Source organism: Tachypleus tridentatus, chromosome 7 (genome assembly GCF_004210375.1).
Source record: "Tachypleus tridentatus isolate NWPU-2018 chromosome 7, ASM421037v1, whole genome shotgun sequence".
Classification (NCBI taxonomy): domain Eukaryota; kingdom Metazoa; phylum Arthropoda; class Merostomata; order Xiphosura; family Limulidae; genus Tachypleus; species Tachypleus tridentatus.
In genome coordinates, this window is record NC_134831.1 from 7947910 (window position 1) to 8019998 (window position 72089).

Genomic DNA, 72089 nt, shown 5'->3' on the forward strand with positions numbered 1-72089 from the left:
AAACACAACATAACCATAGAAAACACTCAAATACTAAATAAAGAAACAAACATAAACAAACGCAAAATTAAAGAAGCCTTACTTATACAACAACTTAAACCAAAAATAAACCTATATAAAGGAACGCCTTTATATATATATTAATATAATAAAATAATAATAAAATTATATATTCAAACATCTAACACCGCCCTCTACATTCCGACACTCAGTTACACAACCCCTTTCAAACATGTGGTCAGCTTCCGGTCAGTTACCTCTTTCTTTGTGAACTTGACGATGACCGAAGAAGGTCGAAACGTTGTTCGCTCTTCTACGTAAAATATTTTCTCAACCCAAACGAGCCGTTTTTGCATATAAATTTCTCAACAAATGGGTTTCTCGACATCACTGATTATTGTTATGGCATGTCTATGCAGTTTCGGACGTTAACATTGTTATAACATCTCTATACAATATTGGATGTTAATACTGCTTTGGTATTCCTATAATATTATGCATTAACACTTACTGATTCATACTAACACTAGAATAACACAAATTATGTTTAAGACATCATCTAGTACTTATTATATCATGTCATCTTGTTATGAGCAATTAAAATAAGCATAATACCTTTAAATCTAAGATATTGTAATGTTTATACCATACATAATGTTTATTCCAGTTAAAAAGTCCGTGTGAATTGAAAGGTTTCTTTTTATTGTATGCTGAAAAGAGAGGAAAAGAATTCACTTAAACAATTATTGTATATGTCTGTATGTTTAGAACTTAAACAATTATTGTATATTTCTGTGTGTTTACAACTTAAACAATTAGTGTATACGTATGTTTTCAACTTAACAATTTGTAAACAATTATTGTATACGTCTGTATGTTTACAACTTAAACAATTATTGTATATATCTGTATGTTTACAACTTAAACAATTATTGTATATGTCTGTGTGTTTACAACTTAAACAATTATTGTATATGTCTGTATGTTTACAACTTAAACAATTATTGTATACGTCTGTGTGTTTACAACTTAAACAATTATTGTATATGTCTGTATGTTTACAACTTAAACAATTATTGTATACGTCTGTATGTTTACAACTTAAACAATTATTGTATATATCTGTATGTTTACAACTTAAACAATTATTGTATATATCTGTATGTTTACAACTTAAACAATTACTGTATATGTCTGTATGTTTACAAGGCTAATGTAGATTAAGGGTATAAAACTCTAACCCTGATAACTCAGGTTAATGTATTAACACTAACCATTTGCTTTCTTTCCAACGGATAGAGTACTTCTCTGTTGAGGGAGAAATTATTTGAATCAGTAAGTCTGAGAATGTATCTGAGATTTACGCGAACGAGTGATTTTGATGCAGGTGATGATGTCAGCATGAGGTAGATATCTGTTTCTATGGCAACGAGCACGCGAGAATGATTGACGGTTCGGCTTTCAGAGACTTACTAATTCTCTAGATAGAGTCAATTCTCTACCTGCACTGACTTCACTGCGGTAGCAACTCTCCTTAACTGCATAATACACTTTGATAACAAGTGTACACTGACAGCCTGGTTCCTTTAGAAAACCTTGGAGATTTTTAGCAGTTGTTGCCATTGGTGACTACGAAGTTGTGTTTGCGGAAAATGAAGTTAAAGCAACGTATGATAGGGGTAGTGATCCTGGCCTGCTTCGTTGGGACGTTGGTACTCTTTATAGACCCTTACTCGAGAGACCCTAACTTCACCTCAACTGTCGACTTGCTTCGTGTTTCTCCGCTAGAACTTTATGATAGAACACAAAACATCCCTCGCAGGCGATTTCTGAACAGGGATGGAGATCCGAAGATTTCGTGGGAGGCAGTCGCCACTTCCTGGAGCTCCATAGAGAACGGGGAAGCAACTAGAAACGACAATGTGCGATCAGAGGATCAGGAACTCGAGTTACGTCGTTTTCAGGATCTAACGAGATTAGTGTTCGGAACTCCCCCGGCATTAGGTTGGACCAGAAGACGGAGTCGCCAGCAGACATTCAACCCTACCTTGTCGGAGCTGCTAAGTGTCACACCCAAGTAAGGCTAGTCATTTTTCCTTTCAGTTTACCTTCCATCATATGTAACTTGCATAATTGTTAATTCTTCGAAACATTCGAATATAATTTTAAACTTTTCTGCCGCGACATAACGGCTCTGATTATTTTGTTGTTGTTATTTTGTTTTTCTCAAGAACAAACTTTTAGCTCACACCTCCGTCATCTCTGAAAGCACGTGTATGACACGTGTTATGGATGCTCGTAGAAACACTTCAACATTCCTATGTATTAACGTCTCAGAGAGTGTGCGTGAGAGATTCCATATGGAGACAGTTGCTTCGTGACGCATCATACACGAAGAATAAATTAAAACTTAGAGAAATCAGAACGAAAGACTGTCTTTCACTCAACAGTTGTCAAAGTCGATTTCTGACGTCCCATCACAAAGCCACCCTGTATTTAATTTACACGAACCAATAAATATCTCCCACACAGAACAACTCAAGTCATGCTGATAAAAGCCCAGAACACCCTTTTTACTGCATTATTCTGACAGGTTAAACCATGTGCACCAATTCTCAAACCAGTTTTCTAACACAGGTTAAATCAAGTACACCCTTCTCACCACACTATTTTAACACAGGGTTAACACAGAACGCTTTTCTCACACTTCCCTAACGCAGGTCAAATCTATGAAGACCTTCTCAGAGCAGAATTCTGACAACATTAAAACTAGAACATCCTTCTCACATCGTTATTTAACACAGGTTAAACCAACAACGCCTTTTTCACAACAGCATTTTAACACATTCTTAACCAGACGCCCTTTTCACAGCAGTATTCTAAATTTAAAGAAGTGTGATTAAAGCGGTGCCCTTATAAGAAACGCTAAAACGGCATCTTTTCTGAAAATCATAAAACTCAATACTTTTGCCCACCAAAACCCAATGTTTTAATAAAATATTAATGTGTTAAAACGTAACTCGTTCTAACTTATGGTTGCATGGTTAAAACACGTTTATTAAACATATAACCGGGCACAGTAACAACCGTAAAAGAAAAGTTGGCATTGTGCCAAAATTCTCTCGCACTGAAAATGTCTTGGCTTGGACATGGAGTAAGTCAAATTAAAATGTAAAATATTTATACTGATGATTTTATCGCCACCTAGTGTGCTGTTAAAAGGAACACTTCGGCTCGTTGACAGTTATGATACGTTAGGAAAACATTACATGAATCCAAGAATTATTGATTAAGTGTCCGTCTGTTTTTTAAACACACGTTTTCTAAACCACTTACGCGCGAAGTTTCTCGTGGCTTGATATATTACTGGACCCCTAGTAATAAATCAGTCAAGCACAAAAAAAAAAAAGAATTTGTTTGTTTTGAATTTAGCACAAAGATACATGAGGACTATCTGCGCTAGCCGTCCCTAATTTAGCAGTGTAAGACTAGAAGGAAAGCAGCTAGTCTTCACCATCCACCGCCAACCGTTGGGCTACTCTTTTACTAACGAACAGTAGGATTGACCGTCACATTATAACGCTTCCACGGTTGAAAGGGCGAATATGTTTGGTGTGACGGGGGTTCTAAGCCGCAACCCGGGCCCAAAAATACTGTATCATCAGTACTGCTGTACTTAAAGATGCGTATTTCAAATGGGAAACGGGTTCGCATCCCTGTCGCACCAAACATGCTCGCCCTTTTAGCCGTGGGGGCGTTAAAATGTACCGTCAATACCACTATTCGTTGGTAAAAGGGTAGCCCAAGAGTTGGCGATGGATGGTGAATACTAGCTGCCTTCCCTCTAGTCTTACAATGCTAAATTAGGGACGGCTAGGGCAGATAGCCCTCGTGTAGCTTTGCGCGAAATTCAAAAACAAACAAACAATCAAATGGGAAATGCGTGATTTCATTTATATGTATTGTTATTTAGACATTTTAAATTTATAATCACGTAAAATTTTGATTTATAGTTACTGTTTTATGTTAAAGTACCGGCTAACCTGCAGTTGATACAACAAATACGTAGTTTCGTGTTTCGGTCACTCCGTTAGTGTCAGCTTGTCAAACACGTTTATAGCTGGGGCCAATGCGCAATATGTTACGTCACGGTTCGGTTTTGTTTGTTTTGGAATTTCACACAAAGCTACTCGAGGGCTATCTGTGCTAGCCATCCCTAATTTAGCAGTGTAAGACTAGAGGGAAGGCAGCTAGTCATCACCACCCACCGCCACCTCTTGGGCTACTCTTTTACCAACGAATAGTGGGATTGACCGTCACATTATAACGCCCCCACGGCTGGTAGGGCGAGCATGTTTGGCGCGACGCGGATGCGAACCCGCGACCCTCAGATTACGAGTCGTACGCTTTAACGCGCTTGGCCATTCTTGGGCTATCTGCTGAGCCCACCGAGAGGAATCGAACTCCTGATTTTAGCGTGGTAAATCCGGAGACATACCGCTGTACTAGCGGGGGGCCACGGTTCGGTTTCTGAAAATATTCGCTAAACATCAAAAGTTCGATATCTTCCGTACGATATTCACGTGACACGTTTATAGTGACGAAATACTTACGTGTTTCTCTAAAATCGCGAACGGTTGGTATTCAGTTCGTGGGCACATGTGAAACAGTTATTTATAGCATCGATTACGTTTTGCAATATTTATCTAAATTCAGTTATATGAGTTACAAACAGCAGGAGACAAACAATATAATATATCAGACAGTTTTTAGTAATATGACTTTATATTATTATATTTTACGTGAATAAACATTTGTAACAAAAGAACAGATATCCAGATATTCAAAAAATAATTCCTGTTTTAATGCTTTATGTTAAATTTAAACAACTAACCGCTGTTTTCAAAAAACAGCTTAACAGCTTAATTTTTCTTAACAGCTGGAAGAATGCTACCAGCTGGGAAATGTTTCATCTCAGCATCAGCCAGAATGAATTGTATAAAGAAGAAGACAATGTAGTGGACGAGTTATTGCACGAGATGGCCACTCTACCGATAGTTCATGTTAGTAAGTATCACCTGTACAATATGTACGTGACATGACCCCCGTGTCTCTATTTCATGTCAGTATCATCTGTACAATATGTACGTGACATGACCCCCGTGTCTCTATTTCATGTCAGTATCATCTGTACAATATGTACGTGACATGACCCCCGTGTCTCTATTTCATGTCAGTATCATCTGTACAATATGTACGTGACATGACCCCCGTGTCTCTATTTCATGTCAGTATCACCTGTACAATATGTACGTGACATGACCCCCGTGTCTCTATTTCATGTCAGTATCACCTGTACAATATGTACGTGACATGACCCCCGTGTCTCTATTTCATGTCAGTATCACCTGTACAATATGTACGTGACATGACCCCCGTGTCTCTATTTCATGTCAGTATCATCTGTACAATATGTACGTGACATGACCCCCGTGTCTCTATTTCATGTCAGTATCATCTGTACAATATGTACGTGACATGACCCCCGTGTCTCTATTTCATGTCAGTATCATCTGTACAATATGTAAGTGACACGACTGCGTGACTTTATATGAATACAAATCTCAATAAGTATGTGTTGTAAATTTTAAAAGTGGCGAAGCACGACTAGTATACCAAAAAACGTGTTATAAATGACACGCAGGTGTAACAGGAGTACTATGTCAGTATGTGTCACAGATGACGCGCGAGTCGTGAGAGGAATGGTATTTCTGTACGTGTCACAGATGACACGTGTGGCGTGACAGAATTAGTAAGTCAATATGTTTATTCATTATCGGAGTGGCGCGTCATGACTATCATATCAGTAAGTATGAATTATAAATCACGCACCTGGCGTAACACAACTATCATGCTAATATTTACCAATGTCTGTACATTTAGTGTTACATTTTGATAACTGGTTTGTGAGTATCATTGTTATCGCTAGTTTTAATAATATGTGTGAGCTAACTACGTAACTCATTATAACAGTAGTTGTAATTAGAGATGTAATTATTGATAGCAGTTTAACACCAATTCAATACATTTTTTTCTTAATTTTTGTGTTTACCTGTTCGAAATGTGATGACCCCTCCAGTGGCTCAGCGGCACGTCTATGGATCTACAACGGTAGAAATCTGGTTTCGATAGCCGTAGTTAGCAAAGCACAAATAACAGAATGGTTAGCTTTCTGCTTACCTACAAACAAACATAACCGGATTCCTTGACATGGCCAGGTGGTTAGGGCAATCTTAGAATCGCTGGTTCGAGTTCCTATCACACAAATCGTGCTCGCCTTTTCAGCCGTAAAGGCGTTATAATATTATGGTCAATCCCACTACTCGTTGGTAAAAGAGTAGGCCAAGAATTGGCGGTGATGACTAGCTGCCTTCCCTCTAGTCTTACACTGCTATATTAAGGACGGTTAGCGCAGATAGCCCTCTTGTCGCTTTGCGCGAAATTCAAAAACAAACAAACAAACAAGTCTTCGTGTTGAAAATACCTGTCGGCCTGGTTCATAATTGTCGTCTTAAGTTTTTTTACGAAAAAGAAAGTTTAAATCTAACCAGTCATGTTCTAGAGTAGTGAAAATCAATCATTTCTTTACTTGAGCACTTCATCGGATATATCGGCTCTGCTTGTTGTAATAAGACTGTGAAGAAAAATATTTAATTTTTCTGAAAGCATACATACACTTACAGATCTTCGTGAAAACTGGTTTTTCTGTAGTATCAATCGGAGATAGGAACGAACTGAGTTATCTAGAGATGACAAAGATTTTCGAAATATGGTTAGTACGGTTTGTATTTCAGCCATGAATCACAGACTATAGTCTTACATCCTACAAAAACCGTTTCACCATCCCACCATGTGTGTGTTAATCTAACAAGAACCCATTACCTCATCCCACCGTGTGAATGTTACATCCTACAAGAACCCGCTACCTCACCCCACCGTGTGAATGTTACATCCTACAAGAACCCCCTACCTCATACCACCATGTGAATGTTACATCCTACAAGAACCCACTACCTCATACCACCATGAGAATGTTACTTCCTACAAGAACCCCCTACCTCATACCACCATGTGAATGTTACATCCTACAAGAACCCCTACCTCATACCACCGTGTGAATGTTGCATCCTACAAGAACCCCTACCTCATACCACCATGTGAATGTTACATCCTACAAGAACCCACTACCTCATACCACCATGAGAATGTTACTTCCTACAAGAACCTCCTACCTCATACCACCATGTGAATGTTACATCCTACAAGAACCCCCTACCTCATACCACCGTGTGAATGTTACATCCTACAAGAACCCCCTACCTCATACCACCATGTGAATGTTACATCCTACAAGAACCCACTACCTCATACCACCATGAGAATGTTACTTCCTACAAGAACCTCCTACCTCATACCACCATGTGAATGTTACATCCTACAAGAACCCCTACCTCATACCACCGTGTGAATGTTACATCCTACAAGAACCCCCTACCTCATACCACCATGTGAATGTTACATCCTACAAGAACCCACTACCTCATCCCACCGTGTGAATGTTACATCCTACAAGAACCCACTACCTCATCCCACCATGTGAATGTTACATCCTACAAGAACCCACTACCTCATCCTACCACGTGAATGTTACATCCTACAAGAACCCACTACCTCATCCCACCATGTGAATGTTACATCCTACAAGAACCCACTACCTCATCCTACCACGTGAATGTTACATCCTACAAGAACCCACTACCTCATCCCACCATGTGAATGTTACATCCTACCACGTGAACGTTATTAAACCTAAAGACACTTTCATATAAAACCACAAGTGGACTGTGAAACATTCTTTGTTATTGCGTCTCAATAGTCAGTCAGCATTTGTCATGGTTCTAAGTAATACATAAACTCTCTGTGTAATAAAACAAAAACAATGGTTTGGTCATTTACGAGGAATATTTTCGAGGTCAGAGTTCATCTATCGTACAGGAACCATGACCAGTCTGTAGTTTTAGACTATTCTATAGGGATCTTTTAATTCGAACATCATGTTTAAAACATGGATATTGAATAAATAGTATAAGCTATCCTCCACCCCAGACTCTCTATACAATAAACTTCTTTTCAATTTATTTGTTTATTCCAGGACAGAAAGAAGGCGGGACCCAGTTGAAACTGGTGATAGAATACGACAACGGAGAAGAAGCGATATTTAAGCCAATGAGGTTAGTTATTAATATTTGAAACGTTATTTAAGCTAATGAAGTTAGTTGTTAGAACTTGAAAACGTTATTCAAGCCAATGAGGCTAGCTGTTATTATTTAAAAATCCTATTATATAGGTGTGATTTCCAACCTACCAATATCGTAATCTCCTGATACTTCTTCCTACACCTGCAGTTTACTTACATGTGTTATGCTAATCTATTTGGCTCAAACGATATATGATATATATATGTGGATAATACACGTACAAGCAGCTATGAGCACTTTATGAAGTTCTAGTACGCGGCTACAAGTTCTTAAACAATACCTGTCTCAGACCTAACTATTAATTACGTCTTCTCAATTAAGAGACTGTAATTCGCCAACATTTCAGAGATCTTCCAAACGGTGGTGGCACCAGGATATTTTCGTTGGGGGTGCTGAGGTAAACTGTGGAGAGACTTCCCAAAATGCCATCAATATGAAGTATACATGGTAAATTATAATAATGTAAATACCAAGGTACATTTCAGGAAGGTGTGCTATTTTGAACTGCGTTTTCAATGCAATTTTCATTGGAAACTCATATTCTGATTAATAATTCATTATTACAATTTAGAAATAATCTGTTTATGAAAATATGTGTATATGTAAAAGAGGAAGCTCACATAAATTCAACCCAAGGTAATACATAATAATAAAGAAAATCAAGATTAGCTTAGATTGAACATTTAATATACCATTAAGAGTAAAGCTACAAATCAAAAGAAATATAACATAAAGACATAGTTTACATAGCAGAAACTAATTATCCCATGTGAAGTTAATATACTCTGAGGAAAAGTAAGGTCACTACCAGGCTAACTATCTTTCGTCATGTTGTGTTTATAGTCAATATTACTTCAAAACAATGCGCGTGGTTCTGGTGATTGGCAGCAAATGTGTCTATAACAGTATCAATATTGAGTTGTTTTGCCCTCCTGGAGTTTACTGATATGACAGCAAGGTTTCTGGTGTGGTTGTTACTACTGCTGTTGCGCAAGTATGTCTTGAGAAGCTTCAGACATGAGAAACTTCTCTTACAGGCAGCTGAAGTGACAGGCTAGGTCACAGCGATGCATACAAGTTTGTGGAGATCCATGAAGGCATCCTTGTATGGCTCCAGCATGGTTGCAAGCTCCAATGATGTGGATACTTCCTGCCCCTTGTCTTTCTTCCTGGCAATTAGCCGGTTCAACTAGTGGACCTCCACTGCGATATCATCCTATGCCACATCATAGTTTGCTGCCATTCCTAAGAGTGCTTGCTTGTCCAGAAATGTAGAGTGTTTGGGGTTCAATGCAGTTGCACCCATCAGAACACTGCAGGCATCAGAGGAGAATCCCCTATTCAGCTCGTTGAGCATCCTGTCTATGATAACATAGAAGGTGTGTCTCCTGGCATCTGGTGTTGGTTCATCTCTTTCGCCAGTACCAGATGTGATTATGAATTCGTCCAGGTGTCTAGGGGCAGATTGCTGTCCACCTTGACGCACCGTCTCAGTGCGTATTCCCACTTTCTTACATATATCCTCAGCAGACTCTTCCAAGCCTTTCAATGCTGATTCAGTTCTCATTTCTGAGAGACCAGAGATGACAGGTTGTACTAGGTCCTCAGCAGAGGCCAGCTGCAGCTCAGGTGACTGGATGTGGTGTGATAGCTGTTTTGTCATCAGCAGTAGGTTTTCTATGGCCACTAGACTGGTTACGAACTGCTGATCTAGGAGGATGCACAGGCCCTTTGATTCAGTGGCTCTGTGGACATTGTCCCCCTCCACAAGACGCTTTAAGGTTGTCACAATGGCAGGGAGGGTTCTTTTTACAGCCAGACAAGCACCATGTTGGAAGGCCCATCTTGTGTCTGACAGTCACTTCAACACAATCAAGTAGCACAAGGTTGAGTCTGTGTGCATAGCAGTGAACATACACAGCCTAAGACACCTCTCTCCTGAACCTCTCCTGTACGCCACTGATGTGCCCTGACATGACTGCAGCTCCGTCATAGCACTGGCCAATGCAGGCATTATGGTCAATACCACATTTAGCCAGAGTCTCCATGATTTTCTTGAGCAATGAATCTACATCCAGACCCTCAGCAGCTGTGAAGTCCAGGAACTCCTCGTGAAGGCTCTGTTGGTGGAAGTACCTTACCACAATGGACAGCTGTTCGTGTTTGCTCACATCCTGTGTTTCATCCACCATTAGAGCAAAATGCTCAGCTTCCATGACCTCTTTGCTGATATCTATGCTGATCATTCCAGCTATGACGTCAAGCAGTTCGTTTTGGATATCATGGTGCATGTACTTGGCATTGCCAGGACCACTCAGCTTCTTCTTCATGATTTCATCATACCTGGAAATCATGTCAAGAAGTTCCAGGAAATTACTCCTGTTATCTGACTGACTATCTTCCCTGTGACCTCTCTGGGCTTCATTCTGACAGGCTGTATAGAGCAGTGCATCTATCACGGCTCTAATGGATTGTTGGTTTTCCTCCACAGTTTTAGCATGGCTTGTATCGAGAGCATGTTGGATCCTTGCAACCTTTGTTTTCTGCAATTTAAACTCTGCCCAAGCTTGCCTGGCAATCTTGTGTCCTGCAGAGCTATCATGGGACTTCAGTGATGTAGTCGCCTTCTTTCAGTTCCGGAAGCCTTCATGGGTGAAGGACTTCTCAGTTTTACTGAAGTGTGTGTGACGGAAAAGACGACATGCGAAGCAGAATGCTGCATCTTGGGTCACAGAGTACTCCAACCACGAGTGGTGATCACGCCAATTTTTGTTGAATGACCTTGACTCGCCGCTGTTTTCTGTGGTCTCGCTGCCTCTTCTTGGGTAGCAGGTAGTGTTGCATAATCAACCCTATGTGTAGTATGACCGGTTTATGTTTTGGTGGGTGATGTCTGACTCTTGTCTTGTGTGTTGGTGTGCTTGTTTGAAAACGAGTCGCTGATTTTGATTTCCTTTTATTAATCCAAACTGAGTGTGTGTTTCAGTGTGAGGCCGAGTACCAAGGAGAGCGAGAGCCGCGTGAACAAACATAACTCCCTTTTATACAGAGCGCGCGAACGTCAAAGTGAACCCCGAGCCGGCTGACTGCTAGTCCCACTTCTTACTTCCAAGTTGTGTTAGTTTATATGAAACGAATGGGAATTTCTCTCCTTATACTGGCATTAGGGCTTACAAAGGATATTCATTTTAAACATCGAAATCTCAGAAAAAAGATGCAGAGTCGTTTCATGAATAAGGAACAAATAACAACTAAACATAGTTCAACATTACGAACAACTGCTCTCTGGCATTGAAATCACCAAATTATATTAATAGCACATGAAAATCCAGAACATATCCGTGAAATACTGTTAGAGAAAGTGTTTGTCTTTAACCATATAACACAAGTACTTAATTATAGGGTAGTGATAATGTAAAATTACAGGGCTAATTAGGGAACACAAACACAGCTTTGATAGGGCATGTTATAAAACTGTAGGCAGCTAATGGGAGTGAGCGGGGGAAGTGTGGCGTGTGGCTGGCATCTGGATCTCGATCGGACTGGGCCGATCGTTAGCTGTACATCATGGTCAGCAGCTCGATGAGATGATCATACGTTTAAAGCGTTCAAGCAAAATCCCTGATGATGTGTTGTAACTTGAAATAAACGTGGTTGTCTAATCTTCGTCAAAGTTCAAGATAGAATGGCATTACACAGGGAGCGGTAATACAGCACATGAGTTTCAGTGCATTCAGTACCTTGCTATGGGACGCATGACACATACGTCCGTCTTAATGAAGACGTTGAGTTCTACAGATCTATGTCTCTTTGGTGTTAATTGTAAAGCAATAACGACAATTATGTTTTCCATATTTTATGAATATATGTAGGTAACAATATTGGGGGCTGAGGGGGACTTGGCTCATTTGGGTGGGCTCAAGCCCCCCAAGCGCCTCCTTGGCGCCACCAACTTTCAAAGTTCTAGTGGCTTGTCGAAGTCTACTAAGTGTCGTTTCTGAAAGTTTTGCGTGCTTGAAAGAGTGCATTATTTATAATGCACCTTGATGTAACTGTTATACCCTGAAGTTTACATATGCTTATTTGTCGTCATTTCAACAGTCATAGGGTATTAGTTAAATCACATTGTGCTTTTCAAGAGTAGAGAATTTGAAACATAACAACTTGAATTCATTTGTACACATGACGATTAGTATATAGAGCGCTAACACTGTGTTTACATAACGACTGGTTTATAAAGCGCTAATCATACGAAAACGATTTTGCAAACTTTATGAGCGAAAGCATCAGAAATCTGTATTAAATAACAATAGATTAAACAATGTTTATAAACTACAATAGATTAAACAATGTTTATAAACTACAATAGATTACATAATGTTTATAAACTACAATAGATTACATAATGTTTATAAACTACAATAGATTACATAATGTTTATAAATAATAATAGATTACATAATGTTTATAAACTACAATAGATTACATAATGTTTATAAACTACAATAGATTACATAATGTTTATAAACTACAATAGATTACATAATGTTTATAAACTACAATAGATTACATAATGTTTATAAACTACAATAGATTACATAATGTTTATAAATAATAATAGATTACATAATGTTTATAAATAACGTTTTATTCATTTATATTAAGAAGAGATAACAGCATAGCGTCAAGAAAACAGGATGAAAAAAGCACAGAAACGTACTCGTCCACTGTCAGGATAATTAGTTTTACTGTAGTTTTAACTGCTCGCCCACTGTCAGGATAATTAGTTTTACTGTAGTTTTAACTGCTCGCCCACTGTCAGGATAATTAGTTTTACTGTAGTTTTAACTGCTCGCCCACTGTCAGGATAATTAGTTTCACTGTAGTCTTAACTACTCGCCCAGTGTCAGGATAATTAGTTTTACTGAAGTCTTAACTACCCGTCCACTGTCAGGATAATTAGTTTTACTGTAGTTTTAACTGCTCGCCCACTGTCAGGATAATTAGTTTCACTGTAGTCTTAACTACTCGCCCAGTGTCAGGATAATTAGTTTTACTGAAGTCTTAACTACTCGTCCACTGTCAGGATAATTAGTTTTACTGTAGTTTTAACTGCTCGCCCACTGTCAGGATAATTAGTTTCACTGTAGTCTTAACTACTCGCCCAGTGTCAGGATAATTAGTTTTACTGAAGTCTTAACTACTCGCTCACTGTTAGGATAATTAGTTTTACTCTTAGTTTCTGAACTACTCGCCCACTGTCAGGATAATTAGTTTTACTATTAGTTAATTATTTACTCGCCAAGTGTCACGATAACTACAAATGGTAGGCTTAAAAAAATGTATATCAAGTGCAATGTCTTTTCTACCAAACTACACTTGCCCGGCATGGCCAAGCGTGTAAGGCGTGCGACTCGTAATCCGGGGTTCGCACCCGCGTCGCGCTAAACATGCTCGCCCTCCCAGCCGTGGGGGTGTATAATGTGACGGTCAATCCCACTATTCGTTGGTAAAAGAGTAGCCCAAAAGTTGGCGGTGAGTGGTGATGACTAGCTGCCTTCCCTCTAGTCTTACACTGCTAAATTAGGGACGGCTAGCACAGATAGCCCTCGAGTAGCTTTGTGCGAAATTCCAAAACAAACAAACAAACCAAACTACATATGAGTAGTAAAATATTATGTTTATAAAAGTTCGACTTTATATAATTGCAAACATGAACCATATTTCTAAATTTTCTTATTGAAACACTACCAACAGACTCTTGACTGTCTTTTATTTCTTAGAGATTGGAAAGTCATGTGTCTGTTAAAATATTTAAGTTATATTTATGATTCTATATTGTTTTTATATCCATAGATATTGTTGTCATATGTTTGTTTGAACACATTTCATTAACAGTTGTTTACATACACAGATTTTGTTACCATGTGCTTATTTCAATAGATAAAGTTAACACGTGTCTACACCATAGATTTGTTACCATGTGTTTATTTCAATAGATTTCCTAGAGATCGAGAGACGGATCCAAATCATTTCTATTTTACAGACTTTGAAAGACATAATAGTGAAATTGCTGTATTTCATCTTGACAGGTAAACCTTTAGATTCTTATTACAAATTCTACCACAATTTTAATTTTATTGCAGCGTAAATGTTAGATATAACTTCTGTCTGTTAACAAATCTAAATAAAAAATTTCAGTAGATTTTTATTTTAGTTCCATCGAAGTAAATGAAACAAATAAATAGAGAAGTTTGTTTTTCTCTGTAATAGTAATATACTCTTCAAAACAAGAAACGCAAAAGGGATATTTTGTTATTTTAAAGAGAGATATATGTAATAACGTTACAAGCTCAGAGTATGTGATGTTACACGTGTTAAGGCACTGATTGTCAGACCAAAATGACAATAAAAGTTGTGCACATTAAAAACGGAGGAAAACATCGGATTTTTCGCCAAAACGCATACGTGTCCAATAAATTTGTTTGAGAGATCTGATCGTTCTGCAAGTGCAACATGTGCAAAATCCCTATAAAACTGACGGGTTCTCGGTTTCCATAGCTCAGTGTTAAGCCACCGACACGCAATACAGTTACGCCAAGACTGACTGAAGCACAATGCAACAACGCCATTGGTCACTTAGAAGCAGGCGAATCTCGATCAGATGTTGCCAGGGCTGTGAATATTCACCCAAGCACCATCACAAGGCTATGGAATCGTCACCAACAACATGGATCAACTCGTGACCGTCCACGATCTGGCAGACCTCGTGTGACCACGTCCACACAAAATCGCTACATCCGGTTACGTCATCTTAGGGATAGGACAACCACTGCAACGTCTACTGCCTCAACCATACCAGGGCTGCGTAGGATTTCCGTACGCAACTGTCTACGAGATTCTTAGGCCCCATGTGCAACCCATCATGGTGAACGTCAACGACGTTTTTCAACAAGACAACGCCCGTCCTCACACAGCCCGACTCACCAATGTCTTCTTGAGACACCACAACATCAACGTTCTTCCCTGGCCCTCAAGATCACCACATTTAAACCCCATCGAACATCTTTGGGACGAGTTGGACCAACGTCTGCGACGGCGACAACCTCAATCGCAGACTCTACCTCAGCTTGCAGCAGCTTTGCAGGCTGAATGGACAGCCATTCCACAGGATGTGATTCGTCATCTCATCGTTTCCATGAACAGGAGATGCCAAGCAGTTATTGATGCTCACGGGGGGCATACTCGTTATTGACGTTGAGTGACGTCAAACATCACCTAGTGAGCGCGGACTTCGCCTTCGCAGACTTCGGATGTTCAGCAGTGAATGTGCAAAGTATCACACATGTCATACAGGACTACCTGGAATAACCTTGTTAACAATTTGTCTCATATTTTGCCTTTTGCGTTTCTTTTTTTGAATAGTATATAATGTTGGTTACTAAAAATTAAACAATATAATAGTTCTGGGATTTTCTTTTTATTCTTACTTAATAGTTCTGAGAGTTTCTCTTTATTCTTATATAATAGTTCTTATAGTTTCTCTTTATTCTTATATAATAGTTCTGAGAGTTTCTTTTTATTCTTATATAATAGAACGGAGAGTTTCTCTTTATTCTAATATAATAGGTCAGAGATTTTCTCTTTATTTTTATATAACAGCTCTGAGAGTTTCTTTTTATTCTTATATAATATTTCTGAGATTTTATCTTTATTCTTATATAATAGTTCTGAGAGTTTTTCTTTATTCTTATATAATATATGTGAGAGTTTCTCTTTATTCTTATACAATAAGTCTGAGAGTTTTTCTTTATTCTTATAAACTATGACGGAGAGTTTCTATTTATTCTTATATAATAGTTCTTATAGTTTCCCTTTATTTTTATATAATAGGTTGCAGAGTTTCTCTTCATTCTTATATAACAGTTCTGAGAGTTTATCTTTATTCTTATAGAATATCACCGAGAGTTTCTCTTTATTCTTATATAATAGTTCTGAGATTTTCTCTTTATTCTTATATAACAGTTCTGAGAGTTTCTCTTTATTCTTATATAATATTTCTAAGATTTTTTCTTTATTCTTATATAATAGTTCTGAGAGTTTCTCATTATTCTTATATAACAGGTCTGAAAGTTTCTCTTTATACTTATATAATAAATCAGAAATTTTCTCTTTATTCTTATATAATAGTTCTTATAGTTTCTCTTTATTTTTATATAATAGGTTGCAGAGTTTCTCTTCATTCTTATATAACAGTTCTGAGAGTTTATCTTTATTCTTATAGAATATCATCGATATTTTCTCTTTATTCTTATATAATAGTTCTGAGACTTTCTCTTTATTCTTAAATAATAGTTCTAAGAGTTTCTTTTTATTCTTATACAATAAGTCAGAGAGTTTATCTTTATTCTTATATAATAGTTCTGATAGTTTCTGTTTATTCTTATGCAATAACTCTGAGTGTTTCTTTTTATTCTTATACAAGAAGTCTAAAAGTTTCTCTTTATTCTTATATAATAGGATGAGAGTTTCTCTTTATTCTTATATAATAGGTCTGAGAGTTTCTCTTTATTCTTATATAAAAAGTCTGAGGGTTTCTCCTTATTCTTATACAATAAGTCTGAGAATTTCTCTTTATTATTACATAGTATGTCTAAGAGTTTCTCTATATTTTTATATAATAGAACTCAGAGTTTCTCTTTATTGCTATGCAATAACTCTGAGATTTTCTCTTTATTCTTATATAATAGTTCTGATAGTTTCTCTATATTCTTATATAATAGGTCTGAGAGTTTAGCTTTATTCTTATACAAGAAGTCTGAGGGTTTCGTTTTCTTCTTATACAATAAGCCTGAGAGTTTCTTTTTATTCTTATGTAATACTTCTGATAGTTTCTCTTTATTCTTATATAATACTTTTGATAGTTTCTCTCTATTCTTATATAATAGTTCTAAGAATTTCTCTTTATTCTTATATAACAGGTCGGAGAGTTTCTATTTATTCTTATGTAACAGTTCTGATAGTTTCTCTTTATTCTTATATAAAAGCTCTGAAAGATTCTTTTTATTCTTATATAATAGAACGGAGAGTTTCTCTTTATTCTAATAAAATAGGTCAGAGATTTTCTCTTTATTTTTATATAACAGCTCTGAGAGTTTCTTTTTATTCTTATATAATAGTTCTGAGAGTTTCTGTTTATTCTTATGCAATAACTCTGAGTGTTTCTTTTTATTCTTATGCAAGAAGTCTCAGAGTTTCTCTTTATTCTTATATAATAGGTTGACAGTTTCTCTTTATTCTTATATAATAGGTCTGAGAGTTTCTCTTTATTCTTATATAAAAAGTCTGAGAGTTTCTCCTTATTCTTATACAATAAGTCTGAGAATTTCTCTTTATTCTTATACAATAAGTCTGAGAATTTCTCTTTATTATTACATAGTATGTTTGAGAGTTTCTCTATATTTTTATATAATAGAACTGAGAGTTTTTCTTTATTGCTATGCAATACATCTGAGATTTTCTCTTTATTCTTATATAATAGTTCTGATAGTTTCTCTCTATTCTTATATAATAGGTCTGAGAGTTTACCTTTATTCTTATACAATAAGTCTCAGGGTTTCATTTTCTTCTTATACAATAAGCCTGAGAGTTTCTTTTTATTCTTATGTAATAGTTCTGATAGTTTCTCTTTATTCTTATATAATACTTTTGATAGTTTTTCTCTATTCTTATATAATAGTTCTGAGAATTTCTCTTTATTCTTATATAACAGGTCGGAGAATTTTCTATTTATTCTTATGTAACAGTTCTGATAATTTCTCTTTATTCTTGTATAATAGTTCTGAGAGTTTCTTTTTATTCTTATATAATAGAACGGAGAGTTTCTCTTTATTCTAATATAATAGGTCAGTGATTTTCTCTTTATTTTTATATAACAGCTCTAATAGTTTCTTTTTATTCTTATATAATATTTCTGAGATTTTATCTTTATTCTTATATAATATATGTGAGAGTTTCTCTTTATTCTTATACAATAAGTCTGAGAGTTTCTCTTTATTCTTATACAATAAGTCTAAGAGAGTTTCTCTTTTTTCTTCTATAATATTTCTGAGATTTTCTCTTCATTGTTATATAATAGTTCTAAGAGTTTCTCTTTATTCTTATATAATAGGTCAGAGATTTTCTCCTTATTTTTATATAACAGTTCTGAGAGTTTCTCTTTAGTCTTATATAATATGTCTGATAATTTCTCTTTATTCTTATACAATAAGACTGAGAGTTTCTTTTTATTCTTAAGTAATAGTTCTTAGAGTTTCTCTTTATTCTTATACAATAATTCTGAGAGTTTCTCTTTATTCTTATATAATAGGTCTGAGAGCTTCTCTTTATAATTATATAAGAGGTCAGAGAGTTTTTCTTTATTCTTATATAATAGGTGAGAGACTTTGTCTTCATTCTTATATAATAGGTGAAAGACTTTCTCGTTATTCTTATACAATAAGTCTGAGAGTTTCTCTTTATTCTTATACAATAACCTGAAAGTTTTTTTTTATTTTTACATAGTATGTCTAAGAGTTTCTCTTTATTTTTATACAATAGGTCTGAGACTTTCTCTTTATTGTTATGCAATAAGTCTGAGATTTTCTCTTTATTCTTATATAATATGTCTGAGAGTTTCTTTTTATTCTTACATAATAGGTCTGAGAGTTTCTCTTTATTCTTATGCAATAAGTCTAAGATTTTCTCTTTATTTTTAATGCCATAAGTCTGACATATTCTCTTTATTCTTATATAATATTTCTGAGATTTTCTTTTTATTCTTATATAATATTTCTGAGATTTTCTCTTTATTCTTATATAATAGTTCTGAGAGTTTCTCTTTATTCTTATATAATAGGTCTGAAAGTTTCTCTTTATTCTTATATAATAGGTCTGAGATTTCCTCTTTATTTTTATATAACAGTTCTGAGAGTTTCTCTTTATTTTTATATAATATGTCTGAGAATTTCTCTTTATTCTTATATAACAGTTCCGATAGTTTCTCTTTATTCTGATATAATAATGCTAAGAGTTTCTCTTTATTCTTATATAATAGGTCGGAGAGTTTTTTTCTTATATAATAGGTCAGAAATTTTCTATTTATTTTTATATCACAGTTCTGAGAGTTTGTCTTTATTCTTATATAATATTTCTGTGATTTTCTCTTTATTCTTATATAATAGGTCGGAGAGTTCCTCTTTATTCTTATGCAATAAGTCTGACATATTCTCTTTATTCTTATATAATATTTCTGAGATTTTCTTTTTATTCTTATATAATAGTTCTGATATTTTCTCTTTATTCTTGTATACTAGTTCTGATAGTTTCTCTTTATTCTTATATAATAGGTTTGAGAGTTTCTCTTTATTCTTATTCAATAAGTCTGAGGGTTTCTTTTTATTCTTATACAATGAGCCTGAGAGTTTCTTTTTATTCTTATGTAATAGTTCTGATAGTTTTACTTTATTCTTATATAATTGTTCTCACAGTTTCTCTTTATTCTTATATAATAGTTCTGATAGTTTCTCTTTATTTTTACATAATAGTTCTGAGAGTTTCTCTTTATTCTTCTATAATAGGTCTGAGATTTTTTTTTTATTCATATATAACAGTTCTGATAGTTTCTCTTTATTCTTATATAATAGTTCTAAGAGTTTCTCTTTATTTTTATATAATAGTTCTGATAGTTTCTTTTGATTCTTATATAATAGGTCAGTAATTTTCTCTTTATTTTTATATAACAGTTCTGAGAGTTTCATTTTATTCTTATACAATATGTCTGAGAGTTTTTCTTTTTTCTTATATGATAGGTGTGAGAGTTTCTCTTTATTCTTATAAAAAAGGTCTGAGAGTTTCTCTTTATTCTTATATATGAGTCTGAGAGTTTCTCTTTATTCTTATGCAATAAGTCTGAGAATTTCTCTTTATTTTTATATAATAGGTCTGAGAGTTTCTCTTTATTCTTATACAATAAGTCTGAGATTTTCTCTTTATTCTTATATAATAGTTCTAATAGTTTCTGTTTATTCTTATATAATAGGTCTGAGAATTTCTCTTTATTCTTATATAATAGTTCTGAGAGTTTCTCGTTATTCTTATACAATATGACTGAGAGTTTCTCTTTTTTCTTATCCAATAAGTCTGAGAGTTTCTTTTTATTCTTATATAATATGTCTGAGAGTTTCTCTTTATTCTTATGCAATAAGTCTAAAAGTTTCTCTTTATTCTTGTATAATATCTCTGAGAATTTCTCTTTATTCTTACATAATAGCTCTGAGAGTTTCTCTTTATTTTTATGCAGTAAGTCTGAGGGTTTCTTCTTATTCTTATATAATAGTTCTAAAAGTTTCTCTTTATTCTTATATAATATTTCTGAGAGTTTTCTTTATTATTATATAATAGTTCTGATAGTTTCTCTTTATTCTTATACAATAGGTCTGAGATTTTCTCTTTGTTCTTATATAACGTTTCTTATAGTTTCTCTTTATTCTTATATAATAATTCTTATAGTTTCTCTTTATTCTTATATAATAATTCTGAGAGTTTCTTTTTATTCTTATATAATAGTTCTAAAAGTGTCTCTTTATTCTGATATAATAGGTCTGATAGTTTCTCTTCATTCTTATATAATAGGTCCGAGAGTTTCTCTTTATTCTTTTACAATAAGTCTGAAAGTTTTTCTTTATTTTTATATAGTATGTCTAAGAGTTACTCTTTATTTTTATACAATACGTCTGAGAGATTCTTTTTATTGTTATGCAATAAGTCTGAGATTTTCTCTTTATTTTTATATAATATGTCTGAAAGTTTCTCTTTATTCTTACATAATAGGTCTGAGAGGTTCTCTTTATTTTTATATAATAGGTCAAAAAAATTTTTTTTCATATAACAATTCTGTGAGTTTCTCTTTATTCTTCTCTAATATTTCTGAGATTTTTTCTTTATTCTTATATAATATGTCAGAGAGTTTCTCTTTATTCTTATGCAATGAGTCTGAGAGTTTCTTTTTATTCTTAAATAATAGTTCTAAGAGGTTCTCTTTATTCTTATACAATAAGTCTGAGAATTTCTCTTTATTCTTATATAATATGTAAGTGAGTTTCTCTTTTTCTTATACAATAGTTCTAATAGTTTCTCTTTATTCTTATATAATAGGTGTGATAGTTTCTCTTTATTCTTATTCAATAAGTCTGAGGGTTTCTTTTCATTCTTATACTATAAGCCTGAGAGTTTCTTTTTATTTTTATGTAATATTTCTCATAGTTTTACATTATTCTTATATAATTGTTCTCACAGTTTCTCTTAATTCTTATATAATAGTTCTGATAGTTTCTTTTTATTCTTACATAATAGTTCTGAGAGTTTCTCTTTATTCTTATATAATAGGTCTGAGATTTTCTTTTTATTCATATATAACAGTTCTGATAGTTTCTCTTTATTTTTATATAATAGTTCTGATAGTTTCTTTTTCTTCTTATATCATTAGTCAGTAATATTCTCTTTATACTTATAAATAAGGTCTGAGAGTTTCTCTTTATTCTTGTATAATGAGTTTGAGAGTTTCTCTTTATTCTTATACAATAAGTCTGAGAGTTTCTCTTTATTTTTATATAATAGGTCAGAGAGTTTCTCTTTATTCTTATACAATAAGTCTGAGATTTGCTCTTTATTCTTATATAATAGTTCTAATAGTTTCTCTTTATTCTTATATAATGGGTCTCAATGTTTCTCCTCATTCTTATATAATAGGTCTGAGAGTTTCTCTTTATTCTTATTCAATAAGTTTAAGGGTTTCCTTTTATTCTTATACAATAAGCCTGAGAGTTTCTTTTTATTCTTATATAATAGTTCGGAGGGTTTCTCTTTATTCTTATATAATACTTCTGATAGTTTCTCTTTATTCTTATATAATAGTTCTGATAGTTTCTTTTTTTCTTATATAATAGTTCTGAGATTTTCTCTTCATTGTTATATAATAGTTCTAAGAGTTTCTCTTTATTCTTATATAATTTGTCTGAGAGTTTCTCTTTATTCTTATACAATAAGTCTGAGTGTTTCTCTTTATTCTTGTATAATAGGTCAGAGAGTTTGTCTTTATTCTTATTTTATAAGTCTGAGAGTTTTTATTTATTGTTATACAATAAGTCTGAGAGTTTCTTTTTATTTTTAAATAATAGTTCTTAGAGTTTCTCTTTATTCTGATACAATAAGTCTGAGAATTTATCTTTATTCTTACATAATAGGTCTGAGGGTTTCTTTTCATTCTTATACAATAAGCCTGAGAGTTTCTTTTTATTCTTATGTAATAGATCTGATATTTTCTCTTTATTCTTATATAACAGTTGTGATAGTTTCTCTTTATTCTTATATGATAGTTCTGAGTGTGTCTCTTTATTCTTATATAATAGTTCTGATAGTATCTTTTTATTCTTATATAATAGTTCTGAGAGTTTTTCTTTATTCTTATATAATAGATCTGATAGTTTCTTTTTATTCTTATATAACAGTTCTGATAGTTTCTCTTTATTCTTATATAATAGTTCTAATAGTTTCTCTTTATTCTTACATAACACTTCTGACAGTTGCTCTTTATTCTTATATAATAGGTCTGAGATTTTCTCTTTATTCTTATATAACAGTTCTTATAGTTTCTTTTTATTCTTATATTTTAATTATTTATATAATTATTCTTCTCTTTTCGTTTTTTACAGAATATTAGGATTTCGGAGGGCGCCACCTGTAGTTGGAAGAAAACTCAATATAACTTCAGAGATTTATGCCCTAGCAGATGATGACCTACTTAAAACTTTTTTTGTTTCTCCTGGTGAGTTTTTCCTCCATGATTTTTTTAATTTTCTTAACGATTTAATTTCATGTTCCAAACTCTTTGTTTTTAAATTAATAATGAATTACTGGTTCTAAAACCCACTAAAGAGGCGGTTAAAACTTACCCTGTTGTGGTAACTTTTAACACAAACCGCGTTATTGGTTTATATCAGTTTTTTGCTATTTTTAATTTATTTAACTATTATAACAACGTACTGATAATTCACTGTGACCACTTCAAAACTTACAAAACAGATTCGAATAACTTTTTAAAGTTTTAACATCAGTGTTATTTGTGTAATTTTAACATTGTAACGAATAACAATGAGAAACATGTAATCAAGTCATCTAATATACAATCTTACCTTGCGTGGACAGAACTTCTACATGAATAATAATAGCATCAGTGATATTAAGTTATAGAAATTAATAAAGAAGCACAATTCTGGTATTTGTAGTATTAAGAAAACATGAAAGCTAAAGGCCATTTCTTTGGCTTTCCTTCTGCACTCTGAGGTAAGCTAAAGGCCGTGTCTATCATTGTCTCTCTTCACTCTCTTGTTAGCTAAAGGCCATTTATTTCTCTTATGCCATATTCTGAAGTCTTATCTGAGTTAACTTCACCTTTAAGACTTCCAAGTTTATAAATTCATTATGTCTATATCTGGCCCGGCATGGCCAGGTGGGTTCAGGCGTTCTACTCGTAATCCGAAGGTCGCGTTATTATTCGACGGTCCATCCCACTATTCGTTGGTAAAAGAGTAGCCCAAGAGTTGGCGGTGGGTGGTGATGACTAGCTGCCTTCCCACTATTTTTTCACTGCAAATGTATGGATGGCTAGCGCAGACAGCCCTCGTGTAGCTTTGCGCGAAATTCAAAAACAAACATGCCCATATCTCACTAGTACATGGCAATTAGCACCTGACTATATTTAGATCATACTCTGTTATAGAGTACGTATTATTTCATGTTATTTATAAATCATGGAAGATTTCAAAGTAAATAATCCTTACTTATAACCTGGCCTATTAAGATGATAACCTGTGTATATAACAAGACCCATTCAAACGATTACCGTTTGATATAACCAGACCCATTCAGACATTAACCCTTTCTTATGTCCTGAACCCATTCAGACAATAACCTTTTCTTATAAACACACCCATTCAGATAATAATCCTTTCTTATGGCCTGACCCATTCAGACAATAACCCTTTCTTATAAACAGTCCCATTCAAACAATAACCCTTTCTTATAAACACACCCATTCAGACAATAAACCTTTCTTATAAACAGTCCCATTCAGACAATAACCCTTTCTTATAAACACACCCATTCAGACAATAAACCTTTCTTATAAACAGACTCATTCAGACAATAACCCTTTCTTATGATCTGACCTGGATGTGTCACCCATGGAGTTAACAAAAATTAATGTTTTATTTTGATAATTCTGGTTTTAATGTGTTCTATTAATCTGTATAGAACGTTTTGTTTTGTTTCTATCTAACTTCTAGTTACTGATACGACATAACTTGAATTATATTAAAAATTTCCGTTTGAAAACATAAACGTTTCAAATATTCGACAGAAATTCGTCATATTCACCTCGTAATCTCAAAAATTTCCCCAATCGATAACACATCGTTTGATTATAAAATAAATTTCAAAGATTTGACAAATAAAAAGTTTTAAGAATTTTATTGTAAAGACAAAGAGCACAATAAATCCATTAGATTAATGTCATTTACTGCTGCATCAGAAAGGCTCTGCTAGATGGCGATGTCAACAAAATGATATTAAAGAATATGATTGGCCAGAACCAATACTGGAGAAATATGATTGGTCAGAATCTAAGCTGGAAAAATATGATTTGTCAGAACCTAGACTAGAAGAATATGATTGGTTAGAACCTAGATTGAACAAGTAAAAGAAACAGTTTCATTCTAAGATGATAAAGGAAGGTTTTGATGAAACTTATTGAGTGCCCGTCATTACCATAAACTCAATGAAACAAAATATCAAATATTCCGTTTTTTACAACCCCTACTGTAAGCTATAATCTATGATGAAAATATGGATTACCTATCGCCCTTCTTTACGTATTTTAGTAAACGTCTATTGCTAAAGACAATCTTATGGAATTTAATGTCAACAGGTGACGATGTAGAATTACAGTTACAAGTGTAGAGACACTGGATTAACAAATCTAGGAATAACCGAACACCAAACCAAAAAGTGAAATATGTTTGTACGTTACCCTCCATAGTGACACAACGGTACATCAGCGAACGTATAATACAAGACACTGAGACTTGATAGCCGTGGTAAACACAGCACAGATTGTTACATATTAATTATTACGGTGATTAAACTGATTCATACTTTAAAAAATGAGTTTTACAGATCTTGTGAGTTTGTTTTATTTTCAACGACACACTTTCAAAGAAGAATGATTCATTTTTGTTTTAAAATTATCACTTAATTAATTTATAATTGTAGAAAAAAATCAGTAATTCGCAATCCCAACAAGTCGTTCAATCGGACCATATAGCATGATTGATCGGTTTGGTTTGGTTTTACAAGAAAATCTCTCGATAGAATAATTGTGCAATCAAGAGATCACCTTCCATTACAAGTTACTCAACAGTAACAGCAGATTTTTCAGCAATATGAGATGTGTAGTTTTCTTTGTTTACCGTAACGCAATATTTACAGCTGTACCACTGCATTATGTAGAGTAGCTTAACATGTTACTAGGATGTATAGAAAACTCTACGTTCTCCAGTTATGCAAATAAACTTGACCTGCTCCACTAACCCTTCTGCCTTACGTAAGAAAGCTAAACATAATATTTTTATACAAAACAGAAAGCTGCTTTCACATTCGCTGTTCTTAGAACAAATAAGTCGTTGACATCAAAGTATTCATAGAAAAACATACTTGCAGCAGGGTGATAAACTGATGACGTAGGGCTCGGTAATATTGCTAAGCTGGGAAAATCTCGTTAGATGTTCTTGGGTTAACGGCCGAAAACACCGCTTAAAACGAAGGTACCAACCAGACTGATGACCCAGAACAAAGTAATTGTTCAAGTTTTCCTAACTTGTCTGTTGCTTATAATTAATACTGTGAATTATTATTTCTACTTATTGTTATTACAAGTTTTAGCAGCTGCATTGGTGGAAGTTATCACATAGTTAGGTCCAAAGTTTGAAATCTACAAATGGTTGTGTCGTGTCAGTAAATAAATCCACTTTATCCCTTAAATAAAATACAGAAAGTACACTAACATTTCCAATAGATCCTGGGATGCGCACCCGTTTGTTGAGAAGTTAGTAACGAGTATATGCACACCTAATGGTTTAATATAACAAAATGTTCGGTTAATATTAGCAATAAAATAAAAATCGTTAATGTTATTCTCTAAGTAGCACGTCATCATGACAGTAAGGTATGCTACCATAACAACGTGGTTTATATTGCAGCCAACAATATATGTTTTCACGGGAAATGCGACTATTACTGTGATACGGGCCACGCCATCTGTGGACACCCAGACACACTTGAAGGTAGTTTTGCTATGTGTCTACCGACAAAAAACCTCGTTCCCAGGAAAGTATGGCGGCACCCGTGGAGAAGGTCCTACCACAAGCGACGGAAAGTCGAATGGGAACAAAACAACGACTACTGCAACATCGTCAGAAAAAAACCACCGTACAACGACGGTAGACGACTCGGAGATATTGTGGACATGGCTGTTCTGGATTTTCTAGTTGGTAAAAACTTTCTGTGATCTCATTTCTTCTAGAAGGCGATGTAACACTTTAATTATCTCCTAGTTGCTGGAGTTCTTGATGACGAAAAACTCACGTGAAATAAAAATGTATCGCAGAACAGCTGGTATGGGTATTAACACTTTTGTATCGCAGAACGACTGGTATGGGTATTAACACTTTTATACAAGGTATAAACTTATTATATATGTTATTATAATATATATATATTATATATAAACTTTTATATATGGGTATAAACAAAAACTCAACATATTAAGAAACCAAATAAACACAACCACAAAACTATGTTCACCAGATAAAATTAATGATGAAATCAATAAAATAAAACAACACTTCATCAACATCAACAAATTTCCTCAAAAAACTGTGGAAAAAAATATACGCACACTAGACCAACAACAAACAAACAAACAACAATAAATCCCAAGATACAACAAACTACAAAACTTTATACTGCTGTATACCACATGTTCCTGACATCAGTGAAAAAAATAACCAACATTTGGAAAAAACTTGTAACAAAACATAACATTCTAATAAACACAAAATTTAGTCAAAAACCAGGCACAAAACTAAAATCCATACTACGTAAAAACTGTAGTAACAAACACAACACCAACATAACTTACAAAATACAATGCAACAACTGCTACGACTTCTATATTGGAGAAACAAACAGAAAACTGGAAATTAGATTCAAAGAACTAAAAAACACCTACACACATTTTTGAACACTGCGAATTAAATAAACACATCATAACTATAGAAAACATCCAGATACTAAGTCGGGAAACAAATATAAACAAACTTAAAATCAAAGAAGTCCTACTTATAAAACAACTAAAACCAAAATTAAACCAATATAAAGGAACACCTTTATACCTATACTAATTAACAACCTAACATCCAACTGCAACGCCCCCTACAGCCCCGTACCCGTTTATACTCTCGTCCCTAAGACATGTGTCCGGCAACGGTCACTTGCAAACTCTCTCTTTCTTACTTGAAGATGACCTAGGAAGGTCGAAACGTTGTTCTCTCCCTATCAATAATTCGACTCATAATCCGAGGGTTACGGGTTCGAATCCCGGTCGCACCAAACATGCTCGCCCTTTCAACCGTGGGGGCGTTATAATGTTACATTCAATTAACAACTGGTATTAATAATTATTTTCATAAAATACATTGTTAAGGATTTCTAATATTAACAGTTACTTCATTAAATATATTGTTAAGGATTTCTACTGTTAATAGTTATCTTCATATAATACATTACTTAAAATGTCTAGTATTAACAGTTATCTTCATAAAATACATTGTTAAAATTTCTAGTATTAACAGTTATCTTCATAAAATACATTGTTAAAATTTCTAGTATTAACAGTTATCTCCATAAAATATAATTTTAAACATTCTTAGTATAAACAGTTATCTTCATAAAATATAATTTTAAACATTTCTAGTATTAACAGTTATCTTCATAAAATACATTGTTAAGGATTTCTAGTATTAACAGTTATCTTCATAAAATACATTGTTAAGGATTTCTAGTGTTAACAGTTATCTTCATAAAATACATTGTTAAAGATTTCTAGTATCAACAGTTATCTTCATAGAATACATTGTTAAGAATTTCTAGTATTAACAGTTATCTTCATTAAATACAATGTTAAGAATTTCTACTATTAACAGTTATCTTCGTAAAATACATTGTTAAGAATTTCTAGTATCAACAGTTATCTTCATTAAATGCATTGTTAAGGATTTCTGGTATTAACAGTTATCTTCATACAATACATTGCTTAAAATGTCTAGTATTAACAGTTATCTTCATAAAATACATTGTTATGGATTTCTAGTATTAACAGTTATCTTCATAAAATACATTGTTAAGGATTTCTAGTGTTAACAGTTATCTTCATAAAATACATTGTTAAGGATTTCTAGTATTAACAGTTATCTTCATAAAATACATTGTTAAGGATTTCTAGTGTTAACAGTTATCTTCATAAAATACATTATTAAGGATTTCTAGTATTAACAGTTATCTTCATAAAATACATTGTTAAGGATTTCTAGTATTAACAATTATCTTTATAAAATACATATTTAATTCACTCTAATCCTGCTTTAAATAATTTTAAGTGACGTGGCTATTGAGGATTCTTTCTTTTTGGTTTGTTTTTTCTTCTTATTTCCTGTGTCTCTAATATTGAACAAAATATTTTGTTTCTCTTCACTAGGAAACATGGACCGTCATCACTACGAAACGTTTAAAATATTTGGAAATTATAGTTTTACCCTGCACCTGGACCATGGAAGAGGGTAAGAATGTTCGTGTTTAACTAACTAATCTTATATTTAATGTTAAAATTACAGTTTTACCCTGCACCTGGACCAAGGAAGAGGATAAGTCTGTACGGGATTGACCAATTAATCTTGTGTTTAACATGTTAAAATTATATTTTTACCCTGCACATGGATCATGGAGGAGGGTAAAACTTTACATTATTAACTAACTAATCTTGTATTTAGCATGTTAAATCCGTAAAGAAATACAAGTATTTTGGTCTGAATATTCAATAATCGAATAAATCTCGTTAACAAGTAAACATAAACAGTAAGTACTTATTATTCATTCGTTGTTTACGCGCTTGTATATAAGATATTTTATTGTTATATCTAGATACATGCATCACGTGGCCTAAGGGGTTCATCTCCCCTTAAGGTTAATGAGAGCGAATTTCGATTGTAATACTTTTCGTACTTAGTTTTACTTTTCCCTCTAGTAGCTATGATTATTACTATTGTACGACACCATCGGTACCACTTTAAAATATTCTACAAGGTCAATGTTGAACCACACAGCTTGACAAAATTTTAAAAAAATTTCTTCACTGAAATTGGAAGTCTGGCTCCAAAACCACATTTAAACAGACTAAAAGCAAGAAAATCCATCGGAACTTTGTTGAGGAACTCGACAAATATTTGACCAAAGGGGATTTCTGTGGATTCAGTTTCTTCGACCGTCATTCTCATGAAAAGGTTACATTTCTGATTATTGTTCATTATATTTTTAACAGCATCAGAAAATATGCACAGCTACGTAGAGATTGTTTTTATAGCAGCTGATTTCTCCTTCTTGAGTTCTAGAACGACTACATTTCTCCAGATTGGGATATGACGTGTTTTGGAGTCAGTTGCTATCCTTCATTCTGTGGTTTGTATTTTTCACCTCCATGGAAATCATAGATAACTTCATGATTTCTTTTGTTCTAATTGTTAATCTCTGGTTTTCTATACAACTATCCATTCTAGAAAGGAGCTTTGACACAAACCTCCAGCTATAAATCTATCCTTGGCAGCATTGCACTGTTAAGTGGTAGGGAGTTTGCCGTGTTCTAAGTATATACATATTTTTGCCATTATGATTTTGTAGCAATTGTGTTAATCTACTGTTTTTGTAACACTTTTTTTAATCTACTGTTTTTGTGACACTCCTGTTAATCTATTGTGTTTTTTTGTGATGTGCATATGTTAAATATGGTAAAGCACAAAATAAAGTTTGATATTTTATTTAGTTCGATGATAGGAGAGTACAACAAATGTTTATTCGTATTATAGGTTTGGAAAACCTCATCACGACGAACTGTCTATTCTTGCTCCTGTATACCAATGTTGTATCATTCGTCAGTCAACTCTGAAGCGGTTGTTAGAGCTTCATCTAGGCCCTCTCAGACTCAGTGACATTTTACGAAAGTCCCTCATTGCCGATCCGGTCTATCCTGTCTTAATAGAGGCCCACTTGGTTGCCTTGGACCGACGACTTGGAATATGCTTGGCAACCATCCGCCAGTGTTTACAAAAGAAACGACCCGACGAAGTTCTAATATACGACGCAGATTGACGACGAGGATCGTAAAGAAATGTAAGAATTACGGAAAAACATATGATAACATATGAGCTTCAATAACCTGGTACTGGACTACTAGACACCTGAAAATTGGTGGTTAACAGAGAAACTGGTTCTGGAAGTTAGTGAGATCGGGGTATTTGGTAAAGTTTGTAATGAGAAACTTTAAATACAAAGACACATCACACTAGTATGTAGAAACAAATTGAAATACGTGAACGTTGAGTAAAGTTCTTTTTACGCGTGCAGAATTCCGTAAAGCTATATATTATAACACCAATGTTCGACTGACTTAGCGACGCTATGTGACAGAAACGTGTTTCATATCACCAGAATTTAGAGTTTAACTTCACAGTAACAAGTAAAGACTAAAATATGTAACGTTTTTGTTTCTGTAACATATTTTACAGGAATCATGGGAAACCTCTAACTGTGTTTAAACAATACTAGCCACAACATTTGTAGGATACGTTGTTGTTGTTAACATTACTGTTTTTATTAGAAGTTGTTTGTTAATAATTATGTGTACCTACTCAGTATTGGTTACGACTGTTTTACTCTCCTGAGAAATTAAACTTAGTTTTCAGACGATGTTGCTAAGTGGAGTTTATTGCTGCTTGTAACAATAGTAGTCCAGCGCAGTCCGCTTAAAACGTCCATAAACTGTCCACCGAGACCTTTGTTTCCTGTGCAAAACAACAGTCCAGCACATTCCGTTTAGGCAGTCCAGATAATTAACTGCCAATGCAATTGTTTGGTTTGCAAGGATGTGATTTATTTCTTATACACAAAAGGAGTCCAACACAGTCTGTTTAGAAAGTCCAGACAGAACATAGTGTGAGCTAGTATTGGACATTTACAACCTACTTAACCATAATTTAAAATGTTAAGAAACATCATAGTAAGAGTGGTAAGCCTAGTAAATGTTATACTTTTCGTCTGTTTCGAATGTACAGGGAAAATAACACAGTTACAATTCTACTAACTATCGTTTTTCGTGATGACAAGAAACGCACTTGAAGTAAAAATGTATCCTAAAGACGACTGGTACGGGTATTAAAACTTTAATTAAAATAAAATACAGAACAGCGTTTCGACCTTCTTAGGTCATCTTCAGGTTGAGAAAGACAGTTTGCAACTGGCCGTTGCCGGGCACATGTTTGTTTTGAATTTTGCGCAAAGCTACACGAGGGCTATCTACGCTAGCCGACCCTAATTTAGCAGTGTAAGTCTAGAAATAAAGCAGCTAGTCATCACCACCCACCGCCAACTCTTGGGGTACTCTTTTACCAACGAATAGTGAGACTGACCATCATATTATGACACTCCCACGGCTGAAAAGGTGAGCGTGTTTGGTGTGACGGAGATTCGAACCCGTGATCCTCGGATTACGAGTCTAGTGCTTTAACCACCTGGCCATGCCAGGGCCCCAGGCATATGTCTTAGGGACGAGAGTATAAACGTGTACGGGAATGTAATGTTTTGATGTAACACACTGAACTCTTTAAGATGTATCCTTGTAACTCTGTGCAATAATATAATTCACAAAACTGGGCGCTGTAATAAATCAGATGTTTCAACGAAATCATGCCAAATATTCACATATGTGTATGTGTGAAAACGACAACTAGCAGAACCTTTAACAATTCTTATCTCCGGTACTTTCAACATGACGCGCTCTGTTTTATGGCGTCTTCACGTTTAATTACTCTGTTTTTAGTTATTTTTGTCTTCTTTACCACGATTTTAATTCATCTTTGAATACGAAACAGTCTTGAGGATAGAACAGATATTGAATAACCTACGCTTCTTGTAATGGAATTGAAACTATCTGTCTAAGTGCATTGTCTGTGTTGGTGTATGTGTTTGTACGTTTTGATTTTTTTTTATTCTGAATACATATGGAATCTGAGTTGCCCACCAATGTGGCCAAATTCGCACTAGTGACCCTTAAGAATGAAAGTTTGTTTGGTTGTTTTTGAATTTCGCACAAAGCTACTCGAGGGCTATCTGCGCTAGCCGTCCCTAATTTAGCAGTGTAAGACTAGAGGGAAGGCAGCTAGTCATCACCACCCACCGCCAACTCTTGGGCTACTCTTTACCAATAAATAGTGGAATTGACCGTCACGCCCCCACGGCTGAAAGGGCGAGCATGTTTGGCGTAACGGGATGCGAACCCGCGACCCTCAGATTACGAGTCGTACGCCTTAACACCCTTGGCCATGCCGGGCCAAGAATGAAAGATTGCAAAGTGTATATTATTCAATACACTATATACAACTGAATCAATAAACTGAATCACAGCTGAGCAATAGGTATCGAAACCGAATTTTTAGCGTTATAAGCTTATCGACTTATCACTAAGTCACTTGAGGGCAATAAATGACATCACACCCACCTACTACAACCTGAGGTGTGTTTTTAGTAAATCATCGTAAAAAACGTCAACCGGAAAACGAATATTTCTTAGTCGTTGAACTTAATAAAATGACTGGGAGTGCCCGAGTGGCTAGTGGGCCGGGATGTAAGTCACAGATTTCAAAATCTGACTCGAAATATTTCACAGGTCACACGCTTCATATTTTCAACTATGGGCACATTGTCAAAGTTAACCCCGCTAGTTGTATAAGAATAGCAGTATATGCGAATGGTGCTATTGATTAGATTCCCTCCTTCTGGTATCCAGTTCAAAATTAGAAACTGACTCCACCTTAACCTGAAGGCTTGACCGTTTAATCAATATATCGGATAATTTACCGAAGTGATAAAATACTGAAGTGTGGTTCTATAAACTCCAATCAAGAATTGCTTATCATATGAAAGACAGCGAATAACTGAGAGAAGTAATTACAGAGTTAAATCCCAACAAAAGTCTGTCTCAAAGTTCTCTTATAACTAAATGCTAAAATAAATTTATTCTTTTTAGTATCAAAATATAGTTCTATACACAGATAAAAGGTGGTGCCACCTCATGGTTTCTGGAAAAGCAGATATATTTGAAAACAGAAAACAAACCCACACACACAAACGTGAGAAAGAAGAAGTTTTTAAAATTTAAACCGCAAAATATTCAATGCAGATGGTTGTTTATTAGTATTTTAAACCAATAAAGAAGTTGAGGTTTTGTTTTCATTTTTTTATTTCTATGATTATTATTATAACTATCATCCAGATCAAATCGGATGGTAAGTTTGTTACAAAGCCTGATTTTTAGAACGTTAGTCAGTCACATTTCCCGCTGAGCTACCAGGAGTCAAGTTATTCTGTATGAAACCGTACCTGTATTCCTGTTTAGAAATAAATAAGTTCAGGGCCTTTTGATTAGTGCTCGACTCGCAATCCGCAGGTTACGAAACTGAACCTTCTAGCCCATTCAGCCGTGAAGTCATTATAAAGTAACGATCAATAACATTATTCGTTATAAAAGTAGCCCAAGAGTTGGTGATGGGTTGTGGTGACTAGTTACTTTCTCCCTGGTGCATAACTTCTAAATTAGTGACTGAATTATCACTTAACTAAAAGGTTACAGCCTTTTAAGAGCGTTTGGGTTTTCTTGTTTATTATTCTGAATCAAACAGCTCATAATTTTGAATCAGTTTCTGGTACTAAAACTGATAAATGAGAAAAGATATACTTATGCCCTCCTCATTCGCACGACTTGTTGACTTATAACGTTAGAAACCGGTTTTCGATACACGCTGTGGGCAGAACACAGCTAGATTATTTTGTAACTTTTGTCTTAATTACAAATAGGTACACTTATGTAGTTTTCAATAATTGTAATGAATTAAAAAAACATAAATTATTGTTTAAATATTATATCCTTAACGTGGCTGTTTGTTACTTGTATCCGTCGGTCTTATCAGAAAACTTGTGTGCCTATAAGGCTAAACATTGGGGTTTGATACTCCAGTTGGGCCCAGCTCAGATAGCCCATGGTATTACTTTCTGTTTAAACGGAGATACACAACTAATGATCAGCTTTCTCTCTGATGACGTGTAACGCTACAGATCGGGTTCTGATAGCACCAATTAAGCAAAATGTACAGTGCTTTGTAGTATATGCTTACTATTGCCATCTATGAATAAAACTATTAACTAAGATGTAATAAAAATAACTGTTAGATTTTTATAAATTTTCACAGACTTCATCCAATTCATTGAAACACTGACATCGCAAAAACTTTCAAGTATTCTGTAAACACTTGCTAAATATTTTTGTTATCGTCATGTAAGTAATTTCTTTATTAAATAGAAAAGTATAAATTCTACAATCACTATTTACAGTTAGTGGTATCTAAGTGGTTTAATTAAAGGCTTTGATGTTTTCGGTTTTGGTAAATATTTTCTACCGACCATCAAAACATTTCAACAATATGAAATCTCCATACCGAAACCTAATAAACGTTTAAAGGAACGTGTTTATAGTGTTGAAGCCAATACAAGGTTATAACGTCGGTGTTAGCAGATTGTGTGCTTTTAAACATACAAATATTGTAGAAATACGAAAACTTTTTGCGAGTAAAGTAAACAAAAAAACAAAAAAACATTTGAGTGGTTTTATGAACAATAGATGGCGCGTCAAACGTATAGTTTATTTACTTGCTTAATGAGAATTCAATTTTGAAGACTCTGATGGGATCGTTAGCCATAGATAGTCAATACTGAAGAGACCAGAACTCAGAAATATCTTTTTTTAAAACTATATACAGTATAAAAATTTGAGAATCAAGTGTACGCGTGCATTTTTAATTGTTTTCAGAACTGGAAAAAAAATGAACGCGCGTGTAATTCGAACACTAGGACTAATGCCAAATAGTATTTTAGGCTTGGAATCTGTTTGCATCCCAGTTAGGAGTTGTTCTACTATTAGTTCTTTGGGAGTGAAAAAGAATTTCTGTTGCAAGGCATAGTTTTCTGGGAAAAAAAAAAACAGGAAATAATAAAATCGTGAACGGAGGAAACCTTAGAGTCACGACTTTTTGAAGAATATGGCAGAAAATATAGTTTTACGAAGTGATCATAACATGAAAAGTAAAATCAATTAGTTCTATAATTTCTTTCAAAAGTTTCCTTAAACTTTATACCAGATTATCTTGTTTGAATTTAATGATTTATTTGTATTTCTAGCTTTAAAATTGGCAGTATGCTACTATTCTTGTGAGTGTGTGAATGAGTCTGAATTTTTAAGTCATGTAACCTTAGATTGACTGCACGTTAGAAGTCCAGTCACGTAAAAGGTGGTCCTCCAGTTTTTTTGTTTAGGATTTTTAAATTTTTTGAACAACTAAAGCGAAGAACAATTTTCACGCATACTGTTGTGGTAAATGAGAAAATCATCAAATAGGAATCTTTGAAATACATCAAAAAAACAGAAACAAATCTAAGTTTAAAAACGACCGTTTGAAAACAATAGCATCAATAGTTATGTTTCTGAAACTATGACAGTGACAAGACATTTCATTTTATAAAATTTCGTTCAGATATTGTTCAGTATGGTCAGTAAGATTACCATGCCTCATCTGTTACCACTTACAATTCCGACAGAAAGTGTTCGTACGCCTGCGTCGTGAGTAGTTCTTTCCTCATAACTTAAAAACTATCATGATTAGGATAATGAAAGTATAGTGCCCTATAAATATTATACTAACACACATCTACATAAATTTTTATGTACATTGAACGAAAAAAACTGTTTATAAACAAATAACCAAACATAGGAGGGGCAGAAAGTGTTCGTGTGTCTACTTTGATGGTCAGTTGTGTAGCCTTTCAGGTGAATTACTTGGCGCAATCTCTCCTCATAGCCCTCCATGATAATTTAATAGTACTCGACTCGTATTTTCTTCCATTCTTCTTTACAGAAGGCCTCCAACTCTTGCAAGTTTTTCGGATGACGCTGATGAACCCTGGTCTTCAACTCATGCCAAACGTTTTCAATTGGGTTGAGATCGGGTAACTGCGATGGCCACTCCAGAACACTTATATGGTTCATCTGCAACCAGAATTGCACATATTTCGATGTGTGCTTAGGGTCATTGTCGTGCTGGAAGATCCAATGACGCCCAATCCGCAAGTTCCGAGCATCATTCTTGATATAAGTGCCTAATATATCAACGTACTTTTCGTTTTTCATGATTCCGTTGACGCGGTGAAGGCTGCCTACAACAGAAGAGCTGAAGGAACCTCATAGCATGATCGAGCCATCTCCGTGTTTAACTGTAGGAACGATGTTCTTTGGAAGATTGCGTTCCCCCTTCTTACGGAAAATATTGCCAACATCATTGTGGCCGAAAAGCTCGATTATAGTCTCGCCTGACCAAAGAATACTCTTCCAATAGGTAAAGGGTTTATCTACATGCTTTCTAGCATAACTCAATCGTGCTTCTAAATGAACAGGCTTTAAATATGGAGTTCTGCGAGGACGGCATGCTTTGAACCCAGAAGAGTGTAACATGTTCGTAACTGTAGAGGTGCTTACTTCAACCCCAGTTTCCATACCAGTTTCTGTATGTCATTATGTGTTAAACGAGGGTTCCTACTAACTTCTCTGATAATCTTCCTCTTGGTTCTCTCTTGAATTTTGGTGGGGCGTCTGAAACGAGGGAGGTTAGCAGTTGATCCTGTGAGCTTAAACTTGGAAATTATGCTTTGAACAGTAGATTTCGGCACATTAAGTTGTGTAGCAATACCGGAAAGAGACACACGAGACTTGTATTTTACAATAATTCGGCTTTTTAAATAACTGGACAGTTGTTTCCTGTTCGCCATGATGGCCAAGCAGATAATGACGGAGACGGCGCTAAATTGTTGGAAATAAATTTTTTGTTGGCTAAATTCCAATAATTATGAACCCAGCGTCTAGTTCTGGAATGGTGTAATGTAGTTTATTCGCCAAACTAAACAAAATTTTTACGGGAATACCGGTTTTTCAGACGTTCTGAACTGTACGAACACTTTCTGCTAATCCTAATTTTAGTTATTTGTTTATAAACAGTTTATTTTTTCATTTAAGTTAAATAAAAATGTATGTAGATGTGTGTTAGTATAATATTTATAATATATTGTACGTCTATTAGTCTAATCGTGATACTTTTTAAGTTATGAGTAAAAAACTACTCAGGACGCAGGGGTACAAACAACTTTCTGTCGTATCTGTATAGCGCTAAAGAAATCAGGTTTTGGTGGGCATATTACAAATAGCCCATTGTGTATATTTGCGCTTAACGTCAAACAAACAATTAAATCTACTCTCGCTGAGATCGAATGTACGTCGAACAATATCTGATATTTTACATTGGAGCGTCCAATTTACTTCTAATTTAAACTTAAAAGTTGCATTTTCTCAATATGTATAATAAAAATAAGAAATGTTTATAAAAATGTCTTGTATTTTTTAACTCTCCAGGGTAATACCGACATCATCACACATATAAGTTAGTCATATTCAACAGACTTATACCGCCACCATCACATACATCAGTTATTCAGATTCAACAGACTTATTCCGACATCAGTTACTACACACATCAGTTATTCAGATTCAACAGTCTTATACCGACATAATCACATATATCAGTTATTCAGATTCAACAGACTTATACCGACATCATCACACACATCAGTTATTCAGATTCAACAGACTTATACCAACATCATCACACACATCAGTTATTCAGATTCAACAGACTTATACCGACATCATCACACACATCAGTTATTCAGATTCAACAGACTTATACCGACATCATCACACACATCAGTTATTCAGATTCAACAGACTTATACCGACATCATCACACACATCAGTTATTCAGATTCAACAGACTTATACCGACATCATCACACACATCAGTTATTCAGATTCAACAGATTTATACCGACATCATCACACACATCAGTTATTCAGATTCAACAGACTTATACCAACATCGTCACACACATCAGTTATTCAGATTCAACAGACTTATACCGACATCATCACACACATCAGTTATTCAGATTCAACAGACTTATACCGACATCGTCACACACATCAGTTATTCAGATTCAACAGACTTATACCGACATCATCACACACATCAGTTATTCAGATTCAACAAATTTATACCGACATCATCACACACATCAGTTATTCAGATTCAACAGACTTATACCGACATCATCACACACTTCAGTTATTCAGATTCAACAAATTTATACCGACATCATCACACACATCAGTTATTCAGATTCAACAGACTTATACCGACATCATCACACACATCAGTTATTCAGGTTCAACAGACTTATACCGACATCATCACACACATCAGTTATTCAGATTCAACAGACTTATACCGACATCATCACACACATCAGTTATTCAGATTCAACAGACCTATACAGACATCATCACACACATCAGTTATTCAGATTCAACAGACTTATACCGACATCATCACACACATCAGTTATTCAGATTCATCAGACTTATACCGACATCGTCACACACATCAGTTATTCAGATTCAACAGACTTATATCGACATCATCCCACACATCAGTTATTCAGATTCAACAGACTTATACCGACATCTTCACACACATCAGTTATTCAGATTCAACAGACTTATACCGACATCGTCACACACATCAGTTATTCAGATTCAACAGACTTATACCGACATCGTCACACACATCAGTTATTCAGATTCAACAGACTTATACCGACATCATCACACACATCAGTTATTCAGATTCAACAGACTTATACCGACATCATCACACACATCAGTTATTCAGATTCAACAGATTTATACCGACATCATCACACACATCAGTTATTCAGATTCAACAGACTTATACTGACATCATCACACACATCAGTTATTCAGGTTCAACAGACTTATACCGACATCATCACACACATCAGTTATTCAGATTCAACAGACCTATACCGACATCATCACACACATCAGTTATTCAGATTCAACAGACTTATACCGACATCATCACACACATCAGTTATTCAGATTCATCAGACTTATACCGACATCATCCCACACATCAGTTATTCAGATTCAACAGACTTATACCGACATCATCCCACACATCAGTTATTCAGATTCAACAGACTTATACCGACATCATCACACACATCAGTTATTCAAATTCAACAGACTTATACCGACATCGTTACACACATCAGTTATTCAGATTCAACAGACTTATACCAACATCGTCACACACATCAGTTATTCAGATTCAACAGACTTATACCGACATCATCACACACATCAGTTATTCAGATTCAACAGATTTATACCGACATCATCACACACATCAGTTATTCAGATTCAACAGACTTATACCGACATCATCACACATCAGTTATTCAGATTCAACAGACTTATACCAACATCATCACACACATCAGTTATTCAGATTCAACAGACTTATACCGACATCATCACACACATCAGTTATTCAGATTTAACAGACTTATACCGACATCATCACACACATCAGTTATTCAGATTCAACAAACCTATACCGACATCATCACACACATTAGTTATTCAGATTCAACAGACTTATACCGACATCATCACACACATCAGTTATTCAGATTCAACAGACTTATACCGACATCATCACACACATCAGTTATTCAGATTCAACAGACTTATACCGACATCATCACACACATCAGTTATTCAGATTCAACAGACTTATACCGACATCATCACACACATCAGTTATTCAGATTCAACAGACTTATACCGACATCATCACACACTTCAGTTATTCAGATTCAACAGACTTATACCGACATCGTCACACACATCAGTTATTCAGATTCAACAGACTTATACCGACATCGTCACACACATCAGTTATTCAGATTCAACAGACTTATACCGACATCGTCACACACATTAGTTATTCAGATTCAACAGACTTATACCGACATCATCACACAGATCAGTTATTCAGATTCAACAGACTTATACCAACATCATCACACAAATCAGTTATTCAGATTCAACAGATTTATACCGACATCATCACACACATCAGTTATTCAGATTCAACAGATTTATACCGACATCATCACACACTTCAGTTATTCAGATTCAACAGACTTATACCGACATCGTCACACACATCAGTTATTCAGATTCAACAGACTTATACCAACATCGTCACACACATCAGTTATTCAGATTCAACAGACTTATACCGACATCATCACACACATCAGTTATTCAGATTCAACAGATTTATACCGACATCATCACACACATCAGTTATTCAGATTCAACAGACTTATACCGACATCATCACACACATCAGTTATTCAGATTCAACAGACTTATACCAACATCATCACACACATCAGTTATTCAGATTCAACAGACTTATACCGACATCATCACACACATCAGTTATTCAGATTCAACAGACTTATACCGACATCATCACACACATCAGTTATTCAGATTCAACAGACTTATACCGACATCATCACACACATCAGTTATTCAGATTCAACAGACTTATACCGACATCATCACACACATCAGTTATTCAGATTCAACAGATTTATACCGACATCATCACACATCAGTTATTCAGATTCAACAGACTTATACCAACATCGTCACACACATCAGTTATTCAGATTCAACAGACTTATACCGACATCATCACACACATCAGTTATTCAGATTCAACAGACTTATACCGAAATCATCACACACATCAGTTATTGAGATTCAACAAATTTTTACGGACATCAGTTCATACATGAACTTATTCTGATATCGCAGCTCCGAAAAGATCTCGTTTTAACGTTTATATACTTAAACTGAGTTACTAATATTAAGGTGTTATATTACTAATTATTTATTTATCTTACTCCTACAACACTTATATTAAGGTGCTATATCATTAATTATTTATTTATCTTACTTCAACAACACTTATATTAAAGTGTTATATCATTAATTATTTATTTATCTTGGTTCAAGAACACTTATATTAAGGTGTTATATTTCTAATTATTTATTTATCTTACTCAACAACGCTTATATTATGGTGTTACATCACTAGTTATTTATTTATCTTACTTCAACAATCACTTATATTAAGGTGTTATATTACTAATTATTTATTTATCTTACTTCAACAATTACTTACATTAAAGTGTTATATTTGTAATTATTTATATCTTTAGATCAAATATGTATTCTAGACAGGAAGCAGTGGATTTTGTATGTTTCACATTTTATTTTTCTAATAACATACGAAGAAAATTAAACATTTCTATACAGATAGATAAAAATTTCCCAAAGCATTTTAAGTCATGTTATGTGTAGATCATGACGCTAAGTGATTTCATTTATCCTATCTTTTCTCATAAAAATAATACTATTTTCTCACAGAATTTGGTGGTAAATAGTTGTTTTACGTAATCTATTTAATTTTTGAAATGCATTCCACGCGCTTCCAAGCTTTTCAGACAACAAAGGCGTCGGTTTTAGGACATCCCCATGACAAAAGTGTGCCACATTTGAACTAATCGAACAGTTGAAGTCCAAGAAAGATAGCTGCACACGTGCAACCAGTTTTGTTCTTTTTTTTTAATTTCGCACAAAGCCATCCCTAATTTAGCAGTGTAAGATTAGAGGGAAGTCAGTTAGTTATCACCACCCAACGCCAACTCTTGAACTACTGTTTTACCAACATATAGTGAGAGTGATTGAAACATTATAATGCCCCCATGACCGTGAGGGCGACCACGTTTGTGTGATAGGGATTCGGACCCGCGTTCCTCAGATTACAAGTCAAGCGTCCTAACCACCTGGCCATGTAACCACACAACAGCTTACTTAGTTTAGTGTTAATGTTAGCATTGTAAGGAATGAAAGTATTTTATCTTTTATAACCTCGAAGAATAAAAACATTGAAAACTGTTACGTTTTAGAATGATAAAGGGTAAAAACATCTCATGACAAATAATATAAATATTTCTTACCGCCAGATGACGACAAGGTCCTAGAACCCGCGAAATGAAACATAAATGTGCTTAGTAGGTATCTTTTCGAAAAAGAATAAAAAAAATATCGATTGGAACAATGAGATTAAAAATTATGCTCTTTTAACGAAAATATTAAAGCTTTATGCCTTTAAGCTGCGGAAATGCAACAATTGGGTGAGTCATTCAACACCATGCTAACCCTAATTACATACACCTAAGACTGCGTTTTATTTCTCTGACTCGTAAACTCGGAAATCGTTTGTATCTAAAACTTCACTCTGTGATGACATATACGGCACGAAATTCCCCTTCCGGTTTAAAACTCGAAATATCCTACACTGCCTGATTGAAACTACCCCGATATTACCATATAATATGTAAACAGAAACACAACTAAAGTAAAATTAAGTTTTAAAATTTAAAAACTAGTTCATCGAATCACACTTAACACATTCTCTCAAAAATAGTTTGTTTTAGACAAATCAAAGTCGTTCATACCCCAAGCTGAAATCACAGTCTTTGTGTATACAACAACACTATGATGTTACGGTTACATACATCATTTTCTACTCAACATTTAGCAAGTTTGATATTCGAATCGTTTATTTTCAAAACTGAAATTCTAGTAGATGTTTTGTTTTTCTGCCTTTTATTCAAATGAAGTAAAAGTAGCGAAGCTGGAACTAAAAGTCACTTTGAAAATATGTCCATTTTGCAACAATCTCAGACAGTGAGTCAGCGCCGTGGCGCGTGACAAACCCTTAAAATATTCTATAAACCTAACCACTCAAAGGTAAAGTTTAAAACCTACGAATACTCCTGGACTTTAACCACTCAGCGTTAAAGTTTCTCGAAACCTTCGAATACTCTCTCACCCTAACCACCGACCATTAAAGTTTCTCAAAACATTTGAATAGTCTCTATCCCTAACCACTTAACGTTAAAATTCTTAAAAACCATAATGTACTCTGTAACCCTAACAACTCAGCCTAAAGGTTTCTCGTAACCTTTGAATACTCTCTAACCCTACAACGGAGCATTAAGGTTTCTCAAAACTTTGGAATAGTATCTAGCCCTAACCCTAACTACTCAACGTTAAAACTTCATTTCTCAAAACCATAATGTCTCAGCGTTAAGGTATGTCAAAATTTTCCGTTAATCTCTAACTCAAACTTTAATACTTGAGACTATAAGGGTGACGATAACTAATGTCACTTACCCAAAATACGTCATGAATAAGATTAGTCTGAGATGTAGTTTATGTTTCATATCTTATTTATGTTTTTTACATTCCTAAAATATAGCGATTAAGAAGGATATAGATTGACGGTTTGTGTTTAGTTTGGTTTACATTAAAAGGTCAAAAATGTTAACAAAAACTATTGTATTTAGGTTAACGTTCACTTATTATTCTTGTTTTGTTTTTATCGTTTTTTGTTGTTGTTGTTGTTCTTTGCTTTCAAAACTTGACTATGGACCTTGTTAAACCTGCAACCTTCTACGGATCTAACATTCCATTTGCCTTGAGTACTCTCGAACAGAGTACACAAACGATGGTGTCATCTTTTGTCGAAAGCAAATGACTCACTCAGTGAATAACTGTTTGAGGGCGTATTCTGAAACAGCCCAGAGACAAGAATGGAACATAAACGAAACACCAGGTGAACCCTGGGATATCACAACCGTTACTTGCATGATCTACAATGACTTGTTGTATATGTTCTGTGTTTCCCAGAAATCTTTAGGTTAACGTATACAACATTAGCTTATCACCAGCAACGTTCTTGAAACGTCACATAAGCTAAAAACACCTTCAACTTACCACTAGCAACGTTCTTAAAACTTCAGATAAGTCAAAAACACCTTTACCTTATCACCAGCAACGTTCTTTAAACTTCAGGTAAAATAAAAACACCTTTAACTTATATCCAGGAACGTTCTTAAAATTTCAGATAACTCAAAAATATCTTTTACTTATCACCAGTAACGTTCTTAAATCTTTAGATAATTTAAAAACACCTTCAATTTATCAACGTTCTTAAAACTTCAAGTAAGACAAAAACACCTTTAATTTCTCCGGATTTACAACGCTAAAATCAGGGGTTCAATCCCTTCCCGTTGGCCTCAGCACATAGCCTTATGTGACTTTGCTATAAGAAAACACACAGCTTTAACTTATCACCAGCAACATTCGTGAAACTTCAGGTAAGTCAAAAACATCTTTACCTTATCATCAGCGACGTTTTTAAAAATTCAGCTTAGTCAAAAACACCTCTAACTTATCACCAGCAACGTTATAAAATTTCAGGTAAGTCAAAAACACCTTTAACTTATCACCAGCAACGTTTTTTAAACTTAAGGAGTGTCAAAAACACCTTTAACTTATCATCACCAACGTTCTTAAAACTTAAGGGAAGTCAAAAACATTTTTAACTTATCATCAGCGACGTTCCTAAAACTTCAGATAAGTTAAAAACACCTTTAACTTATCACCAGCAACGTTCTAAAAATTTTAGATAAGTCAAAAACACCTTTAACTTATCACCAGTAACGTTCTTAAAGTTTCAGCTAATTTAAAAACACCTTCCACTCATCACTAGCAACGGTCTGAAAACTTCAGGTAAGACAAAAAACATCTTTACTTTTCTCAGGATTTACAACGCTAAAATCAAGGGTTCGATTCCCTCGGTGGGCTTAGCAGACAGCCTTATGTAGCTTTGCTATAAGAAAACACACACACCTTTAACTTATCACCAGTAACGCTTTTAAAATCTCATATAAGTCAAAAACACCTTTAACTTATCACTCGCAACGTTCATGAAACTGCAGGTACGTCTGTTTGTTTTGGAATTTCGCACAAAGCTACTCGAGGGCTATCTGTTCTAGCCGTCCCTAATTTAGCAGTGTAAGACTAGAGGGAAGGCAGCTAGTCATCACCACCCACCGCCAACTCTTGGGCTACTCTTTTACCAACGAATAGTGGGATTGACCGTCACATTATAACGCCCCCCACGGCTGAAAGAACGAGCATGTTTGGCGCGACCGGGATGCGAACACGCGACCCTCAGATTACGAGTCGCACGCCTTAACACGCTTGGCCATGCCGAGCCTCAGGTACGTCAAAAAACACGTTTAACTTAACATCAGTAACGTTCTTAAAGGGTCAGATATTTTACAAATGTCTACTTCTAAGAAAATTATTTGAGAAGCTTTAAATAAATAAAGTTTATTCAACCAGAACGATATTACATTCCTAAATGGTTTTTGCAACAAACTAACCGAAAAGTCATTATTATATGAGTAATTACAATATGGCTTTACATATTATGTTTTTCTTTCTAGCTACGCTTAGTTTTACAGGTTTATTATTACTTGCACCTCTTGCTTGTTGAACTAAAATATCCTGTAACCTGATTATGAACCAGTTATCATAGCTTTTTCTTATCTCTTACTTTTTGTTACAATGATTATGAACCAAGTGTTATAATCCGTTCTACTTCCTATTAGTTGAACCGGCGAGAAATATTTTAAACAACTCTGCTGGCCATTCAATGTCTTCTATTCATTTTAGGTTTCAGTTTTGTTCAAAGTGCTGTGTGCTAGTACTCATATTATATTAGTTATGTAATTGATATATGTGTTGGCTTTCAGTCAGAAGTTATTAATGAAAAGTATTGATAATTAAAACTCGTGGGGTATCAATTAATTTACACCCCATTACTTCAACTTAAGCCGGTATATCTTCTGAAAACAGTCGAGTTGTCGAATCGTTGTATGTGTCTATTATATTTGTTAACTTGTAAATGTGATGTAGATCTGATATGTTCCTAAACAAATAAATTTATTGTGATTGAAGAGATTTAATATACTGATTTAAGGTTTTTTTCTGTTGTGTGAAGTCGAACATGGTGTATTAGTGAGCACGCTTGGCTGTGGACCTACGGGTTTGATACTTCTGTGAGCACGCTTAGCTGTGGACCTACGGGTTTGATACTTCTGTGAGCACGCTTGGCTGTGGACCTCCGGGTTTGATACTTCTGTGAGCACGCTTAGCTGCGGACCTACGGGTTTAATACTTCTGTGAGCACGCTTAGCTGCGGACCTACGGGTTTAATACTTCTGTGAGCACCCTTGGCTGTGGACCTCCGGGTTTAATACTTTTGTTCTTTATTGCTATGGAGAAAAAACGCACTTCATACTTTGGGGTGCGTTATAAAAGTGACAATTAAATCCAACTATTCTGTTAGAAAGTAGTGAAGTAAGTACATTTCCTTTGATCTAAAGTTCCCAAGTGTGGACGGTCAGTGTAGTTAGCTTTGGTGCAGAACAGAAACAAGTATATTATTTATGTCGTGTTTTCAGTATCTCATAAGATAATTAATTGGACCTTCACAGCAATGAGATTGTTTATTATTAGTTTCATTCAGTAGATATTTAATTGGCAATTTTTTCGTCCTCCGTAGATCAGCGCATTTAAAGGTGGGTAGTTCTACTCAGTTGTATATAAATGAGTCCATGTTTCAAGTTTTGTTATAGTCCCTTAGCTATTACGTTGGGCTTAGTCATTTTGTCAGAGAAAGACGGGGTAAGCTGTAATTTCGAAGCTGAAATATTACAAAAGATCAGAGAGGCGAAGGGAAGTTATATGTCCGGAAGTATAAAAGTGTTTAGCACGCGGTTTTCACCATTGATCACAACTGTCACGTGCCTGAATCTCGTGGGTACTCTCAATTGGTCGCGCTCCATTTAGCCTCGCTACCAACGGTTTTCTCGTGAGAGCGAAAGTAGAAACACCACCAATTTGCTCCGACTTCTCACAAGGGAAAGAACAAATGCCTCCGGTAAAAGCTATATAAAACCAGTCATGCCAAAGAACGACACCTCTTTTGAAAAGCCTAATTGACCAATGACAAATCTCTGTAGCCCTTGACACGTGACTTCGCTTTGACTTGTAATCATTCACAGTTTGAAACGTTTTTGGCTTCTACCTAGAGAGTAAGAGAATGGAGGTTGTAGAAAGAATAACACTGAAGTTTTTCTTTTCTTTATTTAAAACTGGAAGCCTTCTGTTGCTATTGAATACATTTGGAAACAGACGCGATTCGTTACCAGACACGTGGCTCTTAGAATGAAAGTTATATGCACTGCAAACATACAAATTTAGTGATTGAACAGTAATTAAAAATCAAAGGAGGCTTAGCGAACTGGTTTATTTGTTTTAGCACAAAACCACAAAATGTGACTCGAACTTGGATTTAAATATTATAACTCCGTAACCTCACTGGTGGACACAAGTTTGTTCGTTAATGTGCATCCATCTTTGATCGTTTCTTGTTTTTTCAAGTGGAAGTTTCATAGGACTAACAAACATGCCGCAGTTATCATACTTTCTCAGAAAACAAAACTGAAATAAATAATTAAACATCTAACGCTTAAATACAATCGACAATGATTGATTAGCGAGATTAAAAAACAACAACCTTTAACTAAATTTTTGGGATGCATTATTGTTACGTTCCTTTGTTTTAGGGCAGTGGTTCCCAAACAGGGGTGCTCGCACCCCTTGGGGGTGCGAGATAACATTTGTTTTGGCCACCTTCACCTTTATTTTTAAATAAATAATTACTGTGAGGGGTGTGAGAACATATTAATTTTTTTTAGGGGTGCGGGGCACAAAAAAGGTTGGGAATCACTGTTTTAGGGCAAAGCAATTTGGGACTACCCGTTGTATCCACCGCGGAGAATCAAACTCCAGGCTTAAGCGTTTAAAATCAGTACACGGTGCTATTCCACCGTGAAATGTTACACCTTTTAGAATCTCAAAACGAATTGGAATGTTTTTCTTCCTAAATGTTCGATGTTTTAGTTGTATTTGATATGAACGAGTTAAATAAAGAGAGTGAAAACGATTGAACGAAACCTGTTATTTTATTTAATGAAGAAACTGCCAATGATTTTATTTCACTTGGAATTAAGTTGACTTGACATAAACACGAATGTTTCCAAGTGACGGCCGGTAGGGTTCACGGTGGCCGGCGATAGGTTATGCTTCAATGTGTTTTTTTTTTTTTACTTAATACTTCCTAGAATATAAACATTGATGAACTAAAGAACAAAAACAGTAGCTTTTTTATTAACATTCTAAGGAAAACTGTAATAAAATCCAACTCGCCGTACCTTATTCTTTGAAATATTTAGACTAAGTTTAAGTTTCGTAGTTTATCAATGTACCTATTCCATAATGTTTTCATTGAAACCAACTTGTAAAAATCTTTATCTGAAAAGGTAACACATTTTCTTCTTTGAGGATAGCTTCCGTTCTAAAGGTTCAAGGTTTGAGACCCAATGACTTGACACTTTCAGCGATGGGTGTGTTATTGAAGTAACTAACATCCAGTCACATTATTGGGTTTCACAAGTCAGAGTGCCTAATGACTTGCTTGCTGCTGGTTGGCTTGCCTTCCTTATAGTCAGCAGTTCAAGACAGATGTAGCTGTGTCTTGGAGGTCTCTTTTGTGTATGATTGAACATTTCAGATACCAGCGCCATCTGCGTGACGAGTTGTGTTGAAAATCATCTAGCAAGTATCAGTGTTTACCAACAATACATAACATGTTTTAGTGCGAGTTAAGACAATAACTACACCAAACACAACGGTTATCATAAAGGTATATTTATTATATTATATTATTATTTATTATATTCAAATATATAACAGAATATAATTTTATTACAATGTTTCGGCATGTGTAGTAACAACTGTTTATGTGATACGAACCATAAGGAACGAAAATAAACAGATAAGTCAAACGGTTTTAATTTAAATCTTAACAGTCACGTGAACCACCCAGTTCTCGCTACCTTTAGAAAATACAATATTACACTCATGTTAACTCCCAGGTCAGACCTTCTGGATCGTTTTTACACTTATGTTAACTCCTAGGTCAGATCTTCTGGACCGTTTTTACTATAATGTTAACTCCTAGGTCAGATCTTCTGGACTATATTTACTATAATGTTAACTCCTAGGTCAGATCTTCTGGACTATATTTACTATAATGTTAACTCCTAGGTCAGATCTTCTGGACTGTATTTACTATCACGTTACCTCCTAGGTCAGATCTTCTGGACTGTATTTACTATAATGTTAACTCCTAGGTCAGATCTTCTGGACTGTATTTACTATCACGTTACCTCCTAGGTCAGATCTTCTGGACTCTATTTATTATCATGTTAACTCCTAGGTCAGATCTTCTGTCACTTTATTTCTAAAAATCATATTCGTCATAATTTTGTCTCTCCACACTGAAGGTATTACAGAGTTAAAATGTTAAACACAGTAGTAAACACGTACACAAGGTTGAACTACACTTCGCTGAGAACAGTTGACGGTAACGGTAAGTTTGTTATCCTGAGTTTTTTTATCAGGGTTTGACTGTATGATAGGAGTAACGTTAACAGTATCGTAGCTGTGTAAACATTAATAATTCCTATGTGTTAACATTTAGGATGAACATGGATTCCGATTCTATACACAACTCGGTCATTATTACGAAAGTCGCTCTATTTTTATCACAGAAAGTGTTCATCAGAATAGACCACCTTCATCCTTAAGGCCAGCCAAAGTTTTTCCCGGTTAGTTGATAAAATTTCAAGTTAAAAGGTCGGAAAAAATCCCGTAGCCTGTCTAAGGAAGCAGGGTTAATTTTCGGGTGAATTCGCCCTTTCGTTTTATCTAGACAGTGAGATTTTGTTCGACTTTTACGAATACAGGGAAAGCCTTTAGTCTCGTTAAAATAGAAATATGTCTCGTCTACCAGCCGTGGCAGTCCCAGAAAATCCTGTACTTTAGTCATTTCCTCTACTGGGTCTGAGATTAAAGTCTCTCCACTAACAATGTGTATCTGAGAAGCTGGGAAAAACCGAAGCCATCTTTCCAAGTGTTTGGCATACAGACCAATTCTGACGGCGCTCCACGAAGTGTCCACCAAACCGGTGGTCATGTTTAAAAAAGCCATTTCTTCGAATGTCTTGGCTTCATGTTGTTTGCTAACGCCCTGCGTGTAGTCAGAAATAGCTCTTGTTACAGGGTCTCTCACAGAAACAATTAGTTTCATGAAACGTGACAAATTATAAACAAGTGCTGGCACTTCAGGTGTGACATAATAACTCGGAGTCTTCTCGATTGTTATCTGGTCTTTCTTAGTACGTGGCATCTGTCTCCTAGGGTTAAAAACATAAAATATTTAAAATCAATTAAACTAGAAAAGATAGAATAATTATAAAGATTTGGTAAATAAATAGTATAGATAGAAAATAACTAGGAGAACAGTTAATTAATACTTATTTCTGTACTGATCATTCTACTCTTGGAAGGTACATAGCTTACAACAACCTTGTCAGGATAGTTAATTGAGCAATCAAACACACGATAACAACTTCAATCAAACACAGGCACACACATAGAATCAGGTTTAGCCTACTTACTCAATGACTTCTAGTATTATGTATTAAATGGCAATCGGGACTTAAGAAAACAAACAAACACAACTTCATTACTCAGGAAATGAAGAAAAAAAAACACAGTTACCATAGCTGTCTTATTTATCATTATTACAACACTGCTTTACTCAGAAAATGAAGACGACAAACACAGTTACCATAGCTGTGTTATTTATCATTGTTACAACACTGCTTTACTCAGGAAATAAAGACGACAAACACAATAACCATAGCTGTGTTATTTATCATTATTACAACACTGCTTTACTCAGAAAATGAAGACGACAAACACAGTTACCATAGCTGTGTTATTTATCATTATTGCAACACTGCTTTACTCACGAAATGAAGAAGACAAACACAGTTACCATAGCTGTGTTATTTATCATTGTTACAACACTGCTTTACTCAGGAAATGAAGAAAAAAACACAGTTACCATAGCTGTCTTATTTATCATTATTACAACACTGCTTTACTCAGAAAATGAAGACGACAAACACAGTTACCATAGCTGTGTTATTTATCATTGTTACAACACTGCTTTACTCAGGAAATAAAGACGACAAACACAATAACCATAGCTGTGTTATTTATCATTATTACAACACTGCTTTACTCAGAAAATGAAGACGACAAACACAGTTACCATAGCTGTGTTATTTATCATTGTTACAACACTGCTTTACACAGGAAATAAAGACGACAAACACAATAACCATAGCTGTGTTATTTATCATTATTACAACACTGCTTTACTCAGGAAATGAAGACGACAAACACAGTTACCATAGCTGTGTTATTTATCATTGTTACAACACCGCTTTACTCAGGAAATGAGGAAAACAAACACAGTTACCATAGCTGTGTTTTTTATCATTATTACAACACTGCTTTACTCAGGAAATAAAGACGACAAACACAATTACCATAGCTGTGTTATTTATCATTATTACAACACTGCTTTACTCAGAAAATGAAGACGACAAACACAGTTACCATAGCTGTGTTATTTATCATTATTACAACACTGCTTTACTCAGAAAATGAAGACGACAAACACAGTTACCATAGCTGTGTTATTTATCATTATTACAACACTGCTTTACTCAGAAAATGAAGACGACAAACACAATTACCATAGCTGTGTTATTTATCATTATTACAACACTGCTTTACTCAGAAAATGAAGACGACAAACACAGTTACCATAGCTGTGTTATTTATCATTGTTACAACACCGCTTTACTCACGAAATGAAGAAGACAAACACAGTTACCATAGCTGTGTTATTTATCATTGTTACAACACTGCTTTACGCAGGAAATGAAGAAGACAAACACAGTTACCATAGCTGTGTTATTTATCATTGTTACAACACTGCTTTACTCAGGAAATGAAGACGAGAAACACAGTTACCATAACAGTGTTATTTATCATTGTTACAACACTGCTTTACTCACGAAATGAAGACGACAAACATAATTACCATAGCTGTGTTATTTATCATTATTACAACACTGCTTTACTCAGAAAATGAAGACGACAAACACAGTTACCATACCTGTGTTATTTATTATTGTTACAACACTGCTTTACTCAGGAAATGAAGACGACAAACACAGTTACCATAGCTGTGTTATTTATCATTATTACAACACTGCTTTACTCAGAAAATGAAGACGACAAACACAGTTACCATAGCTGTGTTATTTATCATTGTTACAACATTGCTTTACTCAGGAAATAAAGACGACAAACACAGTTACCATAGCTGTGTTATTTATCATTGTTACAACACTGCTTTACTCAGGAAATAAAGACGACAAACACAATTACCATAGCTATGTTATTTATCATTATTACAACACTGCTTTACTCAGGAAATGAAGACGACAAACACAATTACCATAGCTGTGTTATTTATCATTATTACAACACTGCTTTACTCAGAAAATGAAGACGACAAACACAGTTACCATAGCTGTCTTATTTATCATTATTACAACACTGCTTTACTCAGAAAAATGAAGACGACAAACACAGTTACCATAGCTGTGTTATTTATCATTATTACAACACTGCTTTACTCAGGAAATGAAGACGACAAACACAGTTACCATAGCTGTGTTATTTATCATTATTACAACACTGCTTTACCTCAGAAAATGAAGACGACAAACACAGTTACTATAGCTGTGTTATTTATCATTGTTACAACACTGCTTTACTCAGAAATGAAGACGACAAACACAGTTACCTTAGCTGTGTTATTTATCATTATTACAACACTGCTTTACTCAGAAAATGAAGACGACAAACACAGTTACCATAGCTGTGTTATTTATCATTATTACAACACTGCTTTACTCAGGAAATGAAGAAAAAAAACACAGTTACCATAGCTGTCTTATTTATCATTATTACAACACTGCTTTACTCAGAAAATGAAGACGACAAACACAGTTACCATAGCTGTGTTATTTATCATTGTTACAACACTGCTTTACTCAGGAAATAAAGACGACAAACACAATAACCATAGCTGTGTTATTTATCATTATTGCAACACCGCTTTACTCAGAAAATGAAGACGACAAACACAGTTACCATAGCTGTGTTATTTATCATTGTTACAACACTGCTTTACTCAGGAAATAAAGACGACAAACACAATAACCATAGCTGTGTTATTTATCATTATTACAACACTGCTTTACTCAGAAAATGAAGACGACAAACACAGTTACCATAGCTGTGTTATTTATCATTGTTACAACACCGCTTTACTCAGTAAATGAGGAAAACAAACACAGTTACCATAGCTGTGTTTTTTTATCATTATTACAACACTGCTTTACTCAGGAAATAAAGACGACAAACACAATTACCATAGCTGTGTTATTTATCATTATTACAACACTGCTTTACTCAGAAAATGAAGACGACAAACACAGTTACCATAGCTGTGTTATTTATCATTATTACAACACTGCTTTACTCAGAAAATGAAGACGACAAACACAGTTACCATAGCTGTGTTATTTATCATTATTACAACACTGCTTTACTCAGAAAAATGAAGACGACAAACACAATTACCATAGCTGTGTTATTTATCATTATTACAACACTGCTTTACTCAGAAAATGAAGACGACAAACACAGTTACCATAGCTGTGTTATTTATCATTATTACAACACTGCTTTACTCAGAAAATGAAGACGACAAACACAGTTACCATAGCTGTGTTATTTATCATTATTACAACACTGCTTTACTCAGAAAATGAAGACGACAAACACAATTACCATAGCTGTGTTATTTATCATTATTACAACACTGCTTTACTCAGAAAATGAAGACGACAAACACAGTTACCATAGCTGTGTTATTTATCATTATTGCAACACTGCTTTACTCACGAAATGAAGAAGACAAACACAGTTACCATAGCTGTGTTATTTATCATTATTGCAACACTGCTTTACTCACGAAATGAAGAAGACAAACACAGTTACCATAGCTGTGTTATTTATCATTGTTACAACACTGCTTTACTCAGGAAATGAAGAAAAAAAACACAGTTACCATAGCTGTCTTATTTATCATTATTACAACACTGCTTTACTCAGAAAATGAAGACGACAAACACAGTTACCATAGCTGTGTTATTTATCATTGTTACAACACTGCTTTACTCAGGAAATAAAGACGACAAACACAATAACCATAGCTGTGTTATTTATCATTATTACAACACTGCTTTACTCAGAAAATGAAGACGACAAACACAGTTACCATAGCTGTGTTATTTATCATTGTTACAACACTGCTTTACTCAGGAAATAAAGACGACAAACACAATAACCATAGCTGTGTTATTTATCATTATTACAACACTGCTTTACTCAGGAAATGAAGACGACAAACACAGTTACCATAGCTGTGTTATTTATCATTGTTACAACACCGCTTTACTCAGGAAATGAGGAAAACAAACACAGTTACCATAGCTGTGTTTTTTATCATTATTACAACACTGCTTTACTCAGGAAATAAAGACGACAAACACAATTACCATAGCTGTGTTATTTATCATTATTACAACACTGCTTTACTCAGAAAATGAAGACAACAAACACAGTTACCATAGCTGTGTTATTTATCATTATTACAACACTGCTTTACTCAGAAAATGAAGACGACAAACACAGTTACCATAGCTGTGTTATTTATCATTATTACAACACTGCTTTACTCAGAAAATGAAGACGACAAACACAATTACCATAGCTGTGTTATTTATCATTATTACAACACTGCTTTACTCAGAAAATGAAGACGACAAACACAGTTACCATAGCTGTGTTATTTATCATTATTGCAACACTGCTTTACTCACGAAATGAAGAAGACAAACACAGTTACCATAGCTGTGTTATTTATCATTGTTACAACACTGCTTTACTCAGGAAATGAAGAAGACAAACACAGTTACCATAGCTGTGTTATTTATCATTGTTACAACACTGCTTTACTCAGGAAATGAAGACGAGAAACACAGTTACCATAACAGTGTTATTTATCATTGTTACAACACTGCTTTACTCACGAAATGAAGACGACAAACATAATTACCATAGCTGTGTTATTTATCATTATTACAACACTGCTTTACTCAGAAAATGAAGACGACAAACACAGTTACCATACCTGTGTTATTTATTATTGTTACAACACTGCTTTACTCAGGAAATGAAGACGACAAACACAGTTACCATAGCTGTGTTATTTATCATTATTACAACACTGCTTTACTCAGAAAATGAAGACGACAAACACAGTTACCATAGCTGTGTTATTTATCATTGTTACAACATTGCTTTACTCAGGAAATAAAGACGACAAACACAGTTACCATAGCTGTGTTATTTATCATTGTTACAACACTGCTTTACTCAGGAAATAAAGACGACAAACACAATTACCATAGCTATGTTATTTATCATTATTACAACACTGCTTTACTCAGGAAATGAAGACGACAAACACAATTACCATAGCTGTGTTATTTATCATTATTACAACACTGCTTTACTCAGAAAATGAAGACGACAAACACAGTTACCATAGCTGTCTTATTTATCATTATTACAACACTGCTTTACTCAGAAAATGAAGACGACAAACACAGTTACCATAGCTGTGTTATTTATCATTATTACAACACTGCTTTACTCAGGAAATGAAGACGACAAACACAGTTACCATAGCTGTGTTATTTATCATTATTACAACACTGCTTTACTCAGAAAATGAAGACGACAAACACAGTTACTATAGCTGTGTTATTTATCATTGTTACAACACTGCTTTACTCAGGAAATGAAGACGACAAACACAGTTACCTTAGCTGTGTTATTTATCATTATTACAACACTGCTTTACTCAGAAAATGAAGACGACAAACACAGTTACCATAGCTGTGTTATTTATCATTATTACAACACTGCTTTACTCAGGAAATGAAGAAAAAAAAACACAGTTACCATAGCTGTCTTATTTATCATTATTACAACACTGCTTTACTCAGAAAATGAAGACGACAAACACAGTTACCATAGCTGTGTTATTTATCATTGTTACAACACTGCTTTACTCAGGAAATAAAGACGACAAACACAATAACCATAGCTGTGTTATTTATCATTATTGCAACACTGCTTTACTCAGAAAATGAAGACGACAAACACAGTTACCATAGCTGTGTTATTTATCATTGTTACAACACTGCTTTACTCAGGAAATAAAGACGACAAACACAATAACCATAGCTGTGTTATTTATCATTATTACAACACTGCTTTACTCAGAAAATGAAGACGACAAACACAGTTACCATAGCTGTGTTATTTATCATTGTTACAACACCGCTTTACTCAGTAAATGAGGAAAACAAACACAGTTACCATAGCTGTGTTTTTTATCATTATTACAACACTGCTTTACTCAGGAAATAAAGACGACAAACACAATTACCATAGCTGTGTTATTTATCATTATTACAACACTGCTTTACTCAGAAAATGAAGACGACAAACACAGTTACCATAGCTGTGTTATTTATCATTATTACAACACTGCTTTACTCAGAAAATGAAGACGACAAACACAGTTACCATAGCTGTGTTATTTATCATTATTACAACACTGCTTTACTCAGAAAATGAAGACGACAAACACAATTACCATAGCTGTGTTATTTATCATTATTACAACACTGCTTTACTCAGAAAATGAAGACGACAAACACAGTTACCATAGCTGTGTTATTTATCATTATTACAACACTGCTTTACTCAGAAAATGAAGACGACAAACACAGTTACCATAGCTGTGTTATTTATCATTATTACAACACTGCTTTTACTCAGAAAATGAAGACGACAAACACAATTACCATAGCTGTGTTATTTATCATTATTACAACACTGCTTTACTCAGAAAATGAAGACGACAAACACAGTTACCATAGCTGTGTTATTTATCATTATTGCAACACTGCTTTACTCACGAAATGAAGAAGACAAACACAGTTACCATAGCTGTGTTATTTATCATTATTGCAACACTGCTTTACTCACGAAATGAAGAAGACAAACACAGTTACCATAGCTGTGTTATTTATCATTGTTACAACACTGCTTTACTCAGGAAATGAAGAAAAAAAACACAGTTACCATAGCTGTCTTATTTATCATTATTACAACACTGCTTTACTCAGAAAATGAAGACGACAAACACAGTTACCATAGCTGTGTTATTTATCATTGTTACAACACTGCTTTACTCAGGAAATAAAGACGACAAACACAATAACCATAGCTGTGTTATTTATCATTATTACAACACTGCTTTACTCAGAAAATGAAGACGACAAACACAGTTACCATAGCTGTGTTATTTATCATTGTTACAACACTGCTTTACTCAGGAAATAAAGACGACAAACACAATAACCATAGCTGTGTTATTTATCATTATTACAACACTGCTTTACTCAGGAAATGAAGACGACAAACACAGTTACCATAGCTGTGTTATTTATCATTGTTACAACACCGCTTTACTCAGGAAATGAGGAAAACAAACACAGTTACCATAGCTGTGTTTTTTATCATTATTACAACACTGCTTTACTCAGGAAATAAAGACGACAAACACAATTACCATAGCTGTGTTATTTATCATTATTACAACACTGCTTTACTCAGAAAATGAAGACGACAAACACAGTTACCATAGCTGTGTTATTTATCATTATTACAACACTGCTTTACTCAGAAAATGAAGACGACAAACACAGTTACCATAGCTGTGTTATTTATCATTATTACAACACTGCTTTACTCAGAAAATGAAGACGACAAACACAATTACCATAGCTGTGTTATTTATCATTATTACAACACTGCTTTACTCAGAAAATGAAGACGACAAACACAGTTACCATAGCTGTGTTATTTATCATTATTGCAACACTGCTTTACTCACGAAATGAAGAAGACAAACACAGTTACCATAGCTGTGTTATTTATCATTGTTACAACACTGCTTTACTCAGGAAATGAAGAAGACAAACACAGTTACCATAGCTGTGTTATTTATCATTGTTACAACACTGCTTTACTCAGGAAATGAAGACGAGAAACACAGTTACCATAACAGTGTTATTTATCATTGTTACAACACTGCTTTACTCACGAAATGAAGACGACAAACATAATTACCATAGCTGTGTTATTTATCATTATTACAACACTGCTTTACTCAGAAAATGAAGACGACAAACACAGTTACCATACCTGTGTTATTTATTATTGTTACAACACTGCTTTACTCAGGAAATGAAGACGACAAACACAGTTACCATAGCTGTGTTATTTATCATTATTACAACACTGCTTTACTCAGAAAATGAAGACGACAAACACAATTACCATAGCTATGTTATTTATCATTATTACAACACTGCTTTACTCAGGAAATGAAGACGACAAACACAATTACCATAGCTGTGTTATTTATCATTATTACAACACTGCTTTACTCAGAAAATGAAGACGACAAACACAGTTACCATAGCTGTCTTATTTATCATTATTACAACACTGCTTTACTCAGAAAAATGAAGACGACAAACACAGTTACCATAGCTGTGTTATTTATCATTATTACAACACTGCTTTACTCAGGAAATGAAGACGACAAACACAGTTACCTTAGCTGTGTTATTTATCATTATTACAACACTGCTTTACTCAGAAAATGAAGACGACAAACACAGTTACCATAGCTGTGTTATTTATCATTATTACAACACTGCTTTACTCAGGAAATGAAGAAAAAAAAACACAGTTACCATAGCTGTCTTATTTATCATTATTACAACACTGCTTTACTCAGAAAATGAAGACGACAAACACAGTTACCATAGCTGTGTTATTTATCATTGTTACAACACTGCTTTACTCAGAAATAAAGACGACAAACACAATAACCATAGCTGTGTTATTTATCATTATTACAACACTGCTTTACTCAGAAAATGAAGACGACAAACACAGTTACCATAGCTGTGTTATTTATCATTGTTACAACACTGCTTTACTCAGGAAATAAAGACGACAAACGCAATAACCATAGCTGTGTTATTTATCATTATTACAACACTGCTTTTACTCAAAAATGAAGACGACAAACACAGTTACCATAGCTGTGTTATTTATCATTGTTACAACACCGCTTTACTCAGGAAATGAGGAAAACAAACACAGTTACCATAGCTGTGTTTTTTATCATTATTACAACACTGCTTTACTCAGGAAATAAAGACGACAAACACAATTACCATAGCTGTGTTATTTATCATTATTACAACACTGCTTTACTCAGAAAATGAAGACGACAAACACAGTTACCATAGCTGTGTTATTTATCATTATTACAACACTGCTTTACTCAGAAAATGAAGACGAGAAACACAGTTACCATAGCTGTGTTATTTATCATTATTACAACACTGCTTTACTCAGAAAATGAAGACGACAAACACAATTACCATAGCTGTGTTATTTATCATTATTACAACACTGCTTTACTCAGAAAATGAAGACGACAAACACAGTTACCATAGCTGTGTTATTTATCATTATTACAACACTGCTTTACTCAGGAAATGAAGACGACAAACACAGTTACCATAGCTGAGTTATTTATCATTATTACAACACTGCTTTACTCAGAAAATGAAGACGACAAACACAGTTACTATAGCTGTGTTATTTATCATTGTTACAACACTGCTTTACTCAGGAAATGAAGACGACAAACACAGTTACCTTAGCTGTGTTATTTATCATTATTACAACACTGCTTTACTCAGAAAATGAAGACGACAAACACAGTTACCATAGCTCTGTTATTTATCATTGTTACAACATTGCTTTACTCAGGAAATAAAGACGACAAACACAGTTACCATAGCTGTGTTATTTATCATTGTTACAACACTGCTTTACTCAGGAAATAAAGACGACAAACACAATAACCATAGCTGTGTTATTTATCATTATTACAACACTGCTTTACTCAGAAAATGAAGACGACAAACACAGTTACCATAGCTGTGTTATTTATCATTGTTACAACACTGCTTTACTCAGGAAATAAAGACGACAAACACAATAACCATAGCTGTGTTATTTATCATTATTACAACACTGCTTTACTCAGAAAATGAAGACGACAAACACAGTTACCATAGCTGTGTTATTTATCATTGTTACAACACCGCTTTACTCAGGAAATGAGGAAAACAAACACAGTTACCATAGCTGTGTTTTTTATCATTATTACAACACTGCTTTACTCAGGAAATAAAGACGACAAACACAATTACCATAGCTGTGTTATTTATCATTATTACAACACTGCTTTACTCAGAAAATGAAGACGACAAACACAGTTACCATAGCTGTGTTATTTATCATTATTACAACACTGCTTTACTCAGAAAATGAAGACGACAAACACAGTTACCATAGCTGTGTTATTTATCATTATTACAACACTGCTTTACTCAGAAAATGAAGACGACAAACACAATTACCATAGCTGTGTTATTTATCATTATTACAACACTGCTTTACTCAGAAAATGAAGACGACAAACACAGTTACCATAGCTGTGTTATTTATCATTATTGCAACACTGCTTTACTCACGAAATGAAGAAGACAAACACAGTTACCATAGCTGTGTTATTTATCATTGTTACAACACTGCTTTACTCACGAAATGAAGAAGACAAACACAGTTACCATAGCTGTGTTATTTATCATTGTTACAACACTGCTTTACTCAGGAAATGAAGACGAGAAACACAGTTACCATAACAGTGTTATTTATCATTGTTACAACACTGCTTTACTCACGAAATGAAGACGACAAACATAATTACCATAGCTGTGTTATTTATCATTATTACAACACTGCTTTACTCAGAAAATGAAGACGACAAACACAGTTACCATACCTGTGTTATTTATCATTGTTACAACACTGCTTTACTCAGGAAATGAAGACGACAAACACAGTTACCATAGCTGTGTTATTTATCATTATTACAACACTGCTTTACTCAGAAAATGAAGACGACAAACACAGTTACCATAGCTCTGTTATTTATCATTGTTACAACATTGCTTTACTCAGGAAATAAAGACGACAAACACAGTTACCATAGCTGTGTTATTTATCATTGTTACAACACTGCTTTACTCAGGAAATAAAGACGACAAACACAATTACCATAGCTATGTTATTTATCATTATTACAACACTGCTTTACTCAGAAAATGAAGACGACAAACACAGTTACCATAGCTGTCTTATTTATCATTATTACAACACTGCTTTACTCAGAAAAATGAAGACGACAAACACAGTTACCATAGCTGTGTTATTTATCATTATTACAACACTGCTTTACTCAGGAAATGAAGACGACAAACACAGTTACCATAGCTGTGTTATTTATCATTATTACAACACTGCTTTACTCAGAAAATGAAGACGACAAACACAGTCACTATAGCTGTGTTATTTATCATTGTTACAACACTGCTTTACTCAGGAAATGAAGACGACAAACACAGTTACCTTAGCTGTGTTATTTATCATTATTACAACACTGCTTTACTCAGAAAATGAAGACGACAAACACAGTTACCATAGCTGTGTTATTTATCATTATTACAACACTGCTTTACTCAGGAAATGAAGACGACAAACACAGTTACCATAGCTGTGTTATTTATCATTGTTACAACACTGCTTTACTCAGGAAATGAAGACGACAAACACAGTTACCATAGCTGTGTTATTTATCATTATTACAACACTGCTTTACTCAGAAAATGAAGACGACAAACACAGTTACCATAGCTGTGTTATTTATCATTATTACAACACTGCTTTACTCAGGAAATGAAGACGACAAACACAGTTACCATAGCTGTGTTATTTATCATTATTACAACACTGCTTTACTCAGAAAATGAAGACGACAAACACAGTTACCATAGCTGTGTTATTTATCATTATTACAACACTGCTTTACTCAGGAAATGAAGACGACAAACACAGTTACCATAGCTGTGTTATTTATCATTGTTATAACATTGCTTTACTCAGGAAATGAAGACGACAAACACAGTTACCATAGCTGTGTTATTTATCATTGTTACACTGTATACTTGAATATTTGCAGATGTGATATAAACCACCAGGTCCTTTTAGAGTGATGTTAGATGCTTCTAACTAATGTGGAATAGACCAACAGTACGTCTATCTGATGGAAATAAATTAACAGGTTCTTCTGGCTAATGTGAAATAGACCAAAATGTGTTTCTATAAATGTGAAAGAAACCAACAGATGATTCTGTCTAATGTGAAATAAACCAGCTCGTGCTTCTAGCTACTGTGATATAAACCACCAGGTGCTTCTAACTAATGTGGAATAAACCAGCAGTACGTCTAGCTCATGTGAAATAAATCAACAGGTTCTTCTAGCTAAAGTGAAATATCTTAGGTGTATTACAGTAAATTCTCGTAAAATATAATTAAATAGTTCGAATAGATAAATAGGTATACCAAATATATGTTCTTATGAACAATAGAGAACAATCAACAGACACGTTTAAACAATAGTAGAAAACACCAATACTCACCGACAAGAACAAGTAAGTCACAACAATATTAGGAAACTCTCTTACAGACAGGAACAAGTAAGTAAAAGCAATGCTAGAGAAACATTAACAAATAATGACAGAAGCAGACAACTCTCAGAGTTTACCATAAAAACGTTTACCAAACATCAACATTCAGCAAAATAATTTTGAAAATCTGTTGGGCAAAAACAAACAGTAATTAATATTTTATCACACCTAATCAAATATCGATAATCATAAAACGAATAATAACTGAAACGTTGATTAAAAGTACTAATACACATATTGCACCAATGCATCAGTAATCCAGCATCGGGTACGTAATTCGACAATAACCAGCTTCTTTTCACTAGCTACCAGTCATCTGGTCATGTTTCAAAACACTGGTTGACATTCTGTTTAATCCAGAGGTATGATTATACATCTAAATATCATACTTTACACAAGTTTGTTCCTTATGAGCTACAAAACAACACAAGTGGAGTGTACAAGGTTAACCAAGGTGGAGATATAACACACGGCTCGTGACAAGTGACAGTACAGGTAGCAGTGTGAAAAACTCAGTTTATCTAAATCATAAAGGATAGAAGGAAACCGCATTTTTTAAACAACAATTGGTTGTATTCACACTATAAGCAGAACATTTCTAAAGAACTTTTAACATAATTATCTCTATCACTGGGTTATTTCCTTAGTAAGACCATGAAACCTCAGTGTCCTAAAGAACTTTTAACATAATTATCTCTATCACTGGGTTATTTCCTTAGTAAGACCATGAAACCTCAGTGTCCTAAAGAACTTTTAACATAATTATCTCTATCACTGGGTTATTTTCTTAGTAAGACCATGAAACCTCAGTGTCCTAAAGAACTTTTAACATAATTATCTCTATCACTGGGTTATTTCCTTAGTAAGACCATGAAACCTCAGTGTCTTAAATAACTTTTAACATAATTATCTCTATCACTGGGTTATTTCCTTAGTAAGACCATGAAACCTCAGTGTCCTAAAGAACTTTTAACATAATTATCTCTATCACTGGGTTATTTCCTTAGTAAGACCATGAAACCTCAGTGTCCTAAAAAACATTTCACACATTACTTCATTTTCGTTTCAAAACCACCTTTGTTAACGTAATATTTCTATGGTGTATGAATAATTCCTTACTTAAGATGGCTGGATACTGTAGTACTTTAGATGCGTGGATACTGTAGTACATTATATGGGTAGATACTGTCCTACTTTAGATGGATGGATACTGTAGTACTTTAGATGGGTAGTTAAGGTTATACTTTAGACGGATGGATACTGTAGTACTTAAGATGGGTTGATACTGTTGTACTTTAGATGGGTAGATAAGGTCATACTTTAGATGGATGGGTACTGTTGTACTTTAGATGGGTAGTTAAGGTCATACTTTAGACGGATGGATACTGTAGTACTTAAGATGGGTTGATACTGTTGTACTTTAGATGGGTAGATAAGGTCATACTTTAGATGGGTAGTTAAGGTTATACTTTAGACGGATGGATACTGTAGTACTTAAGATGGGTTGATACTGTTGTACTTTAGATGGGTAGATAAGGTCATACTTTAGATGGGTAGTTAAGGTCATACTTTAGATGGATGGATACTGCAGTACATTAGATAAGTGGATATTGTCCTATATTAGGTGAGTAGATACTGTCATACTTTAGATGGAGGGGTACTGTAGTTCTTTAGATGGGTTGATACTGTAGAACTTTATATGAGTAGATACTGTTGTACTTTAGATGGGTTGATACTGTAGAACATTACATGGGTTGATACTGTACAATATTATATGGATGGACACTGTAGTACTTTGGATGGGTGGATACTGTCATACATTAGATGGGTTGATACTGTGGTACGTTATATGGATGGATACTGTAGTACTTTGGATGGGTGGATACTGCAGTACATTAGATAAGTTGATACCGTAACACTTTAGATGGGTTGTACTGTACTACATTATATGGATGGACACTGTAGTACTTTGGATGGGTGGATACTGTGGTACGTTATATGGATGGATACTGTAGTACTTTGGATGGGTGGATACTGCAGTACATTAGATAAGTTGATACCGTAATACTTTAGATGGGTTGTACTGTAGTACTTTGGATGGGTGGACACTGCAGTACATTAGATAAGTTGATACCGTAACACTTTAGATGGGTTGTACTGTAGTACTTTGGATGGGTGGATACTGCAGTACATTAGATAAGTTGATACCGTAATACTTTAGATGGGTTGTACTGTAGTACTTTGGATGGGTGGACACTGCAGTACATTAGATAAGTTGATACCGTAACACTTTAGATGGGTTGTACTGTAGTACTTTGGATGGGTGGATACTGCAGTACATTAGATAAGTTGATACCGTAATACTTTAGATGGGTTGTACTGTAGTACTTTGGATGGGTGGACACTGCAGTACATTAGATAAGTTGATACCGTAATACTTTAGATGGGTTGTACTGTAGTACTTTGGATGGGTGGATACTGCAGTACATTAGATAAGTTGATACCGTAATACTTTAGATGGGTTGTACTGTAGTACTTTGGATGGGTGGATACTGCAGTACATCAGATAAGTTGGTACCGTAATACTTTAGATGGGTTGTACTGTAGTACTTTGGATGGGTGGACACTGCAGTACATTAGATAAGTTGATACCGTAATACTTTAGATGGGTTGTACTGTAGCACTTTGGATGGGTGGATACTGCAGTACATTAGATGGGTGGACACTATCGTGATTTTACTGAACCTTTAATTATTGTTTAATCTTGTTTTGTTTTTTAAGTAAAGCCGTGTCGGTCTGTTTACTAGGTCAACAGCGTGGAATAAAACCACGGGGTCTCGTGTTCCAAGTCCCCAGACTTACTGTTGTACCACCGAGAGACTTGTTAGTTTTAAATCCAGGGTTGTGATACTGCAGTACAAGTACAGATATACTTAGTAACAGTTTATAATATATGTCAATACAGCATCCCAGAGATTTAATGGCGAAGAAACTTTAAACTGGAAGAACCATTGCACGTTTCTTATAGCAATATACATATATGTGTATGTCTGTTTTCTAACTGGCATGAATGTATACACAACTTGGACCAACTTTAAGCAGCGATATACGTGTTGTGTGGCTTCTCAACCCGTATCAGGTAGGTGAGTAGTGTTTAACTGTGTACAACATGCAGGGACGTATAAAAGTAAGTGAAGTTTAGACAGTATCTAATGCAGCTTAGAGAAATAGACAGATTTTTTGTTTGCTCCATAACTGACCGTTCTGTGGTATTGGGAAATCGAAAATGCAAAAACTAAATAAAAACGTTCTTAGGTCAAGCGAATATACTGTAGAGACGTGACAAACGTTCGTCTGTTTGGAAAAGAAAAGAAAATACTGAGTGAGTTACGCCTACTTTGAAAAATTCTAATGGAATGTTAGATTATGAGTGGGATCTATATGGGTGAGTTCTAAATCCCCATGAACGTCAAGAGATAGACTATAGAGATAAGAATAGAAAGGTTTGGACAGTGCATTTATTTCTAATACGATAACAATAATAAAATGTTACACCTTCCATGCACAGCCTAGCGGTTAACGTTACATACTGTATAATTATAGTTTTTTGGTATTAACCCCATTATGGTTTTTTTATCGCCATGTCGATACATGGGTATGTTATAAAAGTGACCGTCAAATCCCTGAAGATGTGGTAGCGAGTGGCATTGCTTTCCCTCTAGTCTATTACTTCAAATGTAAAGACATAAATAGCCGTTTACTAACTTTAAAAGACATACAAAAATATTTCCCCAAAATCTCTTCATTGTACTTTCTTAAACTTACTTATAGATGGCGCTACTATTGAGTGCATTTTCTGCTATCCTTTTAATTGCTTTATTGTTTTATTAACTCGCAACGAAAGCAAGAGTGGTCGGATTTTAAACCACTAGGAGTTTGATAACAACACTTTTGTCTGGTTTTTTCCTGTTTTTTCAGTAATAAACTTATATTTATTTAAAATCAAAATATCATGTCGTCTTTGTCACTGACTGTTTTTCTGTAATGATTTAATTGCTATGTCAATGGTAGAGATGAGTTCGTTTTTCTTTGTCATTTTAATTACAAAAGCTATATAAGAGAAGAATACAGACTAATGATAACACTATGTAACAACATGTTTACTTGTTCTTGTTCCTGGGTAGAAATTATTATTTCTCAACTGCTTTTGCCTAAAGTAAATGGAAAAGACCTATTTTTCTCTTTAAACTTTGCTTTTGTGACCTGGGAGCGTATAACGAAAACATGATGGGAGACTATATTTGAAAGCTGATACGTGAAAGTGATTTACATTACAGTCGCAAATCTCGAAAAACTACTCACTTCTAAACATTTTGGTATAACCTTAGTATAAATACATGTAAATCTTGATTCATATGTTGTTTTATTCAGACCTTATGTAAATGAAAATGTGAAAATTTGCCCGTTTTTTACATAGAAAATAGGTTTAATTTCTAAATTTCATTATCCAGGTCACAAAAGTAAAGTTTGAAGGGAATAATTGCCACTTTCTGTACTTTTACAACATAAGTAATTATGTGTGTGTGTTTTTCTTATAGCAAAGCCACATCGGGCTATCTGCTCAGCCCACCGAGGGGAATCAAACCGCTGATTTTAGCGTTGTAAATCCGGAGACATACCGCTGTACTAGGTAATTGCCATAAGCAATTAAGGAATAACACATACTATCCAGAAACAAAATTTGTGTTACATAGTGTAATTGCACTGAGAAAGCATGTTTTAAAAGAAATCACTCTTTATTGTGGTGATACAACAAGAAACGATTACATTTTTTTATATAGGATAATGTCAAATTTCATCTTCTAAAACTCAGAAAATCCTTCTCAGATCCAGAATGATCAAGATCCGGATTTTTTTCTCTAGTGCGGTGAGCAGTTTTCACCTGAAATGTGGTACTTTACAGAGTTATTTACCAAAATTCACCTCATTTCTCATCATAAGACTACTTCAGATTGATCCAGAATGCAAATCCGAATTCGAATCCGGACCAAGTTTGCGCGAAATTCAAAACAAAACAAACCATATTTGGAAAGTACAGTTCTACGCTGACTTTCTATCTTGTGTATAAGTTTTGTGTTTCCTCCCAGCAGCACAGCACTGAAAACAGGGTTTCGATACCGATGGTGGGCAGAGCACAAATATCCTATTGTGCAGTTTTGTGCTTAATTCTAAACAAACAAGTCTTGTGTACACCGATCTATCGATTTTACGGGTCCGAGTCCGGGAATACACAAATGGACCCGATTGGAATAGCCTGGTTTATTTACCTCCGGGTGAGAAAGTAATTAGGGGCTCAATCCCTGTGGTGGATGCAACGCTTAACTCATTTTGCAGCTTCCTGCTTTTGTTCTTGGCGGTTCCGACAAGATCACGTGGTTGAAATACCTCTGTGTAATTAGCCCCACGCGTCGACACCGTCCTTGAAATGATAAGCTTAGAAAATGGAGTGGGTGGTGGACGGGTGGGAATGAAAAAATGACAGATTAGGCATCTTGTCATATTCTTGAACAAGGACTCTGACGTCTTGTTCTGACTAGAGCACGAAATAAAGAGATGTAAACTGACAAAGTTACTGATAACCGTTGTGTTTAGGACCGGGAATGTTTATTTTCACATTGTTTGTAGATCGCTTCTGTCTCATTACATAAGAAACTAAAAACATGGAACAACTGTTTTCCTACACCCAGTTATACGTCCAATTATAATAGTAATACACACACAAAAAAAAACGACAACAAAAATACTATTTATGAATTTCAATAATTCGATTTCAAGACAAATGATGCGAAAACAACAGGAAATAAATAGTGTACTAAGTGTCATATTAATCTTTTTCCAAGAGTAGTAACGGATTCAGCAAAGTTGTACCCTGTTTGTTGTTATTAAGTCCAAACTTACACGATGGGCTAGCTATACTGTGTCCACCGTAAGTATCGCAATCTTATACACTATAAACCTTCCGACGTCACCGGGGTTGGAAAGTGTAGATATAACCTATAAATTCGAATTCTTTCAAGTAAATTGAATATTTGTTCTCCCATTGTCTCGACAGTAAGCTAACATCTGAGGTTCGGTCCTGGTGTGGGACAGAGAACTACTCGCTGTGTGACGTTACAATAAAAACAAAACACACGATTTCAAAGTACAATGTTTAAAGTAGTAGCGTTATTTTAATTGCCTTATTTGTAGATGACTGAGTTTGAAATCATTAAAAGATCAAAATTTAAATTAATAATTTCAAGATTTGTTTCTTAGATTGTGTCTTGGTACAGAATAGGCACTCAACTCGTAATCCGAGAGTCGCGGGTTCGAATCTCTGTCACACCAAATATGCTCACCCTTTCAGCCGTTGGGAGCGTTCCAATCAATCCCACTATTCGTTGGTAAAAGAGTAGTTCAAGAGTTGGCGCTCGGTGGTGATGACTAGCTGTCTTCCCTCTAGTCTTACACTGCTAAATTAGGGACCGCTAGCGCAGTTAACCCTCGTGTAGCTTTGCGCGGAATTCAAAAAACAAACAAAAGCAATGGCACAGAATAAACGTCTGATAAATGGAAAGAAATTTTTTTTGTCAGAGTTTTGTGAGAGATTTGTTCAAAGCCCCATAAAAATAACTTGTGCTACCCGTCAACAAAAGGCAGGCAGTTAAGAGCATCCGCCGCTATCTCTGGTGTTCTTTAATTAAACAGTGGAATTTAATGGTCACTCTCATAATGCACTCAAGACCTCAAAATGAGGACCGTTATTTTTGCGACAACTGGACGCGAAGCTTGTATCGATAAAATAGATCGTGATTGTGTAAAAACAGAATAGAATGGTTTGTTTTAAGAAATGCATATTTTTAAATCGAGTTCAGTATATTAAAACCTGTTTCGTACAATAGCTTTATTATTCCTAAAACAAAGTCAAAATAAATAAAAATGTACATTTACAATTTGCTTGTTTCATACGCTGGACTCAAGGTAAGACAGCTGTTAAACAGACGAAGTACCAAAACACAACATTGAGTGGTATTTCTTGAACGTGGAACTTGTGTAAGTGAACGTAATATACTCTGACTTTATCGAAATGAACGTAGAGATTCATGATTGTCTTTGCTATTTTCAATGGATTTTTTGTTATTTTAAATCGAAGTCACATGCGGCACCTGCTACGTCCACTAAGGAAATCGAATCTTACGCTTTTCAGTTTGTAATTGTATCGAACAAAGAAAGATACTTGAAAAATTGTCTACTAAATGTTTCCATACTTGGTAACAATTAAAATCGCTGATATTCAAATGGTATACAAATTGTGTAGTGTAGTTGATTCAATATTACTGTTGCAGGGAATTATACTCTAGTGAAGGTGTGAGAAAATAGCTATTATCACGGTTACGGTTATCTGTTGTGTCTACCGCAGGGAATCGAACCCCGAATATTTGCGCTGTTAGTCCATAAACTTGGCACTGTCCAGTAGATCAAAACAAGTCACCTACTTAGGGTGTAACCCAACGTTAACTTGTTTTCAGTAATGGCTACAGCTACTTTTTCTCATATTATTGTTTATAAAGATTAGAATATACTAAGAGACATTTTCGGCAGTAATCCCAATAACACCTAAGATGTATATTAGATTTTGTTAAATACTTATGTAGTACAGTGGCTCTCAAACTTGGAGGTGGTATATCCTGGAAGTCTTTAAGAGGGTTCAGAAAAGTAGAGCTTAACAGAAGAATAATTTAACACGATGAATAAAGTGACAACACAGATATCCAACCACAAAAGTAACAATTAAACACGTGTGACGTATACATCTGTTTACTTCGTGATTTTTGTTCTTGTTTTCAGGTTTAACATTTGCTTTCATTCCATTAAACGGTAAATATGAAATGTCAAAAGTACTTAAGGTGTGAGCGAAGGTGTTCCCGATTGTTAGTTTATACGTGAGACCCTAAGTGGCCCAAATTATCGCACGTGTGGTGTACGCCTTTCTCCCCACGCCCTTTGGTTGAGCAATAAATCTGCGGGTTTACGACTCGAAAATCCCGGTTCGTTACCCGCGTTAAGCCTAGCACAGATAGCCAGCCCATTGTGTAGCTCTGCATCAAATAACCAATAACAATCTTCTAGTTTAAGGTTTAAGACACATCGATACTGACAATCAGCGAGTAGAAAGTGTTACAGAGAAGCAGGTACGTAGTGTGTATGTGTGTTTTTCTTATAGAAAAGCCACATCAGGCTATCTATTGAACCCACCAAAGGGAAGCAAACTCCTGAGCTTAGCAT

The 72089-nt window shown here is 34.6% G+C and overlaps 2 protein-coding genes across 2 annotated transcripts in view; one reads left to right on the forward strand and one right to left on the reverse strand.

The window, feature by feature from the left end:
* Positions 1–1504: 1504 nt before the first annotated feature.
* Positions 1505–31484, forward strand: LOC143255058 (extracellular serine/threonine protein CG31145-like). The gene is made up of 8 exons (XM_076510106.1): positions 1505–2077; positions 4940–5067; positions 8213–8291; positions 14318–14410; positions 23069–23181; positions 26672–26962; positions 29227–29308; positions 30608–31484. The coding sequence occupies exons 1-8, from the start codon at positions 1653–1655 to the stop codon at positions 30888–30890; spliced, it is 1494 nt and encodes a 497-aa protein (XP_076366221.1). The 5' UTR covers positions 1505–1652; the 3' UTR covers positions 30891–31484.
* An 18093-nt stretch (positions 31485–49577) lies between these two features.
* The window catches only part of LOC143255059 (heparan sulfate glucosamine 3-O-sulfotransferase 6-like), a 28216-nt gene continuing 5704 nt past the window's right edge, over positions 49578–72089 (reverse strand). Inside the window, exon 2 of the mRNA XM_076510107.1 lies at positions 49578–51143. Within this exon, the coding sequence (XP_076366222.1) occupies positions 50531–51143 (613 nt within the window). The 3' untranslated portion in view covers positions 49578–50530. The remainder of the gene's footprint in view (positions 51144–72089) is intronic.

Excerpts from the sequence above, each read along its gene's own strand:
- LOC143255058 (XM_076510106.1), top strand. The coding sequence starts at position 1,653 with ATGAAGTTAAAGCAACGTATGATAGGGGTAGTGATCCTGGCCTGCTTC. Across the intron at positions 23,182-26,671 it reads AACTTTTTTTGTTTCTCCTG|CCAACAATATATGTTTTCAC; the intron begins GTGAGTTTTTCC and ends TTTATATTGCAG. Across the intron at positions 26,963-29,226 it reads TGTTCTGGATTTTCTAGTTG|GAAACATGGACCGTCATCAC; the intron begins GTAAAAACTTTC and ends TCTCTTCACTAG.